A 63,447-nucleotide genomic window follows, 5' to 3' on the forward strand; every position below is an offset into this window, starting at 1 on the left:
CTGCAGAAGGTGCTGTTTTGATTTCAGTTGCCTAAAGATGAATGGATTTTATGTGGCTCTCACATCTCCAGCACTCCTGAGAGACTAGAGGTAAATTGGCTCACGCTGAAACTGAAGAGCAGCCAAGCAAAGGGATGCAGCTTTAATCCAGTAAAAATATGCCTTTGCAAAGTGCATTTAATGGGAAAAAAATAATAATACTATAACTTTTCAACAAAGGACCAGAGAGAGAGTGTTATATCAGCAGTTAAGAAAAATTCTTATCAGAAATATTAAACTCCTCACCTGATAAAGAGCAAACTTTGGGATGATCTTCTTACTGATAAGGAGAGTCCTAACTTGTTGAAACATGATTGCAACTGGCCACAGAGCAATAATGGTGAGCACACCAACGAAGCAGCTAATCCATATTGCAGCTCCTTTGGGAGATAACTGAGAAGCAAATCAAACAAACGTACCTATAAAACTTTACAGTGCATTTTACTATTTCCAGGAAGAAGTTGTGTACTGGATGATGCAGACATTAAAATGCTTGTTTCTATCTCCATGAAAGCTGATGGCAGTAGTAGTTGCTGGGGTGTGCATGAGGAAACTGCACAGTACCAACTGGAGTGTTAACACAGTGCTCTCACGCAGCAGGCACGCACATGTAAATCTGTTCATCCTGGGAAGATAACAAGTGACACAACCCCTCAGCAGTACCTGGGAATGCTCAGCAGCTCATGAGAGCATATTCAGCATGGTATCTCAGAGGGGTCATTTATTTTATACTATGAAATAACAAAAAAAAACCTATTACTTTTAATCTGAGGTATCCAAGAGGTGCAAAATTATTAGCAGATATAGACTTCTCCATCAACTTGGAGCTTACATAGTACAAAGCAGAAGTGCAGTACTATCTTTTCTACTTTGCATAGATATAAAATTCACCAGGATTTGCAGAAAAACATAGAACTAGGCTTCCTGTTTAAATGCCAGTACATACACTTGTTTCGTAAGACTGTACCTAACAAAAGACAGGGCAAGTACACAGGGCAACTTGAAGTCCTGTTATTCTAACCTTACAAGCTGGGAAACATACTGGAGCATAATCTGATGCCCAGCCCACCCTGATGCCCAGTTTCTTTCCAAGAGAAGCCAGGAATTTGAGAGTCTGGGGGAAGGCAGAAATTACATGCTTCAGGGTCTCAAAAGAATACAGTAAGGACTCACTTAGAAGTGCTCCCAGATTTCAAAGTTAGTTGTAGGCTAAGATACTAACATCAGCCCTAAAACGTGTGGATTTTTTGGGATCATCTCTGATTAAAATATTTACTTACATTGTAAAGGGTGTAATTGCCATTAGTCCAAAGCACTATTGATAAAAACACAAGCACGGGTCGAAGGAAAGCAAACTGAAAGGTGCCCAGCTTCAGCCAAAAGAGGGTTCGCCTGGGCAGGAAAAAAAAGAAATTAAAAAAAAATTACATAGGCCAAAGTCTTATCAACCTTAATAACATTTCTGGATACTGTCAACTGCAAAACTTTTCCACTCCTGTAGCATGTGGCTAAAATCTGGGGAGGAGCAGCTTCAAGACTAGAAAATCATTCCAAGAATTACTTGGTGTTTATTTAGTAATGTGTCTACAAAAATAGTACATTTCTTATTTTGCAGCAATTGCATACTAACCAAAGCTGGGCAAAATGTGATGTCTTTCTCTACCCTGAAGCTAACCAGAAAGCCAGTAGCAGGGTAACTGGTTTCTGACCAATAATGCCACTTGCTCTTGCCTTGTTGCCTTACCATTTCTGTTCTCTGATTAAATCGGGCAATACAGCCTTCCTATTCAGACACTTCCTAGACCTGTGGTAGATCAAGAAAGGGAATCATACAGATCTAGGTGAAAAGACTTGTAGTTTTTCAGTGCATCATGAATACTACCATGTAAGCATCTGGTTTTGTTCTTCTGCACTTTTAACAGAAGAAAGGAACTATCTTTCACTTGGCAAACTGCACAAGGCCAGCGGGACAGCTCAGGACTTCCTTACTTCTGTCAGCATAAACCATGTTCAGAACGCAGCCCATACGCAGTAACCTGGCCAGCCAGCATTAAAAGCCACTAGGAAAGGAGTAGATGCACTACCAGAGGCCATGAAAGCTGATTGACCTGAACTCTCCTTCAGTCTTCACAGGACAAGCTGTGGCTGCTACGGCTGGCTCACGTTTTAGTCTTTTGCTGTGTCTTATTTCCTATACTTCAGTGTTGTCTTCACTGTAGCTCCCTGGGCCCTTGAGACTGCCATCAGAGATGCCCCGGCAGACAACAGGCTGACATTTAGTACGCTACAGAATATAGCCATGAACCAGGAACTGTAGGAATTGCTCAATTAATATAGCTAATAACCACAGGATTATGAACAGCACAAACACATGTGGAAAGGCCTGCAACCAGCCAGCCACTTAGTGTGTGTGCCTCTTCAAAGATTGATTATTCCCAAAGGGCTTTAAAGAATAATATGACAAACAGTGCAGTCACTGCAACGCCATGAGTTGTTACAACACAGGTCTGTCTTTCCTGACCATCAGACCTCTTCTGCCGCATCTCTCCCCATTGTATGGCTTGTACTTTGTCTCATCTGTCTATTGCACCTTATTATCTTTCCCAGACTGCTCAATAGTATATGTTTTTTTTAAAAAGAATTAATCCCCCTCTTGGAGTAGCTCCCTGTTTCCCCAGAAGATACCTATGGGAGGAATACGAGACTGACCTTTCTCTGGTGTAGCTTGCTCATATTTAAAAAAAAAAATTGTACCCTGTAATGGGAAAAGGCTAGAAGTCAGAAGCAGAGACAGCAGATGGCTTTCCAGTGCTACAGACACCAGAGAAGGAGCCCTAAGCCCTCTGCAGAGTTTTTTTTTAAATAGACAGCTGCCCTTCCTCGCAGCACTAGTAGGCAGTATCTAGCTCCTGACAGGACTTAGTATTAGCTAATATCATCCTGGGTAAGCTGGCACTGGACTGATCAACAGGAGGGCAGAGTAGAGGATCCTCTCCCAAGCTCCCAGCTACCACAACATATACAGAGGGTGACAGACACGGAAAGAAAAACAAATATACTGGTGACAAGTTAGATCTATAGCACAGCTCTGTCCCATGGCATTTCTTCAGCTCTGACTGCTGAAACGAGCCTGAACCAATGCCCATGGAAATTAGTAGGAGTCATTTAGATCCATATCAGTAGTTGCTGATTTTACATCATTGCATTACATCCATTTTTGGAGGTATATTTTTCAGTTGGTGTACTACCTATTCTTCTTGGTGCCCTCTCCATGTAAATAATTACTGTAATTCCACTAAAATAAAATGATGGAAATAAAAGTTTAAATTCTAATACCGAATGAGGCAGTTAAAGTAAGAATTATTGCAATAAAAATTAAGAATTTTTGCAAATGCATCCCAAACGACTATGCTGCATTCTGTTTGCTGCTTTCATGTAACCAGACCATAAAGTCCCTAAGGTCCCTCTGACACTAACGCCCAGGCTCTCACAGAAAAGTCTCTGTCTTGCACACTCAATCCTTCAGCTTTTGCTTTTCATAAGAGAAACATTCTCATACTCTGTGCCAGTAGGAGAGCCCTGGGAAATACATGAGGCTTCCAGGCTGTGGAGCGGCATGTAAATGACAGGGTGACGCTAGACAGAGGAGGAGCCCCACCAGCCAGAGCTCAAAGGAGGCAAGGTTTATGTTTCAGTATATCAACTCCAGTAAGTGCAGCTCTCCATTCTTACCCCACTTCTCAAAGGTGCTTTGATACCAAGTTTAGGAGAAGAAAATATTTGCTTTTGCCTCACCAGACAATGCCATTTAATTGAGATCAAAGCTTTCCATGAATTATATCCATTTTTGTTCTAAAAATTATTTTAATCTGAAGTAGGTTTAAAGTCAAAATCAGAATGAAACATTTCCATCACTGAAGTAAATAAAAGGCCTTTCAAGACACCCTAAATTTTACAATTCTGCTCATGAAAAATACCCAATTTGCAGACATTTGTTTGCTTCTGGAATGAAAAGAAACTGAAATCTCAGTTCTTAGGTTTTCTAGAGTAGAAATTCCTCCTCCCACACCCCACTGCTTACTACAAAAAATGGTTTCTTGGAAGAGAATGGGATTAGCACCACAGTGCTCAACATTACTATGAATGGGAACACTGCACTGGGTTACACTGCTCTCGCCTTTTATGCAAAATTCTGCATTATAAAAATGAAATAAATTAGTGGTGGTGTACAGCCCCAAAGTGATGGCACTGTTTAAAAAAGACAGCTTGAGACTTTCGGGAAGCAGGGAGGCCCTTTGCAGTAAGCTTGGGCTTGCCAAGTTGGCTGAATTCCAGCAGCCGTTTTCCAGCTGGTAAATCTTAAAGGGCAACTCACCTAGTGATGCGAACACGAGGGAGGCAAAGGCAGCAGCAGCAGCAGGGACCGGTGCTGATCTTGAAGTGACCATTTTCAAACCGCTTGAGAAGCAGCTTTTGACCTCCACACTCTGTAATCATCATCATCAGGAACTTGTGGATAACTATGGAAAAAAATCTAGGAGAGGAAGACAACGCCAGCTTGAACTTGCCTGTGTGTCTCCCGTATGCCTGCGTAGGCCAGTGCTGCCTTCTGTCCAGGGATTTTCCAGCTTGCGCTTTGCAATCAACAAAAATTCCAGCACTAGCTGTGAAAAACCCTCTGCTTTCCATCACCCTGGAGGACCAGAATTGCCCTAACCTCACTGAAAAAGGAATAAACTGAGGCACAGAACAGCTGTGGAATTTCCCAAAGCCGCACTGGTGACTGGTGGCAGAGTCAGTATTAAAGCACAGCATTTCTGGCCCGAGTCCATTATGGCTGTATTTTTTCATCAGTTACCTAGTCCTGTCTGGTCCAAACTTTTTAGAACAAGTTCTCTTCCTCCACTAAAAAAAACCACCCCAAAACCAACAACCCACATGGTGAGGCTGATGTATATATTTACATATCATCGAATGTGCTAGCCCAGTCAGGGTGTGGTTCATCTGCAGCCAAAGCTGATCCAAGCACTGACTACTGCAACCCCACTCTCCCTCTTTCACCAGCTGCACATTCTCAACCTATCCCAGGACCCTCAGATTGTGCAACCCTTCTTTTCTCCCGGTCCCAAACTGATTTAGGGAACTGATTCACTGAAATCGAACCCCACCAAATAAAAGAGGTCCTCTTCAGCTGCACTGCCTCCTTGAAGGAGCTTGCTGTGCAGCTGGAGACTGTGAGTGGTAGTGGATGCAAGTGAGGGGACAGGAACATGCAATGCAGCAAGGGGTGAGGCTATTCATGAGAGTCTGTGATATTGTCCTGCAGCACATTCCAAAATCATCCCAAAATCAACTGTGGAGTGCCCAAGGCCACAACATCCCCCCCACCTGGCTCCGCCTAGCAGGGCTGCATCATGACCTCCAGAAAGCAAGAGCCACATTTCTCCCTTCTTCTCTGTGCACGTCAGAGCTGTCACGCTCATACAGAGAGTGCTTTTATCAGGACAACTGCGGAACAGTTTTACATTGATACATTCATCGGAGGTTCACTTGCCATCATTAATAATAGACCCCCACGGCTCATCATTAGTAAAAGCACAGAGAAGTTACAGGTCAGAGTCTCATTCCACATGACACGCAGAGAAAGGAAAGGAGAGTACTGCTTCAAAGCTGCTGTCAATCTGAGGGATCAATTACATGCAAGTCAGATCTTTCATACTGAGGTTCCCACACTAGGGGAGGGACTGTAGCATTGGGAACTGCTTCAGCATTTCCCACCTCCCAGAGAAGAGCTGCCGAGAGATTTAAACTCAACCCAAAAATTACCTATTGTTAAATTACAAAATGACTGTGTTTACCAAGAGCAGCAGATGTTTAAAGGGAAGAAATTCAGGGGTTGGGGCAACCATCTAGAAACAAGCAGAATACTCACACTGCTGCTGTGAAATCTGTAAACATCGTTGAGCGAGGAATCCACATGCCAACGCATGAAGTAGTAGCGATCACCTACAGAGAAAGGGAGGAGGGCTGTACAAAGGGCAGAGATAAAGCAGGTTCATGTGGATTTTCAGGGAAACCCTATTTTCAACATTCAATTTTATCTCTTTTCCATGATAACCTACTGGAGCTGCAGCATTAATCCAAATTATGATTGATCTTTTGGAGGAGGGGATTTTCCTGTAGATGTAGACTGCTTCCTCTATAAACACCAGGTTGGCAATTAGCGTCATCAGAGTCAAGATTGCAAAGAGAAATCTTCCTGGTAGGTCAAGGCCTGCAGAGAGAGAAAAGAAAATAGAAAAGTCTGATTTATTCCATAAGCATTCCTAACATTTAATGTAAAGACACCATCTCTGAGGGGCTTCTAAGCCCTATTCCTGTAAAGACTTGCACCCATCCTTAGCTACATTGATAGACTACTGAGTCCACAGGATGATTCAAATAATTAAACTTAAGTTCATTACTAAATCTCTCCAGGATCCACAGACAGCATTTGGGAAGAATATGCCTCCATGTTCTCAAAGCGTTATGCAGAAGTCCCTTTCAGAAAGGTGGAGGTCCAGTAGAAATTACCTTAGATTAATGTAAATATGTAACAGAACATAAATAAATAGATAATACGTAATATAAATAAAGACAGAAAATACATATTCTGGGAACTTTGCCAGGCAGACTACAAGCAAAAATGCATTTGCTCAACATTAGTTCTTTGCTTCCATTGTATGTTCATAGGCATGTTTGTGCATAACTTCCTTAGGCAAGTGAACGTTTTAGAGGCTTGGTGGAAGTTTGTGGGGCATAGAAACAGTGTAAGGATAAGCCCCTGACATATCTAGCCTGAAATAAAACTTGATGCCTGCATCAAATTATTTTTTACTTCTCCCTTAACGCTGAATATGGATATCAACATTTACCCGTGGCTGATGGGTTTCTTGTCTCCCTTGACGCTGGGTATGGATATCAACTTTTACCCATGGCTGATGGTTGGGGTTCTCCCAGCAAAGGTGCTTCCAGAGACGGAAGAAAGCACTGCGGTGGAGTCATGCTTAACGTAGAAGTTCATGGTCATTGCTGGTACTAACTCCCGCTGAGGCTGTAGCCTAGATAAGCACCGCTTGCAAAGGTGAGCCTCTGCCCCAGCCTCTTCATCCTAACCTGCTTCAAACACCCCAACGCCTCTGGACTTGTGCAGGCGGAGCAGCGTACAGCTCAGTGGCCATCGCCACACCACGGATCTCCCCACGGGGAAGCCGGAGGCGACAGGCAAAGTCTCGGGGCTGGTTCAGCGCTGGGTTCGGCAGATAGCGGGACTGGGAGGTACCGGGAGGCCCCGGCGCTCTCCGCTGACCACCCTTCCCCTCGCCCCCCGCCGGCCCGTTCCCTCACACCCCCACCCGCAGCTCTCCCTTCCCCGAAGGCAGAGGCAGCTCAGCCCCCCTTCCGCGGCGGAGGGAAGTCCTGCCTGCGCCCGGGGGATTTCCTCGCCGGGGAAGAACGGCGGCAGGGCTGGGGTAGGGGCAGGGGCAGCCGCCGCCAGGCGCTGCGAGCGGCGCGCGGCTGGTCAGCGGGCCGTTAACGGCCGGGCGTTCAGGCGGCGCGCGGCGGGCCGTTAACGGCCGGGCGTTCAGGCGGAGGGGCCGCCCGGCAACGAGCAGCCCCGTCTCCCTCAGGACTTTCCCCTCTCTCCGGCCCGGTCGGGCGGCTGCACTTACTCTGGAGGAGCTCCTGGGAGTAGGGCGGCTCGCTGGCGCCGCAGGACGGGTGGAGGGTCCCGTTCGTCTCGCCCTCCATGGCGGCGCGGCCGCCGGCCCCCGCCGCGATGCCCTGGCAGCCCAGAAGGGACGGGGGACCGGTGCCCGCCCGCTGGTCCCCGGGGAGCGCGGGAGCCGCGATGCGCCGCCCGGCTGCTCGGGGCCGCCGAGGCGCGGTTAATGATTAACCCGGGAGCTCGGGGCCGGGCGGGCTGCGGGCAGGGACCGGCCTCCGCGCTGCCGCCCAGCGGCCCCGGGCACCGGCGGGGTGGACGGTGCCGAGCCCGGGGGGACAACGCGGCCACCTCACTCCCCGCGCCACCTGCGAGGAGCCATGTCCTGGCTGTTCTGGCGTCTCTGCTCGGCCGCCGTGAAGAGACTTTTGCTGAAGCCAGAGAATCCGCACACCGTCCCCTTCCTTCGCAGGCCCAGGGTGTCGGGGCACCCGGACTGGGGTCCTGCACAGGAGTGCGGGCTGCGAGCCGAGGAGGGACGGGGAACGAGCCGAGGAGCGGGCTAGATTCCCCAGTGATATGTCTGGCTTCACCCCAGGCCGGCCAGAGCAGCCCTGAGCGCTGCACGCTCTGTAGGGCACTGTGGAAGTGGAAAGCTGCTTCGTCAACATAGCAGACATTCAGAGGACTTTCCATGGAGGTCTTCACCAAAGACTTCCCAATAATCTTGACTGCAGTGAGGTGAAAAGCTGCATTTTCTTCTGCACTGGCCAGAGGAGAGCACATTAAGGGTAGGATTACACCAAGAGATTCTCCACTTCCCTCCACGTTTCATCTGCTGGAAGGATCCTTTCTGGAGCTGGCGCCTTCTCAGGTTGTTTCCAGGAGAATGGAATGAATAATGAAATGATGGAGTTTGGTGACCCACTGAGTTGTTCTGGATAGTCACACTGAAAGCTGGCTGCAAGAGGCAGCTGAAGGATTGTTACAGCACCAGGTGACAAAACAGCAGGTGACACTCTGTATGCATAAATGCAATGTAGTGTTCAGGGGGAGGAGGACAACTCCAATTACCTACGTAATGATTGCCTATTGCCACTCAGGAAAAAGGTCTTGTGACCACAGTGGATAGTCCTCAGAAATGACAGACGAGGAATCATCATGGGAGAAAATGCAAAGGAATGCCAGGAATTAGTGGAGAAAGAAGGGAAGACACAAAACAGCTAAAATACATACGGAGGCCTCCCTTCATCGTGGTGATGTTCCAGGAACTTGAACAAATCCCACATGACATCCTTCTCTCTAAACTGGAGAGACATGGGTTTGATGGACGGACCACTCGGTGGATAAGGAGTTGGCTGGATGGCCTCACTCAGAGAGTGGTGGTCAACGGCTCAATGTCCAAGTGGAGACTGGTGATGAGTGGCATTCGTCAAAGGTCTTTGTTGGGTCTGGCCCTGTTCAACATCTTTGTCGGCGACATGGACAGTGGGATAGAGTGCACCCTCAGCAAGTTCGCCGATGACACCAAGCTGTGTGGTGCAGTCGACACACTGGAGGGGAGGGATGCCATCCAGAGGGACCTTAACAGGCTGGAGACGTGGGCCCATGCCAACCTCATGAAGTTCAACCAGGCCAAGTGCAAGGTCCTGCACCTGGGTCATGGCAATCCCAGGCACAAATACAGGCTGGGCGGGGAATGGATTGAGAGCAGCCCTGAGGAGAAGGACTTGGGAGTGCTGGTGGATGAGAAGCTCAGCATGAGCAGGCAATGCACCCTTGCAGCCCAGAAGGCCAACCGCATCCTGGGCTGTATCAAGAGAAGCGTGGCCAGCAGGTTGAGGGAGGTGATTCAGCCCCTCTATTCTGCCCTGGTGAGACCCCACCTGGAGCACTGTGTCCAGTTCTGGAGCCCCCAGCACAAGAAGGACATGGACCAGTTGGAGAGGGTCCAAAGATGACAAGAGGGCTGGAGCACCTCTCCTATGAGGACAGGCTGAGAGAGTTGGGGCTGTTCAGCCTGGAGAAGAGGAGGCTCCGGGGAGACCTTATAGCGTCCTTCCAGTACCTAAAGGGGGCCTACAGGAAAGATAGGGAGAGGCTGTTCAGTAGGGCCTGTTGTGACAGGACTAGGGGTAGTGGTTTTAAAATAGTGGTTTAGATATTAGGAAAAAAATTTTTACACTGAGGATGGTGGAACACTGGAACAGGTTGCCCAGAGAGGTGGTAGATGCCCCATCCCTGGAAACGTTCAAGGTCAGGTTGGATGAGGCTCTGAGCAACCTGATCTGGTTGGAGATGTCCCTGCTCCTTGCAGGGCAGTTGGACTAGATGGCCTTTAAAGGTCCCTTCCAACCCTAACCATTCTATGATTCTATGATTCTAAATGGAGAGCAGGTGGGGAATTTAGGGACTGTGGGATGTTCATAGGCACTTCGGGCCTTTGTGGTATCTTTGTGCCATCTTGCAGTTTTCACAGGATTCACAAAGTTTTTATGGGAAGGACAGGCTGGACACTGAAACGCTGCCAGCAAGAACACAAGGATGCAGAGGAGAACTGAACTGCTCAGTGGCTGACACCAGTAGGTACTTGATTAAGAAAAGGCTGCTCCCTTCCAGTGCAGCAGGATTTGGGAGCGAGACAGACGAGGCTATTGACAGCCTGTTCTGCTACTGTCAGGAGGGCTTGGTTGCAGACCAGAGCCATTTATTTAGAGTCCTTGGCACTGCTGTCATTGTTTTCACTACATTGAAAGGTGAAGAGGAGAGCTTTACAGTCTCACCGGGAGGAATGCGGCAGTAACTGGCTGTTAGAATGTGGTATCTGCCCAGTCCTCACAGGCTGCCCAGAGCATCCTCCATCCAGTACATCTCTGCTGTCCAGCTGCAGAAAGATACAGGCAAAGTTATTGAAACATCATTCCAGCTTATTTTCTATTTGGAAAGCTGTTTACTCATTCTGAAGAAACAGTTGCTAGTAGGGGGGGAAATAGCCTTAATACACTACGCGTTTTCTACCAAGTTTGCTTGATTTTTTATTGAACTATTTGAAGGTGATCACATATTCCAAAATGCGACCAAAAGCTCAAGTTAGGATTTGCTGAGATGGAAAGATGGCCCAAGGCCTTTGAGGGTTCTTCCTGAGCAGAGACAAGAAGATTCCCATCCGCTGCTATTTTGGTTGCCAGCTCCTTGTATTCCCTGAAAGCTAAAAATAAAAATCCCTTTCCTGTGAATCCCTTTTTTTTTTGCATCAGGCAGGTTTGTCAATGCTTTTGTTAAAGAAATTGACACATTAAGACAAAACTCATGGCTATTTTACCATATTTAAAAGAAACCTAGCATCTGCTTTGACTTGAGAATTCCTTGAAGGTTCCACACAATTTTGGATTTAACACTCATATTTTAGTCATTCAGCAATACCATTTTGGAGCAAATACTGCAGCATACACTAGACATGGCATTAGAGAATTTCCTATCTCAAACCTATAGAAAATTAACAAATTGAAATGTAGAGGTTAAGGATTAATTCTCAACTGCTGTTGTAGAGTTCCATCCTGCTCTCTCTTCTACTGGAGTCTCTTGAGCAGAATAGAGTCTAAAAACAAAACCACAAACCTACTGCAGTTTCTTTTTGTTAGAAACACCACTTACCGTCTTTGAGTCAAACCTTAGATCCACTTCCTTAAAAGCTGGCGTATGTCTAGGGGGAGCGTGCATCACCTCTTCCTCACCTTCTGGGCTATTTCTTGGCAACAATATTTGCCTGACAATCCTTAAATATTTGTCATAAATCAAACTAAAGAACATGCAATGACCCCTCAGCTACCACAGCTGGAGGTCCACCGCTCTGTGCACACTTTCTTAGCCCAGGCTCTTCAACAGTGCCCTCTCTGCACTGGCCTCCAAGCCAAATGCCAAGTTTCTACACCAACAGCAAGTCCTTTAAATCCCCAGGAGCCTAAGTACATTTTCCTCCCAGCTTCACTATTCTAGTTTTTGGTTTCACCTTTTAATTTAATATATGATATTTGCCACGAAAAAAACCACCTGCAGCAGTAGAAAGTATTTATAGATGGATCACCTGTCTGTTTAGATGCATCAAGAGATTTTCACAGTTCCTCAGAATAAAAACCGCTGATGAACACAGTTCCCTGCCTCTGTTCACCAGGGGCTTTTGAGGACTTTGTGGTTCAGCTCCTGTCCAGACACTGTCCTGCTCAGATTTTTTTCTTCTTTTAAAGAGCACTGCAGATGTTTATCTTTCTTTCATTTTTAGGATGACTTTCATTTACACCTACCTCACTGCAGGAATAAGTGGATCCTCTTAGCTTGTTGAACAGGATATGATCATTGCCCCTACAGCATGAGGTCCGGAGAAGCTGATGCCATCTGTGGTTTCTCCCTGAGGGAGGCATACCATCTTTCAGAAGGTGACAGAGCCCCTCTGTCCCATATTGGTGGGCCAAGCCTATAGACAGAAATCCTGATGTCAGCCCTGGCTCAGCAACTGAGCGGCAGAAGATCCTGCAGGCTGTCTCACAGGACAAACTCAAAGCTCCATCGCATAGGATATATAGGATAGGCTAACGTATTTTGGTTGTAGGGAAGTCTTGCAGACATCATCATTATCAGTGCAGATGGGAAATACAGTCAAAGACTTTTCCTGGGGGGCAAGTTATGTTCAGCTGAGTTCAAACTAACAATAAAAGTTTGTGTTAGAAAAATAGATCAAGACGTTTCAGTGCCATAGGACTGTACCTCAGATTTCTCACAGCTTTGGATACCCGACCAGCTAAGAAAAGTCAGCTAAAATTGTCCAGCTTCCAAAGGCACGTACGGGTTTAATAATGAAATTAAATCCTGTTTCTCAGCTATAGCGTATTATACAGCTGAACTCAGATGCAGCTTGGCCTTTTCCGCTATAGAGCCACTGACTTTCCACCTACTGCCAGTAATAAACTACCCATTTCAGAAAAGGTGGCTCATTAATGTAAGAGAAGGAACATCTGTATCACTGTTAGATAAATTAACAGTGGGATTTGCTCGTTATTTGGATCCTGGCAGCAACTCTAAAAATAAAGAAATACAGTGACTACAATGAAATATATTAAGATAAGAAAACTAAATTGTAATTTTCCTGCCTATTCAAGAGGGACTAATTTCTACATGAAAAAGAATATCAGGTGTGCCAGAAGCTTTGCATCTATGCTTTTAAGAGGAAAGCTTAGACAAAACTCTTATCAGTAGAGAAGCAATAAAAAAGAGAGGCTGTCATTAAATCTGAAGCTAAGAAGTTTAATTTTATCTCACTTTCAAAGTAGTAAATCAGTTTCTGGCAGTCAATAGAGGGGAGAAATATAAAGAGGCAGAATCAAACTATTATTTTTGTAATATATTGTTGCACTTTCATCCAGATGTGAGTAATTATTTGCCTTGTCTTACCTTTTAAAAGTAATTTATGAGCAATTGGATGTGACAGTAGAACAACAGAAAGGAAATTCACAGTATTTCATAGTAGAAGAAAGAGCTGAAAGAACCTTATAAAATTAGGTCCTCAAATTGGTGGTAAGAAAGGTAGCCAACAATCAGCATCCTGAGGGAGAATAGAGGCAGGAAGTGCATTTTCTCTGCCATTGCTGTGATAAAGTGCACATATGTGATTGCAGAGCTTTTCAGCAGTGGAAGAAGTTTTTCCCCAAAGGAGTGTTGATGAGCAGTAAGACAAATATGTCTTAAGGACCAAGTAAATGCCACTTTGTGAGCATCTCATACGTGTCCAAGGGCATTGATGGGCAAAGACAAACCTCACAGATCTTCAGCATCAAAAATATTAGAATTAAGGAGTTCTTTCCCCCGGGTGAAATTCTGCAGATTTTTGCTTCTCAGTCTTGACTTATAATCCCCAACTTCTAGAGGAAGGCTGTCAAGAATTTTGAGAAGTTTTTGTGTCAAAAATGCCAGTTCATCTGAACCAAAGCTTCTGGTAAAAGGGGTGATTTTTAAAAGATTTATTGACAGGAAAATATTTTTTTTTATCTTGGATTTATGTGGAAACACTTCAATTTTACATTTCCTACGTGAACTGTTCTGCATCTGCTGTTCAAAGCAAATTTTTAAATCGGAAACATTTTGAAACTTGTTAAAATAAAAAAAATAAAAGTGATGGAAATCGAAATGCAATGTTTCAAAATGAAGAAATTGCACGCAAATGAATGTATTACTTTTTTGTTTATAGAAATTTCTGCTTTTCAGCTTAATTCAGGGCACCAGACCTTAAGAAAAGCTAAGGACCTCTTTATGGAATAGGGTATGTAGAGTCAAGATGACTATGCTTGAGATCATGTTTTACAGCTATTTCCTGGAGGGAAAAGTGGGAGTCTCTTCAGAAGTTACTGATGTTATTCTTACTGGAAGACGGTATCTCAGGCACACTGCCATTAATGACTAAGTAAGTCTGCTTTTTCCACAACAGTGTCAAGTGCCTGGGCAAGACAGATCATGCATTTCTTCCCACAGGTCACAACATGATAGAAATGTTTTTTTCTCTTTCTGTATTGCTATTAGTGGGAAGAAAAAAAAAAAAAAACAAAAAAACCCCAACTCAGACCCAGAACATGCACACACAACAGTAAAACTGTAATATAATAATATAGTTAAAAATCCAAAACAGAACACCCTCCAAACCTAAGGTGTGCTGTTTTGTGCAGCAAGCAGAGCACCTGCTAGCAAATAAGAAGAAAAGAGCGTACATGTATGAATGCAAAACTTTGCAAAAATCAGAGTAATTTTCAGTCACCATAGCAGTGGGACTGCCTGTGCCAGTAGCCTGGGCACAGGTGAAATCCTGGACTTTCTACCTACAAAATCAGTGCTAGAGCCTGGAACTGTACTTTTTACCTTTACATAAACGCAACTTGTGAAATTCTGAAGCTCAGTTTGTAAGTAATGTTACAAGTAAAGGCTGGGAAGTTTAGATTGTGTGTTTATATTATCTACTTCCTCCAAAATGAACCTAATTTCTGGCTTGACATGCATGCCTGAGGTTTTCTCCTGTAAGTAATTAATAGAAATCAGATTAAGAAAGTTAAAGTCAGGAAAAAAAAAATGTTGTTTTCAGTTTGGTGTTATTTGAAAGCTACCTGAATTCTACAGCTCGCCCTACACGCATGGGAAAATCGTGGTTTTAAAAACATATTGAAAACCCATAGGCAATGTCTGAGTTTGCACTGAGCTGTGAAGGTGAAAGAAGAGCACAAACATCCTGCAAATGGCATTCAATTACAAATTTTTGTCCTGGAGTTCATACAGAAACAGAGGCAACAGGAGCAAAGAGATTTTGGTAGAGAAGCAAGACCATCTGGGGCACAGTTTGACTGCAAAGGAAAAGCAAAACCCTTCAAATAAACATTAGGCACACGTTTGTACTAGGCTGAGAGATGTAATGGCTGCAGTTGAAAACTGGAAGTTAGGCCTCAGACAAATACCAAAACTGGGCAGGAATAGCTGGGTGGTCTGAGATGTGATGAAATAATATACAGGTCACAGTAAACTTGAAACAAATCCCTATGAAATTGTTAGGAAGAGTGAGAGACTCTGTGGCTGTCTCTAGCACATCTCCTTTTCTTTGTGCAAGTGGTATCTGCACCTCTGAGCCGCGTGTGTGGGACAAATGTGCTCCAGACGTAAAACTGCTCAGACAGGGTGTAAAAGACTGTATCAAAAATTTGTCTCAACATTGTTGAAACAGCGGGCCACCACCCGAGCAATGGCTTCCCGTTATCTTGCAAGGCAACTCCTGTTGTCTTGCAAACCTGAATGCAGAGCTGGTTCCAAGAAATCTAGCCCTAGCCCCCCGGCATGTGCCCAGAGATACATATCGCCAGGTAATGGATCACCCGGTAATGGGCATGCATATCACCACCAGGTGAGAGGTGCGGCTAGGAAAACCAGCTCTCGAAATACAATGAAAACAACCAACATAAAAAGAGACACTTCTTCGACACTTCTACACTTCGAGACTTCTACACTTCTACACTTCACAACTCTTCATTCATTCAACGGAATACACATCCATGGAACCGACATCGAGACGACCAACACCGGACAGATCGTTCCCCCATCGAGCAAACTGAACTGTCGGGACGCCGCAGCTCCGTGGTGGTAGCTATTACAACCGAAACTCTTTTCCCTCTTTCCTTCCTTTCTCTCCTTTCTCTTCCATTTACAAACTTCTTATCGGGTTAATAAAGCTACCTGGCACTTGACTCCATTTTGAGTCTTAATTCTGTTCCCGAGAATACGAACAAAACCACGCTCCGGTGTGTGAGAAGTTGGTCCAGCCGCCCCTAGCCTCCCAGACTCGTCTGAGGTCGGCTAGAATGCAAGGGGGCCTTCCTCTCATCTGAAATCGGAATGTGACACAGGGGCAGCTCTTCTCTTGAGGCTGGGGGGTCCATTCCCTCCAGGGCTTACAAACCTTGCTAAAATGTTTGTGGTTCTACAGAACAGAAAAAATACTCGAAACACTAACTTGCAAGAGACCCTGTAGCTTTCTTCTGTGCACCCCTGGACAATTTTACACCAGCTGACAGCTTGTTGCAATCCAGGAGGAGGTTCGCCTTAGGAAGTCTGTGTGCTTGGTGTGCCTGCACCCTGGACCCAGGGGGTTTCACCGACTCTCCCCCAGCTCACAGAGATGTGCAGGAGCAGCTCAGGCTGCCAGAGGGAAGGGGAGCAGTGGAAGACAAGTGGACAAGAAACATTGAAGTGCTTCTTGATGATGATACAAGTAGACAAGTGAATTATTCTGATACTTTTCATATTTGGAAATGTGTCCTCTTTCAATCATTCTTTAAAAAGCAGTCACCGAATTCGAATGTTTAGCTTTACTGGGCAGAATTGTTATGATTTTTTCCAAAGTATAGGATTAAAGGCCTCACTTACAGAGAGAGAGAGAGAGACTGCATAATTGTATTAGCTGGTATTTGTATAAGCCAAAAGGTGGGCTCAGATAGGCTTACTCCTTGGGCATAATGAACCACAAATGACTATAAATATTCACATCCTATCAGCAGCTGTCACATCATCTTAGCAGCTGTCAGGGGGTACAGCCAGAAATCTGTGACTGTCGAAAGAGCAAAACGGAGCCTGAAATAAAACAAAAAAGTCATCACCAAATAATTGAAAGAATAGTTTCATACCAGCCTTAGAAAGTAAACAAACAGCATCACTGCAGTGAGCATATATTTATATTTAGAAGTTTCATTTTCTGTGCGCTTCTGCCCTCTCAAATTTTTGAATGGAATCTGAGAGCTGTAATTTCATTGCTGGTGCTTTGAACAAATGTGCTACAAAAAATGCCACTTTCTGATGCAGCTCTGCGTAAGCAACACTGACATACTTCTGATGGCGTTAACTCTCATGATCCATTGATATGGAAGATTACACATTAAGCAAATTTGTAAAGACTTGCCGGAAATGAAAAGCAATTTGAAGTGGAATAGGTGTGAAGAGTATTGTCATTTACTATGTACATATCTGGATTTTATCTGACTGCAGTTTTCTTCCACTCCTCGCACACATTCATCCTGCTTAGTTCAAAGTGTTAATTTGTCATCCTCTTCCATCTGAGGTAAATACACACGTAGGACGTAGGCGCACACCGCAGTCATCCTGAACTGAGACACAGGCTCCTGAGTGAGTGTGAATTAGGGCTGCAGTTTGCAGAGCCAGAGGACTGCAGAGCTGGACTTTCAGGACATCATATCTGCCTTAACTCCAGAGAGGTTTCTTTGGCAAAGGCTCAATACCTGTTTCATTAGGTGAAACTCAGAGCCTGTCTTTCCATCGGGGAGCAAAAGTACTCTCTGCCAGTAGACAGCTTGGGAGTTCCCATTACGCCTTTCAAGCTAAGACAGAAATTCCTGCTCCAAATGTCGGAGCTTTGGTACTCCTGCATTTCCAGAAGGTCCACTTCTGACCTCATGGGAGACTGGGGGAAAAAAAGATACAATGAGGCAACTCACCTTTGGGTAGGGTACACCTTGCACATTCCGCTTCCGCAGCTTTGGTGAGGGCAGGCTGATCCACCCCATAGCCTGGCAGCCCATCCTGGTCCAGGATGGCAGGCATGGCAGCAAAGTGGCATCAGCTGGACACAGGCAGGCTTGTAACCTGAGAGAAGGGCATCATCCCCACACAACGCAGCACTCGGTGCTTGTAATTACATGAACAGCGATTCTGGACTTTCACAGCAAACTCAAGAGGGATAGAAAGGCTGGGGCTGAAGAGCAAAAGGAGAGGTGTGTGCAGTGTTTCTGGTGAGGGCTGGGACCTTGAGGGTGCAGGACTTGCTTTGGGCTTGCACCCAACAGCCAGCAGCTGAGATTTAGTAGAAGCCAAGCCATGTCTCTCCAAAGTTTCCCCACTGTCAGGCTACTCTGAAGTTAGCAAGCTGATTTCCATGGCATTTCTGCAGGACTGAGGATAGCTGCAGCAGCATATCCCTGATGTCCACCTTGGTTTAGTATCAGCAAAGCCTCTTTTAGTGCCTGTCTCAGGACACTGTTCTCCCAGACAAACCTGTCAGTGTAAATGCACACACATTATCAAGGTGAATTTCATCGGCATCTGTTTCAGGAAGGAAGGAGACGCTTTAGAGCAACTAGGAACTGTACTGCTGGCCACTTTCTTTTTATTTCTTGAACCATTTTCAAAGCAGCTGTTACATATTCCTCTTATATTTCATCATCTCATCTCATGCAATAGATATATTCCAGAGTTCCTGAGGGGGCAAAGATTATGATAGAGAGATTGTTTTTTAAAAAAAAATCATGGGAAAGAGCAAGAAAACCGGATGTTTTGCATGCTAGTGAGGTAAATTTGTAGGAAAAGAGAATTTTATTAGCCCGACTTGAGTAAGCTGGGAAAAAACAGGAAAGCTTTCAGATGTGAGGAACCATCAGAGACAGCAGTGTGTCAGTGACATTTTAATAAATATATTTGCTTCCTCAATAAAATTTATGGCTCAAATATAGTAACCTTAGGCAGCTTTTTAACTGCAACTATGCTCAAAAGGCAGAAGCTATTTTAGCACACTATGAGCTAGCCCCAAGAGAGACCTTTTCTGCACATCTTTCCCTTGGTTTGATGAATTCACTAAATATTTTCAGATACTGCTCACATTCGTGATAGCCTCCTTCTCTCTTCTCCTCATGTTTTTGCTCTTTTATTAGAATATGTTTTTGTTTTACAGGATAAAATGTTTGTGTTAATGTGTAAGTTGTAGGGTGTGTGGTCTATCTGAGACCCAAGCAAGCTTTTTTTACTCTTGCTTGGCAGTTCCCATGGCAGCATCTGTTAGCTCTCCCTTCGTCTAACGTCTTTCTGATTTACCTCCACTTGCCTCTTCTATTATCTCCTCTTGCCACCAATTTCCTCTTTCCTAGCATCTGACAGGTTGACTAGCACCATCATAGAGCAACTATCACAGCTCCCCCACATCTTTCAGCCCTTGCTGACAGCTGAATAATATGGTATCTGTCCTGTTTCAGAACTGTCATTCCCACATAATAATTTTCAGACAATAATTTCTCTGATGCCCTTTGTTTCTTTTCCTTCTGTCTCCCAATTCTATGTAGCCAGTTTACAGTTTCTCCAATATTTACTCCCCAGTGATTCATTTTGACTTGGTAAGTGGAAGCAAGAAGCTGAATAAGTTCCACCGGAATGCTGAACTGTGTATTTTGCGGGGAGAGGTGTTCAAGTCTCATGATAGAAAATTATTATCTTGTCTGACTGACAGGTAATACTTAGGGTCCAATTTCTGCAGTGCAAACATTTGCATGGCCTGAAAGTAATTGATATAAACATTTGACAACAATTGCTTGGAATTTGCTATGGCTGAAAACATTCGCGTCAGTAAAACTAATTCAGTGAAATGCTTGCAAAAAGCCACATTATCTCTCTAGAAAGAATGGAAACTTCATAATACTTGATATTTTTCTTGAAATCTCGTTTTCTGCAAGAATCTCAGCTTTTGCTCAAAGTAGAAGTCAATTTTTAAAGATATTTTTATTTAAAAAAGTATTGAAAATGTGATCTATATTCTAAAGATTAAAAAGAACCCCCAAACCAAACAAAAACTCCCAAACCAACAGAATAAATGAAAGGTATATATCTCTTTAAACCTCATCATTCTGTGAATGAGGCTTGTAACAGCTTTGTCCAATAAGATAGAATACTGAAGAAAATGTATTCAAACCAAAAGCATGCTTTTAATGATTCTTGGGCTATTTTTGCAACACTTGTCGAACCTGTTCCCTTTGTAAAAGTCAGGTATAATGCCTCTGGTGTTTAAAAACAGATAGACATAAAGCACAGCATTGTTATGTACTCAGTGTGGTTCCCAGATGCATTCATGTGCTTCTGGTTCCTGCAGTTCTGGAAGAAGGGGTGTTTCCTTGCCTTGACTTGCTTTCTGCCTGCAGTTCCCACTGCCTGTAGTGGCCTTTATGGAAGTTGTTTCTATCCCACTGGAAAATTATTGACCTGTAGGAAGCTGTGTGGAGCTGAGAGTGTCGCTGAGAAGCCATGATGCAGCAAAATCAGGAACCATTTCAGGAAATTAAAGATATGCCTGTGCCCAAGCAACTCGCTGCTTTCGTGTGCCAGTGGAGAGCATCTCTCTCAGCTGTGTTCTAGCACCAGTTCTCCATCCACTGCTGTCACCCATGTGCAGGACACCCAGGAAACAGCAAGTGATGTTGTCTTAGAGAAACGCCACACGATCATGCTGGATTACACAGAATTGCAGACTGGCTGAGGAGGGATGGCACCCTCGGAGATCATCTGTTCTGCCCCCCTGCTCAGGGCAGGGTCAGTAAGAGCAGGTTGCTCCAGGCTGTGTCCAGCTGGGTTTTTAATATCTCCGTGGACGGAGACTCCACAACATCTCAAGGCAACCTGTGCCAAGGCTTGATCAGCCTCACAGTAAAGAACCCCTTGGCACAGCTGGGGTGGCAGCCTAAGTCACAGCACCTGATGGTCCCAAACACCCAGGTTAGGGTTGCTCTGGAGGGCAAGGTGATAATTGCCCCACCAGAGGACAGCAGAGGGTAAAAAAGCGTAGATAAACTTAGATAACTTATGTTGTCCTTTATGTTGACCTTGTAAATGTTTTCTTTTTTTTTATCCGCAGCTACAATGATGTTGTGAAGGAAATTGATTTGCATCTGAGAATGAGTTGTGAAAAAAGAACTCCCTGAACACAAGGATGATTAGGTGTCATTTTCTCATGGAGGATGAGAAGTGGAGGAAGGGAGCCAAATGACCCCATTTAAATGTGGCCCTCTGTCCTCCCAGCCAAGCCCTGGCAGAAGAACTAGGCAGGAAAAAGAGGCACCTTTGGATTGCCTATCTGCAGCTATTCACTTGGTTTAATTTTGGCAGGTTCCTTGGGTATTACAGGGCAGAACCACTCCCTGCAGTCAGAGTTGTTCTAATAAAATCGTTGTAAAACCATTAGTTGTACAATCCTGTCTAGCTACTTCTTTGGCAGTGTTATTTCACTGCACTAAGAGCCCATGAACAAATATTTCATATGGGTTGTGTAACCTGGGTAAAGTCCCAAAATGAAAGGTGCTCCTTAAAGGGAGGAGGAGCCTAAAACCAGAGCGAGCTCCTTGCCAGCGAGATGTGAACCTTTGCCTGCCCCAGTGGGATTAAACCGGGGTGAAGGAGAAGCCCCTCCAGATGAACCTGGAGGAGCCAGGACTGAGTTACGGATGCCCTTAAGCCCATGGCCAGGCTGCAGGGCTCTACCAGCTCTTCACCACTGAAGAAGACAGGACACCAGGAGGCCAAGGCCATGCCATTTCTGCCATGGCAGAGGCTGCACAGGGACACTTCCATGCCCAGACCTTACAACATGGCGGCCTCCACATGCATGCAGGCAAGGCTAGACTGCCTCCAACAAAGGACGTCCATTGTGGTGATCATCACCCTCATCAGAGTGATCATCATCTGCCGTGATCCATCATCATCATCATGGTGATCAGTCATCTGTCGAGGTGATCCATCATCATCATGTTGATCATTATCCACTGACAGGAGGAATGGGGTGGGGAGGGATGAAGCCGGGGAATTTGGCACCCTGCCATTCCTGACTAGTTTGCACCCAGGTGTGCACACGCTAATTGCCAGGAAGCTCCTTCTTCTCCTCTCATTCCTCTCCTAGCCTCTGACATCTGGCTCCAAGGGCCCAGCACCAGGGCCCTCACTTTCCACTGATGGACAGGCCCTGGGGGAGCAGAAACATGGAGAGAGGAGGCACTCACTTCACCTAACCACAGTGAAGCCCAAGACATAGCTACACAAAACTTGTCACTAGGAGATCTCCTTGGGAAACCTGGGTCCAGTTTTCTTGTTTACTACTGTTTCTGTGAAACCGAGAGCTCCTTTCAGCCTGCCCAGGGCTTGGATGAAGCCGTGCTCCCCAGTGAAGGGGTAACGCCTGGTGCTATTGAGGTGCTACCGAAGGTAGTGCCCTGCTTTACCATATAGTATTATCACACTCGGCCTCTTAGTTTCAGCCCCATGTGGATATTTGCAGAATGAAGAGGGCAGCTTATTTTTTTTGCAAATTTCTTTCATTTTCCCTCACCTGCTTTGACTAATATTTGAGCATGTTGGCATTTCACATTCACAGAGCCACCCCACATGTATTATCTGTCCTTGAAGAATGCTTCTGTCTGATCACATTTCCCAGATCTCTTTTTTTTCTAATAAAAAATTAGACCTAGACAGTAAATGATTACTTCTGCTTCATAAAAATGTTTTGATATTAAAAAAGTGAAAGTTTTTTTTTAAGCTTTGGAAAATGGAGGTCTTTAAAAGTAAGACTGAAGACAGAAAAACCAGCTAGAAGATAACTGTTGGCGAGAGGCAGTGTACAGGATTTGCACAAAGCAAGAGCTCCACTGAAATAGGAAAATGGGGTTGTTCTCATGAAAAAAAAATTTCATTTTAACAAATATCCCACTTTTATGATGACAAAATTATTAAGTAAAAAGTCCTAACCACATGTACCTCTGATGCAGTACCTTTATTTCATTTCTCCTCAGAATACCAGTGTATTTTTCTTCTTGTTCTGCCTCTCTTAAAAAGAAATGAAGCAGAATGACATTCATAATTCTTTAAAGAAAATTACTTTTGATCTTATTTTCTTGCATATTATTTTTGCAAGGGTCAGCCATAAATCAATCTCTTTTGCTGCATTTTTAGGTTTCAGCGAAGTGGTAAAATATGGAGTGCTCTGTAGCTAGAAATGTAATTGTGTAGACATAAAAATCATATCCATAACCATCGTACAGTTACTTGTCTCAAGATGTTTCTCTGCATCCTTCAGAGAAATAACTGTAGCAGCTGAGAACTGGACAGGGGCAACTTAAATGTTATGACTCATTTATTTGCAGCCGATGTAATACACTTTGGAGAAACCACAGTGGTCACAACGTAAGGGACACTCATGTACTGGAGAAGCTTTAAAGCCATTAAAATAAAATACAAACCATTAAAGCTGTTCAAGCCTTTTTTTAAACTTCTTACATAAGGCACAGACACTGGAGATTGCAGTTGTATTATTCTGTCTAGTATCTAGTAACTCTTTTAAAAAATTAAAAGGCCATGCTCTCTGGCTGCCTCTTCCATAGGAATAAGGAAAATCAACCCAAGTCGAGCAAACATACCTTTGCGATGCTGTGATTCATGCTAGATAGTTCAGTTAGGATGTTAAATGCTTTTTACATGTGAACAGTAACACATTCTTCCCTCTTGCAGCAAAAGGATTTTTATTTGATACGAAAAGATAAACAGCATACTGTGCGGGGTAGAGCTGAAGATCCGGAGCCCAGAGGTGTTGGCTGAAGGAGGACCACCCTGTGCCCAGCGCAGAAGGAAAGGGCCAGAGAGGGAAGGTGATGCTGAGGCAGAGCAGGTGGGGAAGGAGGAGTTGGATGGCGCGCCTGGCATGGGCACTGCAGCCGCTGCACAGAGCTTGCAAAACAGTGCTGGGTTTTTTTTGCAGCCAGTTGAGGAACTGGATGAGAATTTTACAGGTGAGCTACAACACAGATGGAGTCTCTTCTCCTGCAGAACAATATGGTTTATAAATCACTTAAGAACTACAGATAAAAGGAAGTGAGACATGCAAAGTGCGCCATACTTAGTACATTTCTGAAAGGTGACCGGTATAGCTAGAGACAAAGAATCAGATGGGTGCCCAGTAAAGCGATTTGTACAAATGTTTGTACAGCAAGACTGTAAATCAGAGTCCTTTAGGAACATGATGAATATATTTTCATGGATGTCTGCTGAGGAATGACGCCTTTTGCTTGTGCAGCACTGCCTGTGTTTATCATGGAGAGACGAGGTTTTCAGAGGTTGCTGGACTCCTTTGGCACGTCACTCCTTTAAGTGTCTTGCAATGACAAGGAAAACTGTCACGCGGCGTAGAAAAAAATCCCAGCATCAGGTATTATTCTTCACTAGAAAGCTATACTGTAGTTTAAATTAGGAAGGTGCTTCTGAACCCTTATTTAAAATGCGTTTGCGCTGACATCCCGAGAAAAGAGTTCCGTTATTTAATTGCACCGTCGGTGCCGACGCTTTCAGCTAAAACCATCTGGAGTTAAACCTTTTAATAGAAAGTGACAATTTAAATGGCCGCGATGGCAGCATAAATGGTGCTTAAAGTCATTACTAACCTGATGCTGCAGTTGGCTCCAGACCAGTTTATTAAAGCAAAAGCAAGGCAGAGGGAGGGAAGGGGAAATTAAGTGGTGAATCGTTAATTCCTCTGGTACTTGCTGTAGCAACGATGTGACGGACTTATGATGGGGCCAAAGAACAATCCCATCCTCGCTTTGCATCCCGACACCCCTGTCTAGTCAATCGGAGGCACCGGTGTGAGCCCGCTGTCCCGCGGGATGGTGTCCTGGCCTCTCCGGCGTCCTCCCCTGTCTCCCATGGGGGCGAGAGGGGCCGCTGAAGGGCACTGGTGGGAGATGACAAAGGGCTCGGGGCGGGGAGGGGGCTCCTGAGTTTCGGAGAAGCTTCCTGCCAGCGGGCCGCGGCGGGAGGCGGGCGGCCGCGGCCTTGTCCGGCATCGCCACCTACCGACAGGGGCCTGCCCGCCCCGGGGGAGCCCGGCCCGGTCCGGCCCGGCCCGCGGCACGGCGGCACCGCCCGGCCGGGAGCTGAGGTGACGGGCGGGGGAGGCGGGGATGGTGACCTACGGCTGCCGTGGGGAGAGGGTGGGCTGGGGGACGGCCATCCTGGGCTGCATCAGAAGCAGTGCGGCCAGCAGGGCGAGGCTGGGGATTCTCCCCCTCTACTCTGCTCTGGTGAGACCCCACCTGGAGCACTGCGTCCAGCTCTGGAGCCCCCAACATAAGAAGGACATGGACCTGTTGGAGAAGGTCCAGAGGAGGGCCACAAAGATGATCAGAGGGCTGGAGCACCTCTCCTGTCAGCACAGGCTGAGAGAGTTGGGGCTGTTCAGCCTGGAGAAGAGGAGGCTCCAGGGAGACCTTATAGTCTTCCAGTTCCTAAAGGGAGCCCACAGGGAAGATGGGGAGAAACTCTATAGCAGGGCCTGCTGTGACAGGACGAGGGGTAATGGCTTTAAAATGGAGGGAGGTAGATTCAGATTAGCCATTAGGAAAATTTTTTTACACTGAGGGTGGTGGAACACTGTAACAAGTTGCCCAGAGAGGTGGTGGAAGCCCCATCCCTGGAAACGTTCAAGGCCAGGCTGGATGAGGCTCTGAGCAACCTGATCTGGTTGGAGATGTCCCTGCTCCTTGCAGGGGGGTTGGACTAGATGACCTTTAAAAGTCCCTACCAACCCAAATTATTCTGTTGCTCTATGATTTTATGGTTTAACTTGATTTTGGCCAGGGCAACTGAAAACCAAAGAAAACAGCTCCCAACGATTTCGGTCTACCCCTTGGACTGGACAGCCCCAAGAGGGGACAGAACTCCTACAGTTTCCTACCACTGGTCCCACTAATGGGATCACTGATTTAAGGCTCACAAGCCTCTTAGTGCTAACGAGCTAAGCACTGACAGGTCTGATGAGGCTTTGGATGCAAGAATTTACTTAATCCTGTGATGGGGAAGCAAAACTCACCAGCAGGGAAGCAAGGAGCTTGGCTAGGGATTGCCAGCACAGGGTGCACTGTGTGGCTCAGGCTTTAGAAGGGTGTCTGCAGCCCCGCAGGGGTGATCTTGCTGCACGTGAGCTATGGCCTGCGCAGGAATGGCTGACCTGCAATCCAAACTGTACAAAACCCACTGAGGTGAGTACAGGGTGCCCTCAGCCTTGACCTTTTCCTCTGCAGGTCCTCTTCTAGCGATCCAGCCTGCTGGTTAATGTAGGGGACTAGTTGCATGTTACCTGCCATGTGCATTACAGCTGTTTTTATGTTCTTCCAAAAAATATAAATAAATAAACAGAAGGGAGAAAAAAAAATGCTATTTTTAGGCATTTGAAGCTCAACTCCAAGAGGCTCTTCTTTAATCTGGAATTGCTTTCAAGTTTCAGAGTCATGATCAAGTTCATTTAGTTTTCTTTTAAATAAGGCCCGTGACACACAGAGCAGACATCACCTGCCAAATATTTTTACCCTGCATGCACATTTCACAGGCCAGCGTATGTTCTGAGGGACATCTCCTACCTTCTCCCACTTGTATTTATTTGAACAGAGATGGTAAATCAAGTCCTTCCCCTCCCTGAGGAGCTGGAGATGTTCTTTCAAGTGCAGGGGGTTTCTCTTAGCTGGGCATGGGTCTCCTGCACTGGGAAATGTGATGCAGTCGGTGCCTAATTGCTGGGGTCCCTTCCTAGCCTCCTTGTCTCCCTGCAGCAGGAAGGAAATCTCTTTTTGGCCAGTCCTTTCTGCAACCGCACCCTGTAAGTGGCCAAGTGGGTACTTGTGTTGCATTTAGCTTGTCTGCAGCTCATTTCAAAAGCTCTCAACTACAAGTGGCATGTTGTAAGAAAAGGAGTTGCTGCTCAGCCACTCTTGCCCAGCACGGCAGCAGTCCCTCCCTCCAGACGGAGCCGGAGGAGAAGAAGGGCTTAGCTCCTTCCCCGCACACAGCCCTCAGGAGGCCCCAGGACCCAGCACAAGCAAGTTAGACTCCCGGGAAGGCGGCCAAACAGGGATCCTGCTTGCCAGCAGCACCAGAGCGGGCGCTTCACGCCCACATTACGGGGCAGGTTTCGGTCCGCTTTTGCAGGTAAGAGCTACCTGGCCTCAGGGGTACAGCTCCCTCGTCCCTCCTGTCGTGGGCAGGAGCTGATCCTGCCCTCCTTTGGTGGTTCCCTTTAGGTTTGCACAGAAATCCCAGCACGGGGCGCTTGGAGTGCAGGCTTTCCTCTGTGCTCCAAGTCTTTCGGCAGTGGCCAGCTTCTCCTGATGCTTCCCTGGCTCTATGCCTGCACATGTGAAGCATCTGAATTTGCGATGACAGCCCTGAGCCCCAGAACTGCTCTAAAAAGAGGACAGATGTGGGTGGCTCCCCTTGCTCTGCAGATACCATGAGGTGGTATTGCCGCCTCGGCTTGCTGGTGTCTTTCTGCAAGATGCATGTTGTACCGTAGAAAGGTCTATGGATGGCAATATAGAGTTGTGGGTTTGATTTTTTTTTTCCTGCATCCATGCTAGTTTTATTGTGATACTGATCAACTGGCCAGTGAGGTGACAGCTTTGGGTACCGCTGCAAAGGAGCTCACTGGGTCTGGTCAAGTGTCAGCATTGCTCCGACCACCCACAAGGAATTCGCACTGCTCCCCGGCAGAGGCGTCCTAGCAAAACTTCTGCGTCAAGAGCCTAACAAGTAAGGAGAACAAAGTACTCTCTTAGCAGTTCCATGATAGATAGGCAAGATAGTATTAATGATATCATAATTACATTCAAAATATAGTAAATACGTATTTATTAATTTTCTCAGTTTCAAGTACTTCTTTATTCTTAGCACTCTCTGCTTCTGCCAGTCATTTGCCCTGCTGTAACGTTCCATCTGCCGTACCTGTAAGCGCTTGTTAGTTATGATTCATCCTTTCAAATGGATACGATCCTGGCATTCCTTGTTTTCCTGGGCTGTGTCAGACAAAACTTGTCCCAGACTTCTTAAAGCTACCTTTACAGTGTCAGCCTTAACAAAACTTTTGATTCATGCTAATGCAAGAGAAAATCAAGTCTGTGATATTTTTTGCATGTCACAAAAGTGTCTTTTCCATCTGTATTTGTTTCAAAGGAGTCATCTTGTCCGTTGGATGCAAGTAGGAAACCTCCCTGCAGGATGTCGCTACCCCTCCATGGGCTCCAAGTGCCGTGGGAGGTGCTCTGGGCACCCCACCACCCAGGTGTGGGTCCACCCCAGGGCCTGTGTAGCCCCTGGCAATCCCAAGACAATCACAGGTGGCTTTTGGTGCTTAGATGCGAGCAACTGAACTGAGACCAAGAAGTCTAAACAGGATGAGGCAGGACTTCTGGACTCATGCCACTGTACTTGTAGGTTGTCCTCTGAGCTTCTAGCCAACGTGGTAGACTTTGGTTTAAAAATTTCAGAGTGAGCACTTAGTGTGGTTTTCTGTTTCCTAAGGCATGAAGAGCTCTGCAGTCCCTGTTGGAAATGTCCTTATCAGCGCCTGTGCTCTCTGGTGACCCATTTTGGGCTTTCATTATGGAGTGTAGGTTTTTCAATCACAAACCTAATTTCAAGCACTTGGCTCCTCAAAAGAGACTTCAGGATGCTCAGTCAGGCACTTCAGCCCCCAGCCAGCATGGGGGCATTGGCATCTTGGGGCAGTGGGATGGACAGGTATCCTCCCAAACAAGGGACAAGCAGAGACACACTGCCATGGGAGTCGCCTGTCCTGAAGGTCATGACACCCCACCCTCAGCTCTACGGTGGAGCTGGCTGAAGTCAACCTCAGTCAACACTGAAACCACAGCAGAAAATAAGGTAAGAGACAGATGAGGGGCGAGCAGGCGTGGTGGCACGTGGGGCTCAGGTTGCCAGGAGCGCTGTGCTTTCACACCGGGGACAGCTCAGCATATGGGCTCTGCCCTGCCAAGCTTCTTCAAAGCTCGGGCATGCATATGCCATGTATCTGTAACACAGGAGGCATTTGTTGTGATTACCGTCTTCTTCTGTTCCCTTCAGATTCTCTACCTGGTCCTAACGGCAGTAGATCCCCATCTGAACGTGAGCCAGCAGTGTGCCCAGGTGGCCAAGAAGGCCAACAGCATCCTGGCTTGCATCAGGAGTAGCATGGCCAGCAGGAGTAGGGAAGTGATCGTCCCCCTGTACGCAGCACTGGTGAGGCTGCACCTCAAGTACTTTGTTTAGTTTTGGATCCTTCACTACAAGAAGGACGCTGAGCTGCTGGAGCGTGTCCAGAGAAGGGCAATGAAGCTGGTGAAGGGTCTGGAGAACAAGTCTTATGATAAGCAGCTGAGGGAACTGGGGTTGTTCAGTCTGGAGAAGAGGAAGCTGAGGGGAGACCTCATTGCTCTCTACAACTACCTGAAAGGAGGTTGTAGAGAGGTGGGTGTTGATCTCTTCTCCCAAGTAACTAGTGATAGGACGAGAGGAAATGGCCTCAAGTTGTGGCAGGCGAGGTTTACATTGGATATTAGGAAACCCTTCTTTACTGAAAGAGTGGTAAAGCACTGGAACAGGCTGCCTAGGGAAGTGGTGGAGTCACCATTCCCGGAGGTGTTAAAAAAACGTGTAGAGGTGGCACTTCAAGACATGGTTTAGTAGGCATGGTGGTGTTAGATTGACGGGTGGACTTGATGATCTTGGAGGTCTCTTCCAACCTTAAGATTCTATGATTCTAGTTCTTTATCCTGATATTTTACCTGGGCTCGTGCCGAGATAACTCTGTGAGTTTTGCCTTCAATACAACCGTAATATTTTTCCAGATTTGTGGAGTTTCTGTGGGATGCCAGTAAATATGACAGAAGTCCGTATGCTATGCAGCCTCTGAGCCACCAGTGCCTGCAGTTTTTGAAGTGCTCATGGCCTGTGGAAATAGCATTCTTGATTGCCACAGGTCTGGAAAAACCATCCCCAGCCTGCTTTAATACTTCTGCTACCTTTAGAAAATAAAAAAAATATATATTTAAATGCTTGCCTTTTCTATGTTAGCCTTTCAAGGAAACCAAACTGACCCTCCCTTCAAGCTTCTCCACCTAATAAAAGGTTTTTGGCGTGCCTGCCTTTTATGTGTATTGACAACTACTTCTTTGCTCCTGACCACTCTGCTGACCTGCTTTTTTGGTTCCAGTCAGCCACTCCTCGGTTAGTTTTCTACTTGTCATAATTGTTAACACATTAATTGTGTTTCTTATTAATGATATAGTATTTAATTTTAATTACTACCTTTAATAAGCCAGCAAACCGCAGTGAGCTGTTCTTTTCCTAATTAGTGATACAGCCGTTTGGCTCGCAAATACGGCTGTCAAAGAACTCTTAGGTTGGCATCCAGGCTCTGGGTGCCTTTGCTGCCGTGTCCCAGCGAGAGGGACATCACCCACATGGGCTGAAGGGCCCTGGGCAAGCAGGGGAGCCTTCTTCAGAGTCTGGCAGTGAAGCAGTGAGGCTTTCACAGCTAAGGAAATGCAAGAGGAAGGGGGGTAGGTCCAAGGGGAGGGTGGGATTTGCTAGTCTGCATGAGCTAGAAGAACCGGTGACTTGCTCCTGGCTCTTCCTCACAACAGCCAGAAAGGGGTGTATTTATTCTCCAGTGCCCTGAAATGTCTCTGGTACTCAACGTACAGTTTCATGACCAGCGGTTGAGGAACATCAGGTAGATGGAGAAAAAAAGAAAACAAATAAAATTAAAAGCAGATCACTGGCAACTTGGCATGACAACTTCCTACTATGAAAAGTTGCCCAACGTCAGTCTGACTGCACAAGGAAGCAAGATGAGGAGTGAATGAGTCAGCATTTCCTAAAGGTATCCAGCGAGAGTAAACTAATTGCACTAAACACTCTGAAGGTATCTGGGCCAGCAGACACACCACCTCCATGTTTCACCTCCTCCCTTCTCAGGACAGCGACAACCAACAGGTGAGTGGGGGCAGTGAGTTGACATTAGGTCACAACGCACCATTAAAGCAGGATGACCTGTGCCGGATGAACGACTACCAAAATAGTTCCCACATGTGCAGTTTAGTTTAACTGGGCTGAAGGGTTCATGAGCAGAGGGAACGCCAGCCGTAAGCCCTCTCCATCCCACCGCCAGCCAGGGAGAGCCCTGCCAGGGGGTGGGGGATGATGACGGGCAGAAACCCAGCCCGGGCATCTCGGTGCCCCAGCTACACTGCACTCCCCATCACAGCAGGAGGGGAAGGGAGCCGGGCCCCTGCCAGCCCCAAGGGCAACACTGGCACCCACGGGGGCTCACGCGCTAAAAGAAGAGGCACCGGGAAACACATTTTATTAATTGATTTTCAACGACAGCTGTACACCTCATCTGACTTGAGGTTTGGTGTGGGTTTTTTGGGACAGCGTAGTAGCACTTAGTAGGTAACCACCTTGCAGAAAAACATGAAGGCATTATACGAAGTTTAACAGACATGAATCCTCTCATACAAAACCAGGCACAAAAATGGATTTCAAAGACCTGCCATCCCTGCCTTTCACTTTTGCAGACTTTCTCCTGAAGGTACATTTTGACCAAATGAGGGATTGAGTCACCCGCACTCCAGTACAACACAAAATGAGCTGAAAAACGGGGACCGGGAAAACAAGCTAAAGTGCATCAGAGTTGCCGATAACGGTGTCCCTCAGAACACCACCTGATCTCAGCAATGGCATCAAATAGACTAAACGTTCATTAACAGGAAAATATTTTGAATTTTATTTTTTCACGTTATTATCAAGTACACAATTACAATAATGTCACACATCCCTATATGATTCTATGTATTTTGTTTTTTTCTTTTGTATTTTTTACAAAGTGTACAGAGGGAAGGACGTATACAATATTTAACAGGGTATTTTCTACAGAACAATAATTTATATTATGTCCTTGTAAAAATCTGTACCTTTTTTAAACATTAAACTGAAACATCCATTTTATAGCATTTGCTAAGCAAATTATTTAAGAATTAAAACTAACCTGTAACTAATGTCAGTACATTAACAATAACTATAATTTCATTTTCTCTTTATACAGACAAATACATTTTACAAAATCCACTTGACCAAACCCTTAATTAATAAAAAAAAAAGTTTCAACATTGTGCTTTAAAAAAAAAAAAGAGTGTGTATGATTCCAGGCTACGTAAGAGAAAGAAAATGTGTAAAATTGTGTTCTTTGTCTTTCAGCTTATTTAAAAAAATAAAGTTCAAAATGGCTAAAATCCTCAGCAATGCTATGGGAATTTATGCAGATTCTGTACACTTTTCAGGTTTCCAGTTAGAAAACACTTGAGTGATAGAAAGGGGGGAAAAAAAAAAAGTCACAGGAGGGTACTCAGCAAGACACAAATGGAAAATCTGTACTGGGTTTTACTGCATCTGATTTGGCAAATGAGTAGGCAACAGACACGATGGCTACAGCCACGGAGGAAATCCACTCGACTTCACAGGGGATTTCAACAAAGGCACAGTGCAGCACATCTAGGTATTACACGCTAAAGCCCGTTAGTAGCAGTATTATACAAGAGCACATTGGACAAGTCTGGGGGCACTGTCAAGCAGGCATCAAAAGAAAAAAAACCACCACACAATAAAGGTAGGGACATGGCATTCGACTCTCCCGAACTGCAAATTAAACACAAGTACTTCGGCTTACAGTGAAACAGAAGGACTGAGAGGTAGGAACAGGGCTCGGTAACAAAACGAAATATAAAAAAGGTTTAGAAGATGCACATCTGAAAGGAAACCTTTGTCCCTTTATCACCCCAAGCCTGAAATCATCACTGAAATTCCTGTTGGATTCCAATAGGAAGTTCACCTGCCTAGAAACAAGAGTCAACACAGGGCCAGGCTCTGAACCCTTGCCATTAGTGAATTGTTGATCACAGATCTATCCTAAGCTGGCAGGCAGCTGGGTCCAAATTCTGCAATCCATCGCCAACCAGTGGCTTCGGCGGGAATTTGAGCAAGGGGAGCAGGGGCCGGATCCTAAAATCTGGCATGTAATTAAACGGTTTGGGTTTTTTTGCTCGACAGTTGTTGTTAAGGTACATGACTTCGTGCTTGGTGTATTTATGCTGCTATTAGCAAATGATATATGGCGCTGTTTTATAATAGTCTTCAGGTGACAAAATTGCATATAATAATTGTAATGTCCTCCCAGCTGTTTATAAACAGATTAAAAGAACTGGGTTAATTCTGGATACTGTACTAATTAATAAAAAGCAGCTTAACACAGCTGCTAATGGCTCAGGAAAAACATTCAATTTAGAAATAGTTCTGTTACTATCGTAAGTTACTTTTCTTATTAAGGATTCTGCATTAGAACATCTCTACTCCTTATGAACGCATCTGCTCCACTCCATCCCCCTCTAAAGCTCTCACTGTAAATATCTCGTTTTCAAAATCGAGGCACCTCTTGGTCTGAAATTTTATTCTAAAACAACTGACAATAAAAATGCGACTTGAACCACAAACTGTTCTTTCAAAGAAATGCTAATATACATAAAAGCATTAAGTTTGAGGTACGTTTACCAGCACGTACAGACAGCTGTGACCTATTAACTCTGCAAATGAAGCAACAGTGTTTTAAGTTTCCAACATTAAGACGGCAGTAAATTGAAAAAAACCCAACTCATTTGTAACAAGCAAAATCTTTCAACGACAAAGAAGCACAGAACAATAAACATAATATTTGAGCATACTTTTAAATTCACCAAAGAGAGATAACAATGCCCCAAACTACTTGTTAAAATTTTTTCTCTCTGAAACCTGAATTAAAACGCAGAATAGTTTTCCGCAATAAAAGTTAGATGCGTAACTCCTCAAATGGAAAATAGTTAACCTGCCACAAAGTCTGTATAGTCAAAACAAGACAATCAGATGGGCTCTAGTGACTTTTATCTTTAGCATCACAATTCCCCATTTTATACACACCTCTGACAATTTTATCAAGAGAAATTTCATATTTTTAAAATTCACGACAAAACTGCATTAACATGGACACTCTGAGTATCAACGAGGTCAGTAAGATAAATATACTTAAATAAACTATTATGGTTGAAAAATTCAGTAAGAGACAGGGTTTACTTTATTAAAAGCAACTTTATTGTTGCCATCTTTTCTTCATTTATTAAACAAACTGAATAGAATTCAGAACACGCTATTGAACAAAAGGTATAAAAGTCAACTAGAAGCAATAATCCTATTTTTATACAGCAACAAATCAAATGCACAGTATGTTTTTTTTTTGTGGTTTTTTTTTTTTGTGTGTGTGTGATCGCAAGTGATTGGCTTTAAAATAAGCTAACTGCCTGAAAGGCAAAATTCCTTTACAATTCCAGCCGTAAGTCCGAGAAAGAGACTTTAAGGCAGCCCAACATCTTTATGATGCCGCATAATGTGCTGGTTCTTCTCTGAAGGCCTTCGGAAACCTTTCTTGCAATACTCGCAACGGTGAGGGTAGTCTTTTGTATGAATGGAAATAACATGCCGTTTGAAGCCTGAGGCATCTGTAGTGCTATACTCACAGTACTCACATTGATAAACTTTCCTGCCACTGTGTGTTTTCATGTGTTTTTTCAGCTCATTTTGTTGCCTAAAGCCCTTTCTACATCTCTTGCACCTGAATGGAAGATCCTTTGTGTGAACTGAGAGTATGTGGCGGCTCAGAATGAACGGATCTGCAATCTTAAAGTCACAATGTCTGCACTGGTGCAATTTTTTACCCTTGTGAGCCGCCACGTGTTTTTTCAGTTCCGAAGGCCTATGAAAGCCTTTATCACACATATCACACTTATGAGGATAGTCTTTTGTGTGGACTGAAATTATGTGTCGTTTCAGATCACTCGAGTTTGAGCTCTTATGGTCACAATGCAAACACTGATGTGTTTTACTTTCTTGATGCATAAGCGTATGCTGCTGCAGCTCTTTGGTATCTGAAAAAGTCTGGAAACAAATATCGCACTTTAACGGCGTTTCCTTACTGTGTTTAGTCTTTACATGAGTTTTCAAGTTAGAAGAGTCGGCAGATCGGTACTCGCAATATTGGCACTGGTATGGTTTTTCACCAGTGTGGATTCGCATGTGCTTCTTGAGCTCCGATGGATGGCGAAATCCTTTGCCACACTCCACGCAAATGTGAGGAAAGTTCTTGCTGTGGACAGCTAAAAGGTGATGACTCAGTAATCCTTGTTCCGCTGTCTCATAATCGCAGAATTTGCACTTGTGCATTTTATTAACTCCTTTGTCCCTGTGCACCATCTTGTGAGTAAATAAAGTTCCTGCATGGGAGAAGCTTTTCCCACACTCATCGCACTCAATAAGCTTTTCTGTTTTGTTGGTCAGCTTATGACTCTCCAAGTGGTTATGTAAACTTATTTTTTTATTCGTAGTGTAATCACAGTCTGTGCATCTGTATTTCTTCTTAGTTAGAAGGTGCTCCGGGTGGTTTTTCATGTGCCTTTTCAAGAAACCTCTAGATTTAAATTTCTTTCCACAAATCATGCAGGGGTAGACTGTCAATGGATGACCATCAGGGCCAATGATTATTGCTGAAAAACAGCAAAAAAACCCTTCATCAATAATATAAAACAGCATTACACTTCAATAAACGCCATATTTCAACCTTAACAATAAGCCGAATTGTTAAGTAAGATCAGAGGCAGACATGTACACTTCGCTATATGATGAACAAGTTTGTTACTGGGTTAGGTAGAAGAAATTGAAGGAATTACTACTCCAATTCTTTATTACTATTATCAGGAGAAAGGAAATACTGGTTTTTGATGGAGACAACCAAAGCATCACCCAGGTGTTCTTCATCTCAGATCATTCTGCTTTGAAGAATTCTGACTGAGTTCACACATGAAACGCACACAGAAACCGATGCTGGTGCAAAGAACAGCAGCCAACTTGATAAACTGAGTATTACATAGTAAGCACAGCACATGATCTTCCTTGACCTTCCATGACTCTGTAGATAGTTTAATCTTGCAGTTTAATCACCTACTGCTGACTACAATTCATATGTTCCCAAACTAACACCTCCTTCTGCCATCTGTCACAGTTACAATCTGAAGAGGTATCAAGCAGGAGTCAGTGAGAACACATTTCACATACAGAAACCTCAAAGCTTTGGAACTTATTTGCATTCATCCATCAGCCTGACTTGTTTACTCTGAATTTGCCTAGGCGTGCTAAAAAGCTCTCTTCCAAAAATATTTTAGGAGAATTGACTAGGTAGCTGGAAATAGAAAAAGCAAACTTAAAGTTTAAAATTTGCGTGGTTTACTAATCCAGTGCTAGACAAAACAGAACTCCTACAGTTAAGACACAACTTAGAAAGAAACTTTAAATATAATTTAAGGCTAGGCTACTGCAGAAAACAGTCATGTGCTTTTTCAACTTTATCAGACCAAATAAATAATTCAGACTGTAACACAGTAAGGGCAGAAAACAAATAATGCCAAAACAGCGCATCTGTTCTTACAGATGCAAGTAAGAACTTTGGCATGAACATCGAGGCAATTTATTTCACAATTAAAAGAGAAAAGGGTATAGAAGTTACACTACCTACTGTAACATACAGTGTTCAGATTTTCCAGCAGTTACTTACTGAGCTGATATAATCAAATGTGTTGTTCTATATATTTTCAGTAAGGACAAAAATGGTTTTTAAAAAGTACTATTATAGAACACTGTTTCTCTAACATCATGTTTAAAAAAAGTTACATTAAACATGAAAATTGGTGTGGCAAGTTAAGTATACAAGTTTTTAACTTCTCGCTATGATACTGATTTTTTCCTAGGTCAGAGATGGTTTCCTTTAAAACATCCCCTACAAGCCAAACCAACTACGTATTTAAAAACTTTAAAATAAAATATGTGCTTATTTATGATGTACAAGTCTTGTCAATAAAATAATTCCCAAAATAATCCTGGCTTTTACAAGACATTGCACATGCTATTAGCGACACACATCTGTTTATGGATAACGCCTAGAGCAATGAGAGTACAGCCAGCCACCAGCTACTTACCTGTTTGATACTGCCTAGACTCAGGTCTCCTCTTTTTCTTTGGTTTTTGCTTAGCCAGTCTCCCAAGTCCAGCTGACTCATCTATGTGCAAAAGAGCACTTGCAGTGCCATTCCGACTTTCAATGCCATCATTATTATTACCTAACGAGATAAGTTAAAAAGTTACCTACCATCATCACTCTAAAGATATTTGAGCAACAAACTCTACGACGACAGTAAAACAAATTATAAACTATTATCTGGACATTTAATTGAACTGTAATAATGTGCAGGAGGAGCTGCAAAACTTCTCTGTATGTAACTTACAAATTATGTTTGCCATTATGAACCTGGAAGCACTGGCTTTGCTAAACTAATTTTACAGGAGTATACAATTTACAGGAATTAATGGTTTTCCATTTCACAAAGAGTTCTCCTTTGAATGCAGTATTTTTTGCATTTCTTTGATTGCTAATTAAGCCCAAAATGTTTAAGATCAGTAAACAACAGCATGTCACAATATTTACTGTGCCTGATTTTCTCCTCACTCCTGAAATACATTCATGTGTGAGCTCCCATTCACTTCTGGACATCTGAATTCACCTGACTGAAGTTTCTCATACACCAAGTTTCAGAACTGGAACTGCGATCAAAGAATTGTTCTGAACAGCCCATAAACTTGCACAAGAAGTACACTACTTACTATTTGCACACCTGATGCTTTAACACTTACAAATTCTTTCTACTGGGAACAAAGAGCATGCTCAGTATTGTATAACAGAAAGAAGGAAACAATCTGCCTCACAGAGCTTCGTGTTTAATACACAAATGGTATCACTGGATGTAAAACAAACATGAAAATTACAGGTAAATATATCTATATATTTCAAAAGGTATTTATTGGCAATCAGTTTAACATTGGTGATTTAACGGCATAAGTAAATTTTAATAAGTTTTGTGGTTAAGTATTTACTTGAATCAATAGAAGGCAACAGAAAGCAAAGCACACAAACAAGATAAGAAGATCAAAGTGGAAGAAAGTGCAAGATGATCAATAACTGTTCCCTTTGTAGAGTGCCCAGAATGAATATTCATCATCAATGTAAGAAGATTCATAGCCAGGAAAAGACACATGCAGACCCTGAAGATTCTGATCTATACACTAGCTCAAGTGTTGAAGAGCAAATGTGACAAGTGAGAAACATTGAAAACAAAACCCCATTTCACATCTTACATGTAGGAAGTACAGTTTGCAACAGGTGCATGAAGAGTCCTTCTAGAGCATAATATAAAATAGAGCCCAAACATCTTCTATTACTAGAATAAAATTGCAAAAACTTTCTGGAACGTAAAGCACAGTGCGACTGGGCTTTGCTACAATTCAACAATAAAACAAATGTTACATTTTAAGATCCCACTGTTACCAGCTCTTACACCCTCTTTGAGCGCAGAAGAGTTCCGAGAAGTGCAGATGACAAAACTCTGCCAATTTCATGCCTTTGTGCTTCATTATTTCCTCCCTTCCCTGCCACCTCTCACCTTGCATGTTAGCTTGCTTACTGCTCACAATGCAATGACTCCACTGTTTCCCATACTTTTAAATTCTCCTGTCAATTCCAACTCTCTGTTCTCAATAAACTCTGCTCAATTTTATCCTTCTCCAAAATCACTGAATGTTCAGTCTACAACTGTTGTTTGGAGTTCACTTAATTTCCTTTTAAATTCCCACTCAACAGCGCTCAAAAGGATGCGGGCAAAGATAAGGCTCTGGGTGCACGACCATCCATCTCCTAAGCAACTTTTAACACACATTGCTCCCTGAAATCTTGCCATCCCTTGACTTATGTCTGTGATTCCAGCCCCCATTACATTCTCAGCACTTCCCTGCCATTTGTTTGCTGGCATCATCACCACAATCCACAGCACGCAGACACAGAACCTAATTTTTGTCCTCTGCTCCACGATTTCTTCTGCTTCATTTACTCAAAGTACATTTAGAAGAAGAATGGGGCAATACAGAAACATTTCTAAGATGAGATTTTGCTCTACCAGCTTACTTAAGTTTTAGAAATCAGTCTGTGCACCAGTTGGTGCTCAGATACTGACAGTGAAGAAACATGGTTCTGCATGCTGGAAATATTCTCAAGGTTCTGCTATAATTTTAAGATGTCTGCCTCTAGCTTCTTTTTTGTACATCAATTAATTATTTCCACCAGTGAAATCACATATTTGTATGTTCCTTCTAGAAAGCACTTAAATCAAGCTAGAGGTCAGTGTTGCTTTTCACTGTTACACTGAATCTTACATATTCCCATCTGCTTTTTTTTCCCCAAAATAAAAATATCCAGTCCTATTCCCAAGCCAGCTCTTACTGTGTCCTAACAGTGAAAGACAGATGTACTTGAGATACAGTTTTTCATCTGAAAGCTCATGTACTTCTCCTTCCACAGCATGAAAATATGAAGGAAAATGTCTGTTAAAATAGGAAGCAGCCTGCCTTACAGCTTCTCTCTTCTTTTTTAATTTTAAGGTTCATTATGTCAGGAAACTATTCTTAAACTAAAGCTTTAAAAACAAACACAAAAGCACACATACTCCACTACTCTCCAGAAATAATCCCCAACATTTTGCTACAGACAGTGTCACCAGGAAGAATTCTTTCAGTACTACCTACCATAAGCTGCTGCCCAAGCTATGGGCATGAAGGTTTTAATTTCATTGTCATCAATTTGCTGTTCATGGGCCACTGCTGCATCCTCCTCTCCTACAATCACTTCCATATAAACCTCATCAGCTATTTCTGCAACATCTAAGAGAAAAAGAAGACAGGAAAAAATTAATAGGAACACTGCACCATTGAAAGTTAAAATCCCTGTTCCCAAATGAAAGCCACCTACTTACTTAAGTCTTCATCTTCATGCTGAGAATCATTTACAGTCATGTAAACCATTTTCTCCCTTGGAATACGAATACTGCTATTTTGATCGAGTAATCCAACTGCGTGGTCATTCTCCGGCTCACTTTCCACAATATCTACTGTGCCACCTAATTAGGAAGACCAGAGCAAAATATTTCAAATGTGCTTTGTTCACATTGTATGTAAACCACAGAAAACTGAAAGTCTGTAACTCTTTAACATTACACCCACAGCTCTTTACAGATGACTTGAGAGAAACCACCGTCTCCAATTATGCAAAATTTCAAATGTCAGGTTGGAGTATTCTAAAATGAGCGTATTTTACCTAAATCATCTTCTCCAGGATCTGCTTTGAATATATAGACCTTGATGACTTCTGGACAAATGCCGTCCACTTTACAAGAGCCACTTTCTGACTCTGCTTCCATGGTAATTTCAGCAGAACCTTCGTGTTCTATCTTACCAGCATCATCCACTACAAAAACAAGTTATTACAATTATCCAGTCATAGACAGACAGACATATATGAAAGATTTTTATTACGCTATTCTCAAATTTGGAAGCAGCTTAAGATTACATTGTGATAAAGAACCTACCCATAAAAATTTTTTTCATATCCTCGAAAACACCGACAACAAACACAGAAATAAATTCAAGACGTAACTTCTAGTTAAGGGGAACTGCTAGAGTGCCTCACTGGTATGACTAGAAGCCTGAGCACCACACCAAGCAATACTAATAGGGAAATAATGACCTGCAGCAAGATGATGGTAAGAAGAAACTGCACATTAGTACTTACTCTGTGGCATAATTTCACTTATTCTCAGTTTTAATTGTTTTCTCCTTCACAACTAAAGCTATTAAGTGTTTTTTTTTTTTCAAGAACACTATCTGTTGCTCAATCCTTTCTCTAATGGAAGGCAGTCAGACTCGGCTCCTTGCAAAGTGGTGTTACTAACGCTTCTTCAGCTGACTACAGAGGAAACCTAAATGAAAACTACAGGAAAAAACCCTCCACTTTTCTCATCCGCTCAACAGCTGAGGGATGGAGCACAGCGTCAAAGTGCTGCCCTGATGCTACAGCACTGGTGAACCTGTTCAAGTAATTGTTCATGGTGCCCTTACTGAAAGGGACTTGCACTGGACTTTATGCTGTAGCCCTATATATGCTCCTTACTCTTCTCTCAAATTTTGCTCCCTTTCTTTCAGAACTGCAGCAACACCACGCTACAGTTTGAATTGCCGTAACTTGCCGAGGCCTCCCACAGAAACATGGCTAACAGCCAGCTTTATGGAGCACACTTCTGATTTTTAAGACATACTCTACATAGGCACACACACACACACACCATTTTACTTTACTAAGCCTGGGTTTTCAAGAAATAAATACTAAATATGTGTTTGCAAAAATAAAATACAGTATCTCAAGATCTTCAGAGAATCTCCCAATTTCAGAAGCCTCAGAAGTTACTCTAGTGTCGAAATTATTTAAGAATTCTTAACATACTTCCGCAATTTGGGATTTTATTGTTGATAAAATCACTTTTGGAGGCTGACATGGCTTCCTAAGAGCCATGAATAACTTCAATTCATGACAGGAAGACATGAAATTTATATTACAGGAAGTGTAAGGATCGTCGCCATAAATGCTGTAGGATTTTTAACTACCATGCCTAGCACATACAAAATACTTAATAAAGTATGCTTATTTTACTGGCAGTCATTAAACTGCACTCATAACTAAATCATAGCTTTACTACTCAGTAACTGGAACTCTTTCTCTTACTTGAAGATCTACTTAAAAAAAAAACACCTTAAAACATTATTATTTTCCTGCTATGAAGTCAATAAATTAGCCTTTAAATTAGATAAACTAGCACATGTTCTGTCTCATGTACCAAACACAACTGTATTTAAGTACAATTTCTCAATCAGGCATCATTAGTTACAAAGAAATTTGAGTAACATTCAATTGTGAGGCACTGAAATAAATTATTCTCTCTCTCCCCTCACCAAAAGAGCAGCAGAAAAAACATTACATACTCTTACGGCAAGTTCATGATCAACGGCCACCATACAGAATGTTTCAAGCAGTACAGTGTCTAAAAAATTATTTTGTGCCATGGGACCACATAGCATCTTGTAACTGAAACCCCAAAGCATTTCAAAAGTAAAAACCTTAATATGTTCTTTTGAATCATGTTAACAACGTAGCTCCACAGTATGTATATTCCGTTATTGAGCAGACTTCCTTCAATTCTTTGGCACACGCATGAAACACCGAACATCACTGGAACTCTGACAAAAAGAAAACTTGCTTTCATGCCTACACTAGATTTATGTAGTTGTTCTGCTTTAACTTGGCTGTTTCCAGTGTCACGCACGTGTACTTGGAAGGCTTTCAAATCGGCGCAGACTGATTTTACACTGCTGAAGCCAAAGGAGAAGTCTGCCACCAAGCTCAACTAACTGATGCTGGAATATACTCAAGGAAGGAAAATTACGGCTGAAGCAATCAAAGAGAAAACAATCTTAAGTGCACTACGTGAAACAGGCTGCTTTCTTTTAACCAAAACAGTTTGTTACTTCCATACCTATATGGAAGAATCCATTGACAACATCCACACAATAGAAGAATTCTAGATCTTAAAAATATGCTCCATTTACTCTGTGAAATAAGTTCTCAAAGGTTCAAAGTCATCTTTTAAAAACATGATTTAAAAACCAGTTATATAAATTAGAGTTTGTTTGTCCCTGATTCCCCTCTATATTCAACAGTGCTTTCAAAACGTAACAACTGGTTTAAATATTTTTAAGAGCACCATTAAACTGTATGGAAACTGATGTGTAGGAGTATTAGGTCAACTTTTCTCATACAAAAGGAAAAAAACTTTCACTCTTGACAGGCAGTAATACCTGGAAAACTAAAGTCCCTGAAGGGCTTGAATAGTAATAGTATTTGCAGTACAGCAGCAAACAGGTAACAGGAGGAAAACGTAGGGTGGAAAGAAAAAGGCAGAAAAATATAAAAATCTGAAGAAGAAACAAACAAGGCAAAAGAGAACGGTATCTACCACACAAAGCACCATTTCCACGGTATTCTGTCCTATGGCTACAAAAGCATTTATCCGTACTGATTCACTGATGCACTGGCAGCATTTATGGAATTTGATTTCTGTTTAACACTTTCCCTATATTTCTGCATTCTTCACGTATCTCAGTCTCACAATTAAGAGAAAATGAAATTCATAAATACTTGACTGATCAATGTTTGAAGTCGAAACTCTGATGATGTTCGAATTTTTCATTCAAATTCATACCCTATCAAGCAATCCCACAAATACCATGCATGACTGATCTTCTCTCACATTTTTCCTCTTTGAAATTACAAAAAAAAAAACAAAAAACAAAAAAACAACAGAAGTATTTAAAAGTATTAGTTAAGCTTATAAGAGACCACTTCCTTTCAAGTAGAGATGCTGGTCAGTTATTAAACTAATCACAAGTCACACGCTAGAAAAAAGTTCAGATTAGCATTATTCCAATGCTGTCATATCTTTAATTGGATATTAATTGAACACAAAAATGCTTATTTTTTCCCTTCTACTAGCTGGTACCTTTACTTCAGTAAACAAGCAGATTCACAGTAATTCTCCAAATTAAAAAAAGAAGAGAGAAAAACTATTAGACACATTATTTAATATAAACTGCAAGAATGCATTCTATGGTTAGTTTGCTGACGTTCTTCACAGACTTCACTGATTAGAAGAGCCTGGTTTTTGCATACTATGAGCTGCAAGAAACAACTAAAAATGCATGCGCTTCTCCAATGTTGAAATAATTGCTTCTATATGAAGATAATGCTTGAATTTTACTAAAAGCAAAAACAGATGAGAAAGGTGTCACACAACATGAAAGACGTGGCATATTTAAAGCCTGTCTAGTTATAACTGCCATTACAAGGAAATCAACAAAAAGAGATCAATAGATTAAAAAAAAGAACAGAGCAAAGTAAAGAAATAAAAGATGCAGGCAACATTAACAACAAATTGTTTGTTTAACGTGCTCTATCATGATGACAGCATTTGCCTCCTAAAAAATATTACATCTAAATTAAAAATCTCATCATGTCATAAGCTATAGTGTCCAACCAATAATTATATATCCTGTATCTTTACTCTCCTATTAAAATATGTTCAATGGCATTTTTGGGGCAGAAAGAAGCTCCTGTGCATTGATAACAGAAACAGTAGATAAAACCCAGGTGAGGCGTTTCCCCACACAGGAGCATAAATCCTAGCACAAGATCCTGCATACTGTGTTCGCTTAAATGGGACATCTTCTGTTTAACTGTGACACGTATACTCTTCCCAGTAGGTTGGTTTTAGTTTTTTATATCCCATATTTAATGGATCAGCTGACGCAAACTTTGTAGCCTTGCAGTCTTTTACTCCTAGCTAGAAAAATGCAAGGATCTGTAACTGTCTTTATTTTTTTAATGGTTTCATAAGCATTTACATATATTATTTCCTACTATTTCTCCTCTAGATGAGATTAATGAGGAAAATAAAGGATTCAGAAGGAAAATAAAAGGATTGTAATAAATAAAATTCACATAAGCACAAAAAAACCTTCCATCTTTTTCAAGTAGACACTGCTTATTGCTAAATAACACATCCAAACAATTCTTAAAAACATTCTAAGAAAAAGTCTCTCTCTGCACCAGTTTAACAGATCTTAAAATCTGTCTGTGGAGCAATTAGATGAGAATAATCTATTTTGTCAGCCTTTATGTTCCCAAATTATTTTCTTTGCTGCTAAAAAAAACGTGTATCATGGGATACTTGCTTGCTTACAAAATAAACAACCCTATTTTAACCATTCTTAATGAAAAAGGCCACTGGTAACTGCTCTGTTTTCTCTAAAATAGACTAAACGCATGCTGTATTCCCCAGACAGACTTTGTTCGGTTCTCTGTGACAGAAACATTTTACTTGTACTCCACTTGACAGCAGAGAATTCCTCGTCCACCAAAGAAGTTATTTTTACCATCCAGTTATTTCTTAAATGGCAAAGCAGGCTTCCTAACCTGTGAGAAAACATAAATCTGTTCTGTTTTGATTTTAATGCCATTGCCATTCCATATGAGCAACAGTATTTACCCTACGCGTCTCAAGCTCCCCTCAGGGCAGCAATCCAGCAAAGGTGAACTTCCTGAGCTCCAGACTGGTATCTAACACTTGTCCTCTTTCCTGCTCTCCCCAGCACACAAATCAGACTAAGCCGTGAGACATCACTCAGCCCAAGGGAACTCTCATCTCCCTCACCTCTCACCGTGACCTCCTGAGCAGCCTCGGCTGCAACAACTTTTGGTGCCATTCCAGTGGTCAGGGAGGCACACAGCAGCAAGTTCTACCTCACAGAATCACAGAATGGTTTGGGTTTGAAGAGGCCTTTAAAGGTCATCCAGTCCAACCCCCTTGCAATGAAAAAAACATTATTTCCTGCATCTTTAAGAATCTCCAGGGAAAAAGAGGGAGGTACTTCTTTATGCTAAAAAAGCAAAAAAAAAAGCATTTTGTTTTCTTGACTGGAAGTCTACTGGATGGCCCTGATGAAGGCATGAACTTTACAGCTTTGTTGATCAGACTCATTATTTTCAACTTAAAACATCCAACAAGGATGAGAAAAGATAGGTTTCACCTAGACTTATGAAAAGATGCAATCATTATTCTAAGTACTCTGGGTTCTGACTCCTGTGATTAAAAGTGTTAATTCAGAAACAACAAACAAAAGACATCTCTAACTCTGAGCAAAGTAAGGACATGGATGGGTGTAACATAGCCCTTGTGTTTGCAAACATCATAAAACTTCCTAAAACTGCAGTTTAAACTTTGTGAGACTACCCTTCCCTCTCTCCAGACTCGCCTTACCAAACCTCCTTTGTGCCTCACCATTTTTACTGCAATTAAATACGAGTATATCAGAGTACAATTTTTTTGTCCTATGGAACAAGTTCATGCCAGAGGATGTGTCTTATTTTGCCAAATCAAATAAAATCAGACAAGCAAAAAGCCTAATTTCTATCTTATGGCCAGGTGTAAGGCACTATTTTCCTTGGTTAGCAAGGGGGGTTTTTTTGTTGTTCTTTTGACAAACACTAGCTAATGTCCCCATTACTGTTTCACTTAATGAAGAAACAATTTTCCAAGCCTTACAATTTGCTACCCAAAAAATTAGTACCGACGTGAGCCACAACACAGTTTATCCTTTCCTGACCAAACTAATGAACCGGTTTGTTATGGCATATGTGAAAGAAAAATCTCCTTGAACCCTTTTCAAGCTACTAACTAGCAGCAGTTTGCATTCTTTGTTGAATGAATATCTGATTCTGCTCTGTCCTAAGTGCTCCAAATCTACCATGGACCAAAAATGAAGCTTGAGGGCAAAGATAAAGTATCAAAGAAAAAAGATGAGTACATCAAAAGGTAAGTGATAATACAAGCTGTGCCAAGAAACATTATCTTGGAAATGAAAAAAAACCAAAGGTATATCAATGCAGAAGCTAAATTAAATCTAAATAGGAAAATAAATATTAGAATATTGAGTTTATTGAAGTAAAGTCACAGAGTGAAACCCACAGGGATCGCACTCTTTGAAAGGACAAACCAGTCAGAAACCAAGACAGAAGGTAGGAACACAACGTTAGAAAAAGTACATATAGATTAGTCATTTCAAAACAAGTATTTTCAGAATAAAGCTAAGAAAGTTATCTTTAGAAAAATCTACATAGACTCAGTTCATTAGGAACAAAAATGGAAACACTTAAAGAGAGCCACAAGATAGGAAGATGATGGCAAAAAGATTCTGCCACTAATGTCCACTGAAGAATAGACTGAGAAACCTACAACAGAAAGAAATCAAAGTGTCCTAGACTGCTTTGCAAGTGACCAGATAAAAGAAGACAGGCAAAAGCACCCTAGGAGCACAGTTTAGCTCCCACATCTGGGAAGGAGCTACATTTGGCTACTGTAATGGCAGACAAAATTACATTCCAACATCTGCCCCAGCAGTTCAGGGAGGTGTGCCAGAATCAAGTATGAATTTACAGGTTAGGGTGAAAAGTCAAAACCTAGGCTGACGTTACTACTTCTAAAAACCACCTAAGTTCAACTGAAAAATTGAGACAGTCAACAGATCAATAAACACATATATACTGCCAATGCAGAAAAAAAATATATTTAAATAATCCTTTCCATACAACAGAGAAACTATTTGGTAAGATAGTCTTTACTTGACGGAAAAGCACTAGACTGACTTCACAACCAGAAGAACTTGTTATGCAGGCTTTAATCACAGTAGGTGGTAATAGGGAACTTCCCTTTAAAAGGAACTGTAGAACACACTTAACATTTTAAACACAAATAGAAAGGATGCCTGCTTTGTAGCATAACATAGTTTTAAATGCTGGCTTATTTAAGGTTCTGAATCTAAACAAAGTACATTGCAGAACCACCAAGGGGCGTTTAATACTAAAGAGAGTATGGAACTGCAGAATTACATGACTGAAAACTGAGACTATCCCAGCACAACTGAACAATTAAATCTCTGCCAGTTACTACCTGTTGATGACTGGTACATCTAAGAAGACTTCCCAGCTGGGTAGGAATTTCAGGGATCACGCAATATGGCATCTACCAAGACATTCTGTCCTCATTCAGCCACTGCCAATGGTTGAATAGGACGTGTATCTACCCTCTCACTTGAACTTACAGACACAATTTGCAAAGTGTTCCTATGACAGCAGCCCCAGAAGCCTCACTCTGCTGCCCATGCTGCAGCATGACAACCTGCAGGGGAAGGCTGAGCAGAGAGACACGAGCAACAGCATCTTAAAGAGATGGATAAGGATAAGAAACAGGTAAGGATCACCACCAGAGTCTTTACACAGTCAGGCCTCAATTATCGACAGGTGGATTATCCACTTTGTTGCCTAACTATGCTGCAGGTGCAGAAGCATTTAGGCTATTTTCATCTGATTTAGTGCATGTCCAGAATCAGAAAGCTTTATCTATACAACAATGTACAGAGTGTGTTTATTAGTTTGGATAAATACTATTTCAGAGAGCAGCAGCCCTGATCTACTTCACTTCTGTAGCTTGCAGATTAATTTTACAGTATTTTGTGTTATCCATATTTTGCATTATCCATATTTTGCATTACCCCATCTCATTGTTTTCCCAGATAATAGAGAATTAACTGTACCTCATATAAACTCAAAACATGGCTGCACAAGGTTACTCAAGGAACTCAAGAGATGATAAATTAAGAAATGCAGTGATCCTAGGTAAGGAGAAGCAACATTAAAATCCATGAGTACAGAATATAAAATTAAAACAAGTTATTATACATTTCAAAAAAGTGTCCAAAGGAAAAAAAAAAGGTAGGAAAAAAAAAGAAAAGAAAAAAAAAGGTAATCGAAGCAGAGCATGAAGTATGCCTCATGAATGGATTCATTTAATGCTAGACAAAACTGAAGTGCCTGAAATGACAATTAAACAAACCAGCCTAACAAAGCCAAAGCTTTTCTATTTCTACAACAAACAAATGCTCAGCAGTGACACTGTGATGTTCCTAGGTGCTGCATTGAGTAAGCATTATAATAAATAACATACTTAAAGTAAGCTCTAGTTTGCACAAATGGATATCCTCAGTAGAAAAAGGATTGATGATACGCTCTGTTTTTCTCCACCCTCTACTTTAAGTCTTTTGAAATACGATTCAAATGGATTGTGTCACTGTTCCTAAGGGAGATTAAGATATTCACAGCTGCTTCTCAGCTATGAGCAGCAATAGCTACTCTTTTTGCTAGCAGCATACCTCTGTCATATTGTTGCCTATATCTAACTACCAACGAGGTGGAAGGGGTGGGGGCTTAGCAGAAAACAAGACAAGGGTAAAAATTTTAATTTGTACTTCCAAAGCCCGTTTTTTTTTTACTTTCCTTTTTCCTTGAAATAATTTGTTTTCTTAAAGTCCTGGCAGTAATCTTACTAACCTGCACATGCATGTGTTTTCAAACAATGTCACTTTTATTTTCTTTTTGTTCTTACTAACTATATGGCATTTAGTTTACTGTAATTCTTACTCTTTTGTTCATATGGTATAAAATGTTATAGAAATAATTTATAATCAGACACGCATTTGCCAGTATTTTTCTCCATTAGCTTCACCAGAATTTTTAGCTGGTACGTGTTCCTAAAAATACCCCCACTGCGTACATTTGTGAGATCTGCACTTCATTAAATAATACAGAAAATCTGGTTTTAGTACTGTTGTAGGCCCCGCCTCGGGTATTTCAAGCACCACCCAGGCCCATATCGTAAGAATTTAAGTGGCTTTACCCAGACACTTACAGGAAATCATAAGGTAATCTTCACAGTTGCCCTTCTCGTCTTGATGTTCCACAGGAATTCCATTGGCATCAATCACTGCCTCTGATGCACAGTCTGCCACCAAGACTTCTTCAGAAACAACATCTGTTCCCAGAGTATCGGTGACAATATCTGCTTCTTCAACATTATCATGAACTACATGTTCTACATGTCCAACTTCAGGTACATGCATTGACTCACTTGTCAATACATGTTCTGGTATAGACATTGCTTCTGCTGTTATGTCAGAAGCTAGAACATCATCTGGGACAGTGCAATGAGCCAAAGAAACCTCTTCGGCTACGTCTGTGTCCAGCACTTGTTCAGGAATAATGACAGTTTCAGATACATCTGGCTCCTCCATGATGTCTGGGCACTGAACATCCTCAATAACAACATCCTCAATGACATCTTGGATTACTACAGAATCTGGATCATCAGGAACAAAATTATGCACGGTTATATCTGAGTCGACTACATCTGAAACAAATACTGTTTCCTGTACTTCCACAACAATCTGATCTCCATCCATATGTCCTGCATCAGCTCCTGAAAAACATAATTAATACAGCAGTTAAATTGTAAAACTAACTCAGATGAAGTGGTTAACAATTGAAATTACTTCTATTTTACTTCAGCTTTTACACTGTGCTGCAATTTAGTAGATCAGGCACAACAGCCTATAAGGAATTAAGACAGGCAGATATATGGGGAGCTGATAAGGGAAGTCTTCAGCAGGTGCTAACATAACTTAGACAAACAACATTGTCTCTCCTGGAAAAAGCTACCAATTTTTAGACTCTCCCCCAATATCCAAACAACTATTACTTGACAGAACAGTAGCTCATTCATATTGCTCTGAGTAATAAAAACAACCAAAAAATCAAAAGCAACTACTCTATACAAAAGCATTGATGCAGCATAGCACTTTTAAGCAAAGACAAAATAAACAATAAACAGTTAACAGCATCTAATGTGAACACTCCTATCTACACATCTTCTGACTGACCTGTTGGATCAAAAAATGCACTTGGCTCATGTGGCTGCAATTCAAGCCCATCTTCATCCATGGCCTTGAACTCTCATCAGTCACAGCGTCTGTAGAAGGTAAAGAAGAAAAGTTATTTAACTCATATTATGCTATGAAGGTTGCCTGTGCACTGAAAGGCAGAAATTTTAGGCACATGGAAGTTAAGAGGTAACACCTCTTGACTTTAAGACAGATGAGACTTCACTCAGGGTACCTCAGTTTGGGATTCCAGAAATACTACTCTAGAACACCAATCACCCACGATCTGAATAAGAGGAGTGCGAGCTCCAACACTCCAGGTCCATGTCTCAAAACCCCACAGCTCCACAAACACAGAAGCAGCTGATAAAGAGATATGAAAATACTATTTCCTTATAATCTTATATATATATAAAAAAGTAAGACAAAACCTACACAAGTTCACACTCAAGTCTTTTTTGGATGGTGAGGAATATAGCATTGTCAAGAATCCAATAAAGCTCAATAAGGCAAGTTAAAGGCAGATGGCTAATAATCTGAAATGCACACAGCTCTTGATGTCCCCTATGTTCATACTCAAGCAGTCAGGAGGAAGTTACTCTGATGTCACTTCAGGAACTGAAATAATCAATGCAAACTGCTTCCAGAACATAACAGCATGTGTTTTCAAATCCCAGATATGTGAGTATTTAAAAAACTCCTGCCCCAAGACAAAGTACCTATTTGCTTTTGTATTGAAAAATATCACTAGTTCTCAAAAATTACCAAACGTCATATTCTACCAAATTTCTTTGAACAGAATATCAACATTTATTCAATGCATAATAAGAACTTAAGATTTCAATTTTCTCAATAAAAGAACCAAGTAAGACCAGTAAGTTAAAATACTTACTACAATCTGAAACTGCAATTTAGATTTTGCTGCTACGTATGTCCATTATAATTAGGATCAGGCAAATCCAGTTGAATATAACGTGATCTAACATAAACTTGTACTACTCCCTTGCATTTAGTCCAGCTAGCTTCCCAAGTGCAGAACCAGCAAGAGGCAACAGAATGTTGCTACACATTTCTGCTCATGGTCTCTCTACAAGTGGAAGATGCAATTCTCCTTCCTCCAAACATTTTTCACAGTGACAGACAGAAATCTCCCCATTCCTGTGACACTTTCACAAAAGATCTAGATAAAATGTTAAGATTCTGCCCAAGGTTTCCATAAAATCACAACCTTCCTGAATTACATCAACTAATGTTTACATCAATTAAGTCTTCATGGGGGAAACTGCTATACAAAAGAAAAAATTAACTACTCCAAACCACAAACCTAGAACCATAATCTGTAGCAACTATTTTCTACAATTCACCATTTTTCTAGCTCAATTTTTCTCAACTCTTTGCAGCTAACCACCTAATTTATATATGAGAAGATGTATTTTTACAAGCCGAGGAAGAAACACAGCCAGACATTAAACTGGAGGAAAAGCAGTGGCAGTCTAATAATTTTCCAAGGGGTCTCATATTCGTGGGATGTTCAGTTGGAAGGCCCCTATATTCTAATGACAGCTGCGCGAACAAATCATTGTGGTGTCTAGCTAGATTTAAATCACCTCACAATTACTCTGACTGTCAAGCATTTCTGTCAAAAGCACCCACTATTAACAGGAACAGCTCATCACACATGCTTCTTTCAGAATCAAGAGCGTTTCTCAGCTTCAGCTACAAGACATGGCTTAACCGATGGCAATCAACTTCTGCCGTGCCACAGAAACAAGAACAGAATAATAAGGTTTCATACAGTCATTTAAGCAAGAATTATTCATAACCAAATTGGTTTACTTCCATCTATTCTGTATACACCTAGCCAGTCTACTAATGTCTTTCCTATTCATCTTGTCATCTTTCTGTGTTGTCTTCCATGTTTAGTTTCTTCTTTTCTGTTGCTTCTCCTCCAACTTTTTGTGTGCCTGTACCTATATTATGTTTGTTACCTCCTCACCAGCTTATTTCGTCTCTCCAGCTTATAATGACAGCACACTAATGTCCATCACACAAAGCCATGCTACTCACCAATCTTTGTAACAAAGATTGTATCAGCAATTTAGAGATTTCTTTTTTGGAGGATGCAGAGGGGATTAACAGCTGGCGGAAACAAATTGCCTCTCATCTCAGGCAACGCACACCTAAGAAGCTAGCATTTGCTGTCCAGCTCTCTGGGAGAAGTCAATGCGCTGTTTCTGCCTGTGCTTCTGAGGACTGTATCACCATACAGATTCGCCTCTGATCAGCTGGGACCCAACTAGCTTGAAGTGCCAGTTCACCACTATTTACTGGAAGAACTGGCATTCGTTTTCTCCACTTCCTGCTTTCATCATCCACCTGACCACCACTCCACCACAAATTCCTACTTATGATTCATGCATGTACTTTCTCTATCCTATCCTCTCCCCAAATTCCTCAGTGTCTCTAAGTGAGGCTCTCCTTCATCATCCTTCTATCCTCTTCACCCACGAGACTCAGAGGTTGCCACCACTACTTCGCAGCTTCCAGAACCAGCCCGCTGACGCCATCTCTTCCCTGCTGCTCTCACTGCGGCCCAGATTCCAAGAGATGCTAAAACCAACGAGTGTCTGCGGTGTTCATGATGGTGCAGTTCATGTTGTAAAGACCCTGCCACCAGTAGTGACAGCCCAGTAGACCTTCAACCGCACACTGCCTAACAGTGTGGCCCCTTCTGCATCGGCAAGGCCTTTTCACCTACGGGGGCATAATACGCTGCAAAACAAAGGCTCACGTTCTACAGAAACTGAAGAAGCTTCCTGGGCACATGAGTTTTCAAGACCGAGCCTAAGAAAAGACACAGATTTATGCTCTGGTACTTATTCCAAACAAGAAAAAAACCCCAACTCTTTCACTGAATGAGTTTCTTACTAAATAAGGTTTCTCATAATCTGCTTTTGTACCCAGACCCAGACAACAAATTCGTGTACACAAATACCCACTCCTGTGCATGACCACAGAGACCTTAAAAGTGTTTCGCTAGGGCACAGACTCCACCTCCACAGAAATTTGCTGCAGGAAGATGACCAAAAGAGGATGCAAGCATTTAAAACAGGATTCAATTAAACTATCTAAAATTATTAAAGTGCCTATATCAAAATCTGCAGTCCAAAAAGCATCAATTTGCCCATGGATTAAAGAAAGAAAAAATATATATATTCCTGAAATCATTTCAGGTTTTGAGCATCCTACCAGCAGATGAGAAAATACTGTGTTTCTTCCTGCTTGCTTTTCTTCTGAGCACTGGGCCACCACAGGAGCTCAAGATCCAGCCACACAAAGGAAGGTATGCCACACAGTTCTGTACCAACCAGCAGCTCTGTGATGAAGACACTGTTCTGCGACATGAGAAATCCTAGAACTACCTGTTGTGAGTAGCACACCAAACACCTTCAAATTCCTTGGCAAGTGCCCTAAACTCTATGGTACCATAAGGCTAAGAAGCAATCCCAGCAGTTCATTTTCCTGCAAGATTTCAAGGACAGAAAGTCCTCTCAGTTCTTTCAAAGTACTCCAGTCAACACTTACCTCAGGAGTAGATTCTGCCACAGAAGCAGACAGAATCAATTTTCAGTTCCGGTTTGGGAACCTAAACTCTCAAAGAGAAGCAGGCGCCCAGCTGTGTCCCTACATTTTAGTCCTTCTCAACACCCAAATGTACACGGTTCTTTGTTCAAATCTCAGTAACTCGGGAACTGCTCTTCTACCACTACAACAGAAAACGCTTACGCACTTAAAACCAGGGTTTATCTGAAAAGAATGAAACATCTACATCTTTTACTTGGCTTGGATCTATGTCAGCTTCACACAGATTGAGAATTAATACAACTCTGAACACATCTAATTCCATTTGTAAAGTTAGTTCTTACAAATTTATTTTTACCTATTTATTCAGAGACATGGCCAGTTTTGGTTTTATTAAAGTCAAGGCAATACTTTCAAGGGAAAGGATAGAGAGAAAATTATGTATTAATGGAAGAAATGGTATTAAGCTATTAGCAATAAAATAACCTCCCCAAAATAAAAATGGGTATTTTCTATAAGTCCGATCTTGAGTACCATCAGTCAAGAAAAGCAAAGCAGACACTGCGCTAGTCTTGCCACATTACAAATCCTTGACTCAATAGGCTTAGCAAGGTAATCAAGATGAAATAAAAAGGAATAGATGAGCTGTGACATTTTGAAGAGAGAATAACTTTAAAAATAGAATTTCTTAGAAGAAAGAGCTTTAATATGCCATAGAAACTGTCACGTTTCTCTGTTCTCACAAAAAAAAAAGAAAATGGGAGAAAAGAAAAAGATAAAAAGGAAAAACCTCAGAAAAGCCATCCTTACGAAAACGAAATACACAAGATAGTCCTTTGTCTACTCCTAAGGGAAGAACAGTATGTCAGTTTATTTGGGGTAAGGGCATAAACCAAGTATCTGCGCAGCAAAACTCTGACCCTTCGCAGAAAAATCAAGGCATAAATGGCAAAAATTCCCCAGGCTCAAGTCCCAGCCTCTACCCACACTGAGATGACTTAGTGTACAACCATAAGCAAGTTCCCATCGTGCCTTGCTACACCACATTAAAAATTGCAGCACGCCTCGCATGTCCCAATTGGGCTAGAGCCCCGAGCTACCCGAAGCTTCGCTGTGGTTATGAGATGACCGTGGGTTCAGTCTGCACTATTGGTACAGTGTCACAACTCTCTCTACGTGACCCACTTACGGATAATGCCATGTACACATATGCTCTCAATGGCACATACGCGAAAGGTAAAAAAAATTACACTCCTATAGCACCTAATTCTTATCTTGTAAATAAGCCCCAGGAATAAATAAGTGGAAGAATAAAAACAATGTTACAAATGTGGCAGTGTAATCATTTAATTGTTTATTTCTTGATGCATCTCCCTCAATTTTGGCAGCAGAACCGCTATTACCGTTGTCACTGTGATTTTGTAAAAAAATCTGAGGTCTTTTCCTCTTTGTTGTAGTTCAGCGGCATGAACAGTTGCAGAAACTGGTTAAAAAACTGTGTTTTCTCCACATCTCATGGTGCGTCAAATGGCACCTAAGCGAATTCTTAACGAAACCTAAATTAGGGAAATAACTAGTCCCGGTCGCCCCTTTGAAACTAGTTTCCACTCAGCTGGAGGCCTATGCAAGAGAGGGGACAGCCAGAGGGAAGAAGAAGGCAGCACCAAGGGGGATACCAAGGGGGTTGGGGAGCCCCGCGCCTCTGCATTCGGCTCCCCGCGGGGCGGCTGGGCGAAGGAGGCTGAGGTCCAACCTCCCACCCCGCCGCCCAAATTCCCGGTCGGCCGGGAGGAGAGGAGATGGCGGGGCTGGCACTGCGGGTGCCGCTGCAGGAGGGCACGGCTGGCAGCCCTGGCGCGGCCGCACAGGAAGCCGCCACGGGCCGGAAAACGCCGAGCTCCCCTGCGACTCGCTGGCTGGCAGGCGGGGAGGAGGGAGAGGCGGAGGGAGAGGGGGGAGAAGCGGGGGTGGGGAGGCTACGGGATCTCCCTCTCCGAAGCTTGCGGCCCGGCGCTGCGACGAGCGGGGCCAGGGGCTCCCCCCTCCGGCCCGGCCCGGCCTGCGCGGAGGCACGGGCTATGGCGAACGATTAATTCAAGATGGCGCCCGGCGCCCTCCGCTTCCCCCCCCCCCGCGCGCCGCCATTTTGTCTCCTCCTCCAGACACTCTCCGAACCCCCCATGGCCGGGCCCGGGGCCTGGCACCGACCTCACCCGCCTCCCCTCGGGCCCGCAACCACCCCCCTTCGCTTCCGCTCCCCTCACGCCGCCGCCCCCGCTGCCCAGGGCCGCGCCGGGCGTGCGGAAGCCGCCGGCCCGGGCCCTGCGGCCCGCTCTTTTGCCAGAGCCCTGGCGCGGCCTAGCTGCGGCCTCCTCGGGGCCTGCGCTGCGGCCTGGTGCGGGCAGGGGAAGGCCCAGGCCGGGCCGGGCGGCGGGACCCAGCCCCGGGGCTGCTTACCGTTCGGGTGGCGGGCGGCGGCGCTCGCCTCGGCGCGGCCTCTCTCAGCGCGACTGGGCCGAGCGCGGCGGCGGCTGCGGCGGGGCGGGCGGGCGGGAGGGGAGGGAGGGGCCGAGCTCGGAGCTGAGTGGAAGCGGCCAAGCTCCCCGGGCCGGGCCCGCCGTCAGCACGTCACGTCACTGCCCGAGAGAGACCCAGGAAAAGGCGGAAGGGAGCGCGCCGCCGCCGCTGCCCGCCGCCTCGGGCCAGCCGCCCGCCGGGGCCGGGGCCGCCGCTCGGGCCGGGGGCCGCTGGCGGACGAGGCGAGCCGGCGCGGGTAGGGGTGGTGGTGGTGGTGGTGGCGGCGGCGGGGAGGGGGGGGGTGGAGGCGCTGCGCGGCGGAGCTCGGCTCCCCGCGGCTCCTCCTGCCGCCGCCTCCGCCGCAGCTCGGCCGCGAAGCGCCGCTCGGGGCTTGGCGTGCGCCCCTGAAGCGGAGCGGCTGCCCCGGGGACCCCCTCCTCCCCTCCCGGCCCCTCCATGCTGGCGCCGCCCGGGCGAGCCTCCCCCGCCCTCCGCCTCCCGCGGCCGCCATTCCGCGGCGCCGGCCGCCAGGCCTGCGGCCCTGCCTGGCCGGGACGGGCCCCGCCGCGGGGGTGCGGGCCGGCGGGCTCCGCGCTCCCGCCGGCATGTTGAACGCGCTTCTGCGCGCCGGGGGACGGGGTGGTGGATTTTTGGGGTGCAGAAACTCCGCGTTGGGGCGGACGCGGGCCTTGGGCCGGGGCTTGCGTGGCCTCTAGTCACCCCGGCGCGGGGCGCGGCCAGCAGTGGGAATCGCTGCGAGTAACAACAACAGCGACGGCGACCCGGCTGGGCTCGGTGCCGGGGGGGGCGGCGGGGGCGCAGCCGGAGCCCCCGGTTTTCACGCGGGACGGGATGGCGCTCCCCGCGACCCCTGGCTGCCGCCGCGCCCGGCCCGCGGGGCTCCCCCTGGGAGCAGCATTAGGTGGGGCGGTGGGGGGACGACGAGACTGCCTTTTGTGGACAGTAGAAGTTTTGAAATTGTGTGCTCTCGAAACTAGTTGACTGGCAGTGTTTTCTCCTCCTTGTCCTGAAAGTTAATAAGAGTGTATTTATTTATTTTATTTTTTAAGACAATTGCTGTCGATCCGTGGAAGATGCATCCTGAAGCTTTCGAGGCATTAGAAATTAGGTACTATGAGTAACCTCATGGAGATGAGGAGGTACATTCAATTTGGTTGGAGTTCTTGCGTAATTGTGGGGTCAGGGCTTGAGGAGGCTGCTTCGTATGCTGTTCTTACCAGTTAAGTAAACTGGAAGGAAATTTGCTTATCAAACGATGCAAATGTGTCTTATCTGGCCGTGAACAGCATACTTGCACTGTTTATGTTGCGAGTGAGCCTTTGGGTTCAGCTTTGACTCAGCTTTAATTTTATGCACTAGTCTTTTCTATGTTAACACACAGGCTTGAAACGTAATTTGGGCAACGCTTGTAGTTTATTTCAGTATCGTGTATGGTAAACATGTACCCTCCAAATTTTAACTGTGATACTGAGAATGGAAAAGCAACTATGATACTTCAGAAATTAATTCCTTTTATTTAATTCTGTTAAGGTCATAGTTAAACTTTTGTAGAATCAGCCCAGACCTGTATTGCAGGAGAGCGTCCTAAAATATTTACCTTAAAAAGAATCGCTGAGCTTGACCATACATGTGATATTAATGTAAAATAGTCTTAAATAAATGTTCTTGTCAGGATGGAAGAGACCAAAGGAACAAGAGCAGAGAAAGATGATGGTAGATTCACAATCAGCAGCAAGGTAGATCTGGTATAGAAGAGTAAAAAATGGTCAAACTATTAGCTGGTTTTAATTATGCATTGATAAGGTCCTTGGTTGGAACTTGTCTCTAGTAGTCATGAAAGCTCCTATGCTTTCATAGGAGCTAAGCTGTTAAAATGGTTAAGAGACTGGAGCATCTGATGTATGAGGAGAGGCTGAGAGAGCTGAGACTGCTCAGCCTGGAGAAAAGAGGGCTCAGGGGGTATCTTATCCTTGTGTAAAAATACCTGGTGGGGCAAGTAAAGACAGCGTAGCCAGACTCTTCTCAGCGATGTTCAGTGACAGGATGAGAGGCGGTGGCACAAACTGGGAGATTCAGTTTACATGTAAGAAAAAAATTCAGTGTGAATTTGTTCAAATGGTGGAACAGGTTTCCCAGAGAGATTATGAAGTCTCCATCTTTGGAGATACTCAGAACCCAACTGGACACAGCCTTGTACAACCTGCTGTAGCTGACCCTGCTCTGAGCAGGAGGCTTGGACTAGACAATTTACAGAGGTACTTTCCAGCTTGAATGGTTCTATGATTTTTGAGACGGTTTTTCCAACAAATGTAAAGTGCATATAAAATCATTGTGGACAGCAGGGTATCCTATAGGTCTTTGGTTCCAAGGACATTTTGATCCATCTGTCATTCACATAGGGAATGGAAAGGTGCATTGCCCTCAAAGATTCAGCATATCCAAATGTTAAGTCATTGCAGAGAGAGACCTCAGAAAAAGCTGTGATGCCATTGAAAGGCAAATGGCTAGATGTTTTGTGAAGACCTGAATCTTAACTTCTTGACTGGTTGGCCATTCACCCTGTTTGCTTATAACCATTTCACCTTTATCCCCTTGTTCCTCACTACTCAGGAGCCAGATAGCAGCAGCTTTTGAGTCATTAGAGAGACATTTTGTCCTGATGTCCATCACCTAAATGTTGTCCCCAGCCACTATGGTTTCCAGTAGGTCACAAACACCCTGGTATGATCAGGAACAGGGCAACTCCCATCAGTGGAACTGCCAGAAAGGAAGCCATGTTTACAACTGATACTCACAGCCCTTTCTGCTCTCACAGCTAAAGGAGGAGCCCAAGGGCAGAACGCAAGTGAAAACTGCAGATACAATAGGTGTGCTTGCATGGCTTTGTAATGACATAGGTTAACTTCCTTGCATAGATGTTTTTGTAGCTTGCGCTTTTTGGAGTCAAGCAGGCAAATGGTAAAAAGACATTGTAAGCAATAGGGTTTCTGACCTTAATTAGTGATTTAAGTTAGGTCAGATTTGATACACCGGAAACAGACTATACCTTGTATATAAAAGTTTACAGCTCAATTGTTCACGGTCTTGTGAACAGAGCCCTTAGCTTCTGGCTCTAATTTTACTTGTCATGCAGTATTTCTTCGTATTTTTCTCTCGAGCTTGTTTTAGTGTCACTCAGCAGTAGGTACCATGCTGTATCTGACTTTGCCCTCACAAAAACAAATGAGGCTGGTGGCTTTTGCTGAACATCCTCTTAAAATTATACCTAGCAGTCATGGAGTTGGTTCTGAATATACATTATGGTAATTTCTTACTTGGACACTCGAGTATCACGTTGGCTATTACGATGTTACAATCAGGTTCCATCTAGGTAGTTTTAAAAACAGTTAGTGTGCCCTTCAGGCCATGAAAAATTGGTTCAGCTGTAAGTCAATATGGCTGATAATGTTTGTATCCATCTCACTGATAATTTACATGTGAATAAATTGTAAAAATTAGTAAAGAGCCGTTTTTAGTCACAGTTCCTTCCTATTGTGTGTTATTTAGATCCCTTTCCAAGTAATGTCAGCATGCTTAGCAAACACCAGTGTGCCAGGTAACACTGCCAGATTTCTCAGGCTCTAGCTCCACTATTGCCAACAGCCCTAGGTTACAAGATGCTAAGTTGGGGGTCATCGGCTTTGTGTTGACTGGTTTGAAGGCCTTTAGGGAAAGATGTGTTTGCTTATTGATCTGCAATGAAATTGAGTTATTTTATCATCCGGGTACATTTTGCTTTTTTTTAACAGTAGCAATTTGTCAAACTTGATGAACCCATCAGCTGGTGACGAGTGGTCATTTTGAGTTGAATCAAAGTTACTTCACTGTACAGTAAACATACTGAGCCTGCTGAACTGATCTCTTCATGTTTTTCCTATGCAGCCACAGTTATGAATGGAAATTAGAGGCTGGGTAGGAAAGGAAGTGGGAGGGGTTGTTCTAATTTCTGCCAGAATTGTCTTCTGTTAATATATTTTCATGGAAATTGTACAAATAATTTTTCTGTCTTTCAGCTTCTGTTTGAAACTTGTCTATAAAAAGAAAATACCTTCATCTTATCCAAGGATCTAAAGTCTTCCATAACTTTTTTCTATTTTAGTTACTAATAATATCGCACATGCACCAATACTTGCCTGCAATCATTTGTTTAAAAAGGATTGACTAAGGAGGATTAACAAGATTGTTTGTAACAGTGGTAAAAAGGTTTACTTCGTAACTATGGTAGCTGTTAACTTACTGAAAGGAAGAGCTGGAAAACAGATGTTTTCATTTTAGCAGGCTGTGGTCCACCTTTGAAGGTAACTACACAGAAACAGGAGTTTGGTGTAGTTAAATGCAAAAACTTGCACATGTGATTCTGAGGCAGTTCTTGTAATACTACTATTCACTAAGCCATTTGTGAGATTACCTTTATTAGTAAAGGTAAAGAAATTAATTACCTTTATTAGTAACATCTCAGCTATTAATCAAAGCAACCCATGGGATGTATCGAAGACTACACACGTTTTTAAAAAAAAATGTGGATTTCAAAAGAACAGAAACACTTAAATATTTAGTATTCTTGTTTTCATACTGCTTGTGTCACCACTAAAACAGCCCCTGAGAAGAATTGCAGAGGACAGAGAGCTCCATAGTATGTTGGCAGCAAGGAGTTTCGGCAAATATGTATTTCCATCAGTAGCTGAAAAAGGAGTGGTGGGGTAAGTTCCTCTCTTTTCCATGTGACAAAGAGGGTGATGAGGGAAGAGGAACTGATGTCGTCTACCTGGACTTGTGCAAAGCATTTGACACTGTCCCGCACGACATCTTTGTCTCTGAACTGGAGAGACATGGATTTGATGGATGGCCCACTCGGTGGATAAGGAATTCGCTGGACGGTTGCATTTAAAGAGTTGTGGTCAATGGCTTGATGTCCAAGTGGAGACGAGTGACAAGTGGTGTTCCTCAGGAGTTGGTATTGGGATTGGCTCTGTTTAACATCTTTGTCAACAACATGGACAGTGGGATAGCGTCCCACCTCAGCACCCTTGCCAACGACACCGAGCTGTGTGGGGAAGGGATGCCATCCAGAGGGACCTTAACTGACTGGAGAGGTGGGCCAGCGCAGACCTTACAAAGTTCAACCAGGCCAAGTGCAAGGTCCTGCACATGGGTTGGGGCAACTCCCAAGCACAAATACAGGTTGGGCAGAGAATGGATTGAGAGCAGCCTTGAGGAGGACTTGGATGTGCTGGTGGTCAAGAAGCTCAACAAGAGCTGGCAGTGTGTGCTTGCAGCCCAGAAGGCCAAAGGCATCCTGGGCTGCATCAAAAGAAGCGTGGCCAGCAGGTTGAGGGAGGTGATTCTCCCCCTCTACTCTGCCCTCGTGAGACCCCACCTGCGTTCAGCTCTGGAGCCCCCAACATAAGAAGGACATGGATCTGTTGGAGCAAGTGCAGAGGAAGGCCACGAAGATGATCAGAGGGTTGGAGCACCTCTCCTGTGAGGACAGGCTGAGGGAGCTGGGGCTGTTCAGCCTGCAGAAGAGAAGGCTTCAGGGAGACCTTATTGTGCCCTTCCAATACCTAAAGGGGGCCTACAAGAAAGCTGGAGAGGGACTTTTGACTGGGCATGTAGCGATAGGACAAAGGGTAATGGCTTTAAACTGAAAGAAGGTAGATTTAGATTAGATATAAGGAAGAAATTCTTTCACTATGAGGGTGGCAAGGCACTGGAACAGGTTGCCCAGAGAAGCTGTGGATGCCTCATCCCTGGAAGCATTCAAGGCCAGGTTGGATGGGGCTTGGAGCGACCTGGTCTAGTGGAAGGTGTCCCTGCCCATGGTAGGGGGCTTGGAACTAGACAATCTTTAAGGTCCTTCCAACCCAAACCCATCTATGATTCTATGATAAAAACAGAAAAATGTATTTGTAGTTCATGAAGATTAAACAAAGCAGTTTTCGGTCTATAGACAACTCTGCAAGGTTTAAAGTGTGAACTTCTGCTGGAATAGGTTTGCCAGGAAAGTCAGCTATTTTATTAGAATTAATTTACTCAGGAAGAAAGGAGTGTGGCGTGGAGCATGTCAACCAAAGTGGTGTTTTGTGGTATAAGCTACAACTGTACTAAGAGCATTTTTCATTCATTATTTGGGACAGTGCACTGAAAAGGAATCCTTGTAAAATACATACCAAAGTGAAGGAGGTACGAGGGATAAGCGGTCTGTTGATACTGTTTAATCTGCAGCTCCAGATAACCCTGGAGTCTTAGAAGGGAATGTAACAAAGGAAAGGTGGTCAGACCAAAAGTCTGTTAGACCTCGTAAGCTGTTTCTGGACAGCAATCAGTAGGAAATGCCTAGTGAGAAGTACAAGTATAGGGAAAATGTAGACTGGTACATGCCTCAAAAGACACTCCTGCCTGCCTTTGTCAGCAGAGGAGGTGGCTGGTCTCTTTACAATAACAAATGTAAATCTCAAAAAGCTTGAGCCCTTTCAGAAAGAGTGATTTCAGGGCCAGTCCCCATTTGTCTCAGCAGGATGAGAAAGGTACTGATAAGCCAGCCCATCATGTTAAAGTCAGTCCTCAGCAAAATAATGGAAAACACAGGATTTATTTGATAAAGAATAAAAGGGCAGGAATATAACTGATACCAGTAAGTGTGGCTTAAGGGAAAAAGATCTTGGCAAAAACACTGTGCTTCGTTGCTTGAGTAGGTGAGAAGCTTCAGCACAAAATTAGTTGTGTAGATGGAGTAGACTTTGGTAATGTGCTTCATGCTGCACACCAGTGAGTCTCGCTTAGTTTCAATATAATACATTAAATGGCTTAAAAGCTGATGGATGACTGACAGATCCAAAGAAATAAGTTACAACAATAACCAAGAAGCTGGATTGTTCACAGATTTACGGCATCTGGCCCGACACTTCCATCCGTGGTCTAGAAGTCATCACAGTGTTGCC

General features: G+C 43.4%; 2 protein-coding genes and 1 long non-coding RNA gene across 4 annotated transcripts in view; 1 reads left to right on the forward strand and 2 right to left on the reverse strand.

The window, feature by feature from the left end:
- The window catches only part of LOC104482325 (organic solute transporter subunit alpha), an 11,156-nt gene extending 3,196 nt beyond the window's left edge, over positions 1–7,960 (reverse strand). The window contains exons 1-6 of the mRNA XM_086740235.1: positions 7,752–7,960; positions 6,162–6,313; positions 5,972–6,045; positions 4,415–4,573; positions 1,320–1,431; positions 286–432 (exon numbers count right to left, since the gene is read on the reverse strand). Coding sequence (XP_086596361.1) covers positions 286–432; positions 1,320–1,431; positions 4,415–4,573; positions 5,972–6,045; positions 6,162–6,313; positions 7,752–7,830 — 723 coding nt within the window. The 5' untranslated portion in view covers positions 7,831–7,960. The remainder of the gene's footprint in view (positions 1–285; positions 433–1,319; positions 1,432–4,414; positions 4,574–5,971; positions 6,046–6,161; positions 6,314–7,751) is intronic.
- A 23,704-nt stretch (positions 7,961–31,664) lies between these two features.
- Positions 31,665–56,476, reverse strand: ZFX (zinc finger protein X-linked). Of its 2 annotated transcripts, XM_086766916.1 has the most exons (8): positions 56,387–56,476; positions 50,348–50,436; positions 49,321–49,887; positions 40,230–40,379; positions 39,889–40,032; positions 39,662–39,796; positions 37,009–37,149; positions 31,665–35,523 (listed from the first exon to the last, which is right to left on the reverse strand). In XM_086766916.1, the coding sequence occupies exons 2-8, from the start codon at positions 50,406–50,408 to the stop codon at positions 34,337–34,339; spliced, it is 2,385 nt and encodes a 794-aa protein (XP_086623042.1). In that variant the 5' UTR covers positions 50,409–50,436; positions 56,387–56,476; the 3' UTR covers positions 31,665–34,336. The 2 variants fall into 2 exon arrangements, with proteins under 2 accessions (XP_086623042.1, XP_086623052.1); XM_086766926.1 differs by lacking the exon at positions 40,230–40,379.
- An 86-nt stretch (positions 56,477–56,562) lies between these two features.
- Positions 56,563–60,632, forward strand: LOC147602280 (uncharacterized). The gene is made up of 2 exons (XR_015261122.1): positions 56,563–56,702; positions 57,517–60,632. It is a non-coding gene; the product is annotated as an uncharacterized LOC147602280 (long non-coding RNA).
- The last annotated feature ends 2,815 nt before the right edge of the window (positions 60,633–63,447 follow it).

The sequence above is a fragment of the Chlamydotis macqueenii genome, chromosome 1 (genome assembly GCF_036417535.1).
Source record: "Chlamydotis macqueenii isolate bChlMac1 chromosome 1, bChlMac1.mat, whole genome shotgun sequence".
Classification (NCBI taxonomy): Eukaryota; Metazoa; Chordata; class Aves; order Otidiformes; family Otididae; genus Chlamydotis; species Chlamydotis macqueenii.

What these genes read in the sequence shown, in the direction of transcription:
- ZFX (XM_086766916.1), bottom strand. Translation starts at nt 50,408, where the DNA reads ATGGATGAAGATGGGCTTGAATTGCAGCCACATGAGCCAAGTGCATTT. An exon ending in AGATTACCTTATGATTTCCT is followed by an intron (nt 40,380 to 49,320) that starts GTAAGTGTCTGG and finishes TTGTTTTTGTAG; the next exon opens with TGGATGATGCTGGTAAGATA. An exon ending in TCCTGGAGAAGATGATTTAG is followed by an intron (nt 40,033 to 40,229) that starts GTAAAATACGCT and finishes CTTCCTAATTAG; the next exon opens with GTGGCACAGTAGATATTGTG.